Source organism: Bidens hawaiensis, unplaced genomic scaffold, assembly GCF_021521415.1.
Source record: "Bidens hawaiensis isolate Kalapana, Puna unplaced genomic scaffold, B.hawaiensis_p1.1 tig00003536_1, whole genome shotgun sequence".
In the NCBI taxonomy this organism is placed as follows: Eukaryota; Viridiplantae; Streptophyta; class Magnoliopsida; order Asterales; family Asteraceae; genus Bidens; species Bidens hawaiensis.
In genome coordinates this window covers 453,700-516,987 of record NW_027491199.1, presented here as the reverse complement: position 1 = coordinate 516,987, position 63,288 = coordinate 453,700, and the positions used below count along the sequence as shown (strand labels likewise).

The window sequence follows — 63,288 nt, the reverse complement described above, 5'->3', positions numbered from 1 at the left end:
TGCATTAGTTGAACCTTGAGAAAGTCATTATTCCAAGCCTCCATAACAAGCACCTAAAAGCCCTCTAGGTTAAGCCAATAACTAAAGAATCTAACGAGAGCACCCCAAAAATTTTTGAATAATGTTTAAAAAAAATTAATCCATGATAAACAATGTATTTCTTTCTAAAGCTAAAACTTTCAAATTCGGAAAGTTTACCACAATATTTATAGAATCTAGAAAACGATTCAATTTACTCATTTATGAAAAGTCCGAACTAATCTTTGTTAATTCGTAACCTTCCATTGGGAGATCCACAAAATTGGCTTCACGAAAGAAACCATTACAGGTATCTACGACATTTTGATTAAAAATGATCCAAAACTTCAAATAAAAAACCTCCCATAATAAGAACCCAAGTGACTAAGCATACATGAAAGAATGATGAATCCCCGTAACATTTTCTCCATCACATTATCTCATCGAATAAACATTAGCTATGAAGTGTCGAAGGTCAAAAGAGACCAAATATCTTAACGATAAAAACATTTTCAAAACAAAAAAGAAATGTCGATTTCTCAAATAACAAGTAGCAAGTAAACCCATATCCTCCACAAGCCCTCAAAGACCACCTCTAACTGTTCCGCTGTTGTCACCAACACTACGATCGTTAATCACCATCATCGTTCTTTCTCCCCTCCCATATTGGTCGTTGATCAAATTAATCCATATGTATTTCAATCCCCCGTTGGGTTTGTAAGCTTGCCACCCTTTCGACAATGATCCTAGCACTCGAGTGTTTCTACTAATGAAGCTCTTAAAGCCAATGCTGAATTAAAGGGGTGTTTGGGATTTCTTATTTTCATCAACTTATAACTTATAAAATTTTTAAAAAGTTAATAAGGTGTATAAGGTATTTGACAAACCATAATGACTTATGAATTTTAACTTATGGAGAAGGCAAAATAAATGGGTTTTGAAAAGTTAGGAATATCTAACTTATAAACTTAATAGGTTTGATTTACCTTAAAGATTAGTCGGTCAAAGACGAAGTATTTTTACTGTGACTTTGGTGGAGTAAACGATGATGAGAACGTTCAAATCACCATTGAAGGCCAAGAGATTCGGTAGTCAACAAATTTCAAATACTTAGGATCGTTTGTACAGAGTGATGGGGGGTATAGATAGTATTGTAGTCCATCGTGTCCAGGCATGATGGTGTAAATGGAGAGATGCCACGTGTGTATTGTGTGAATAGGTTCTTAACTAAATTAAAGGGAAAGTTTTATAGGGTTGTGGTTAGAACTGTGATGTTATACGAAACAAACTGTTGGGTCATCAAGAAGACACATGCGCGTAAGTCGGAGGTAGCAGAGATGAGGATGCTAAGGCGGATGTGTGGGCATACAAGGTTAGATCGAATAAGAAACGAGGTGTTTCGGGAAAGACTAAGGGTGACTTATATATCCAATAAGATAAGAGAGGGTAGATCGAGATGGTTTGGACATATACAAAGAAGACAACAAACGACTCTCGTTAGATTAGTGGAAACTCTCATTGTAGAGGGGACAATGGGTAGAGGTAGACCTAAATTGACTTGAGATGAAAGAATTAAGCGTGATTTACACCTCTCTGAAGACATGATTCAGGATAGGACTTCCTGGAGATGTAGAATTAAGGTTAAGGACCCGTAAGACGAGGGATTTATTTCTTGTTATAACTTTTTATTATATTATCTTCATTATTATTATTTTTAGTTTCTATTTATGGTTATAATTTATCATAATAGTTATTATTATTATTATTATTATTTATTTTCTTTATTTATTTCTATCCGGTTTCCTATCGGGTTTGGATAAAATACTCGTCAAGTATACCCGGCTCAAAACCCGTCGGGTTTTGACAAAATATAACTAATCGATTACAATGATGGTTACCATAAAGATAAAATATTTCAAATAATTAACATAAACAAGTTTCGACAAATAATATATTTGGAATATAGTATATATTTATTACATAATAAGCTATATCGGGTATATAATCAGGTAAATGGGTTTATGTTATCGGATAATCAGTTCGGGTAATCGGGTATATTAGAAAGCCCAAACCCGTGAAAAAATTTAAAACTAATCCCAAACTCGTCTCAAACTCTAATGGTCGAGTATTACCCTTCCCATTTATGTCGGGTTTCGGGTTTTCCCATCGAGTTCGGATTTCATAGCCATCCTATCCCCCAACACATAAGCTAATTCAAACATTTTTTTTAAAACTTATTTTAAAAAATTAATAAATTAATAAGTCCTTTTAACAAAAAAATTATCTTCACACTTAAATAAGCCATCCAAACACACCCTAAATACTTGAAGATTAAGTTATTACTTATGACAATTTTAGTGGTCCTCACAATTTCTCGAACTTTTTATGTTATACGTTATAACTTATATAAGTTGAAACTGATTGTACTTTAAATATCAAAACACACCCATTTTCCTCCACTACCCGCTTAGAAAATAAATAAATAAATAAATAAATAAATAAATAAATAAATTAAATATTAAATATTTATATTTATCTATTATTATTAGTTATTGGTAAAATTGAAAAGACATGAATAGTTTCCCTAATTTAAAACACAAGTGTTTGTATATATAAATATAATCCATCCGGTGTCTCAAATTTTGATGGGCAGAGGAGTCTAGGGTTTGTTCGTTTATCGATTATGGATTTACCGGTTTCTTCAGAGGAGGTTTGTTTGTACTCAACAATTTCCATACTATTTATTTTATTCATGTTTTGCCCTGAACCCTCTTTCCACAATCACCCCCAATTTCACTTCAATTTCTGTAATTTAGGTTTGATATCGATCATAAAAATCTTGCCTTTCTTTGGTGTTTGATTTCATTGCCAATTTTATCACACAGATGACATTATACAAGCTGTAATTGAAAATCAATCTTAGTTATGCTGTTTATTTTTTTTTATTAAAGAAAGAAATAGGTTTTAATTAGGGATGGGTATTTACTACTTCGGTGGTTCCAAGTTCGGTTTCGGTATCCTTATATTTTATTAAGCATATTTTGTAACACATGTATGGTATATCTATAATCAACAATATGATACAATGACTGTGTTATTATTCTATTTGCATAGGGTTTGGTATGTCCGACGTGTGGTGATCAAGGTTTCACCAATGCATTTATTTACTGTGTTAGCTGTCTGGGATCTGTGATTCACAGGTACACACACCTTTCTTTCCGTTTTCTCTCTCAGTATTATCATTAATAAATAAATATCATGTTATTTATTGACTCAAGGATTTAATTTGATCAAACTGTGTACCGCTATACTGTCTGCACTTTTATCAAAATCATTAGAAATCAAGTCAATTACTAAGCACTTCTAAATCAGCATAAACAAAATGTTTACTGCCTAAAGATTCTATGAGCCATGTGTTATTATATGTGAATATTACTGTGGTTCAATGAGCAATTCCGACTTTGGATTAATTTGGAACAAAGAATCGATGCCTAAAGGTTTTTCTGAAACAGTTGTAGTTTTGTGGTTTTAAGGGTGCTGGGGGTGGCAGCGGGTAACATGCCACGGGTACTCCGGGTATCATGGCAACACCGCTGCCTCCCTCTCAGTTCCCTTTCATGGGTAGCCTACAAGGCTGATACAACCTCAAACCAAAAAAGAATTATAGCAGTTGTAGAGGCTATTTCCTCATTTAATACTTGTTTTCAATTTTAGGGTGATTGAAAGGAGCGGTGCCACCACTTAAGAAATTGTAGCCTGCCTGCTTTTTTTCAAAATTAAATATACGTAGAGATAACTATATAAAGGTGAAAAGTGATGATGATTTGGCAACGTGGCTGTGATGTGATTATTAGAATTCTTAATGGTCAAATATTAGCTTCATACCTGATAAGGCAAAGCTAATTATTCTAGAGTAAGATTACTTATTTATTCCTCTTCTCTACCCATGTTTTTTTGTTAACCATACTATTATAAAAGTTTTATTGGATTTATACATGGTACATTTTCTAAATAACCTATTGGCAGTGCCGTCTCCGAGAATCCCTTAAAATTTTGGGGCTCGGGACGAGCAAAAAAGAGCCTTTAATATCATGTTTTAATTATGTGATAAATTATTTGGCAATTTTACGAATTGGATTGAATTTCCAAAGCCCAATACGGACCAAAGCAAAAAAAGATGATAGTAATAATAATAATAATAACAATATAATAATAATAATAATAAACTTATTAAAATGGCCTATATAAAACACAAAAGAAAGTTTATATCTATAAAAAATTACCACTCATGGCCTTGTGGGAATCGAATCCATGACCTTTGGTTCCACGCATAGCACTCTTTCTATTGCACAAAGAAGTCATTTTGTAGTCTTTTGTTTTGAAACAAAGTTATATATAATATATATTTACAATTATTAGCCTCTCGGAAGACTAGGCATGTGTCTGTTTCCCTCCGTTTGGGCTATGCCTGTTGGAAAGTTAAATAATTATTGGATTAATGCATGGTACATTATTTTTAAATAAACTGTTGGAAAGTCATGCCCTTTAATCAGTTTACACAAACACACATTATGAACGGACTTGTTCGACTACTTTGTTATAATGAACTCACAAATAAACTCCATACAGATTACAATAACCCTAAATCCTAACCATCTATTTATACCAAACACAATCTAGTGCTAAACCAACTCATATTCTATTTAAATACATAAATACATTTCTACCTATAACTCTACTAATTTATAACAATTATGAACTAATCATCAACTATTATCTTTGAACTCTTTTGAATTTCTTCTTTCATTTCTTCTTTCAATATCATCGTCTCACATGCACTTGTTAGCTAAGTATTCATGAAAAGATATGTTTTTGTATTTGATGTAGATACTTTTTTTCAATGTTTCTTTAACTTTTTGTGATTCAGATACTGCCTACAAGTAATGCCAGACACATTTGATGAGCTTGTAATTTGGCATTGTGAAGATTGCAAACCGTCACCTCCATATCACTTCACTTCGCCAACACACGGCCCTTCACCACCCCAAGACGAGGATCCACCAAGTTTAGCGCTTGGAAGGACAACACCATCACCTCCATATCACTTCACTTCACCAACACACGACCCTTCACCACCCCAAGACGAGGATCCAGCAAGTTTAGCACTTGTAAGGACAACACCGTCACCTCCATATCACTTAACTTCACCAACACACGACCCTTCACCACCCCAAGACGAGGATCCATCAAGTTTAGCACTTGCAAGGACAACATCGTCACCTCCATATCACGTAACTTCACCAACACACGACCCTTCACCGCCCCAAGACAAGGATCTATCAAGTTTAGCACTTGTAAGGATAACTCGTCCTAGGACCAAACGGCAAAACAAAATGAAACATGTTTCTTCAGGAGCATCAGAGAAAGACAACAAGTCCGTTTCACCATTCAAACAGCTCAACCGATGTATCGTTTTAGGGTTAACAAAACCGGTACCTAAATATTTACAGTTACAAGAAAAGGTTGTTGCAAGTTTAGAACCTGTAAAAACAACTAAAAGTCAGCAATCTATTGAACCATTATCAGATTCAGACTCACGAGCCAATCAAATCACTCCAAAGTCTGCTGAGCTGGACACCAGCTGTTTTCTAACGAAAGGAATTGTAAAAAGGAAACGAGACACAGCCCGTGTGGCTGCGAAACCAAAGAAGCAGAAAACTGAGAGGTCAATCGAGCATTCGTCTTGTGAGTCAAGTTGCACAGATGCGGCGTTAAAGAATGAAGAGGATATTACTCATACTGAAGATGGGCTGACATGTGGTCCCGATCATGACAAGTTGGTTTCTAAATCTATATCATCTGAAAATGAGTCTAATGGTTGTGCTTATGCTTCTCAATCAGATTATTTGGAAAATGATGATGATAAAGTTGCAAGACCTATACTGGAACCGACGTGGAGGTAATGTGTTTTTCTTGTTCACACTATATATGTGTGTTTGTGTGTGTGTGTGTGTGTTGAATTTTTAATTAAAGAAATGGTGGGGAGCATGAAGATCTAATTTTTAATTTATTGTTTCTATCTAAGGGTATTTTAGTTATTTTATAAAATTTAACAGAAAACGGTAACCTTCATCCATATGTATACGCACACACACACACACACACGTGAATTAAAATATTACAACAAAATCAATAGTTTAAATATATAAAATTCTATAAAAACGAGAGTTACATTATTGAATCAAATTACTATACATAGTTCAACTAGTGTTAGTATATTCTTGGAATATGATTTGTACACTAAATGTGTTCTTAACGTTAGAGACATTTTAATGGATCTTCAATACCTTATGCATTGTATATTTTTCAAAACTTGCAGGGGAAGTTTCTGTATTACTGAAACAGATTATGATGTATTTGAAGGATTTTGTTGTCATCGTTCAATAAAAACTGGTAAAAAGGTGCATGATGAAGCAACTACACTTCCACCATTGCTTTCTTTTGAAATGCATTCAAGGGCCCATTTATGGCCCAAAAGCTTCTTTGACTCCCCACCAGCCGACGATAAGATTGCCATATACTTTTTTCCAGGCAACACAAGGTAAATATATTATGTTTCATTTTCTTTTATTTTTAAATTTTATCCTAACATTTTAAAATTTTCCCCAGAAACAAACGGTTTGAGCAGTTGGTCAATGACATGATTGATGAAGATCTTGCAATGAAAACCGATTCAAGAAATGCAGAATTGTTGATATTTACTTCTAAAGTTCTGCCTCAAGAATTCTGGAGTGAGTTTTTTCAGATTCGGTCTTAGCGTTTGAATGATTATTTTTGTTACTTATATAAGTAAAGTTGTTTATGAAACATGTGATGATTGAATTATGTTTTCAGGGTTTCAAGGAAATTATTATCTGTGGGGAGTATTTAGACGCAAAAAGAATGATGTTCCGGTTGCAAACCACCGTGAAAACGGGAATGAAATGTTACGTGAAGAAGAAACACTCAAAAGGGCGAAAACTATTGAATGTCATAGTCCTCAAAGTCCTTTGTGCACTAACAGGTATTATATACATACATGCACACACATATTGTGATAATTTGGAACTGAGAATTCTGAGTTGCGTCTCAGGTGATAGTGGTGGAGCGAGAATCTGGATGAATCAGTTTTTTGGATGGAGACTATCTCCGTCACGACTTAATGTGCCATCATCAAGAATGATGGTGAATTAGTGGTAAGTTGATTTAAGTTAAGGTAAGTTTAGCTTTAAGCTTGTTGTTCCTTACATCATCTATTGTTATCAGATTGTGAATATTCCTTTTTTCATGAAGTATTGTTTATGGTTTAGTCTTAGTTACCGTTTGGATTTTAAATTGTTGTTGCCTTGAAGTTTTACATGTTAGTATGTTACAAATTACAATATTTCAAAACTTAACAAATTAGTAATCAACTATAAATTAACTTACAAATTAAGAAAGATATGAGCAAGAGAATTAGATGCTATGACCATATAATCCCCCTACATGGTTGTGTCGACTGTCGAGCATTCTAACAGCTTTCCCTTGCATTACCGGATTGTGCGATATACATCAACATAGTCGTGTTACAAATTTCATCCAACTGTTTTCGGATTGATAATGGACACGACTATGTGAAGTATGGACACATCAAAGTTATCTCATTTATATATTGAGAAAGTTTAAATGAGATATGTTGTATTCAAACCACACACAAGTCATTACAAAACTTAAATATAACAGTGCATTAGTTAGTCACGCATCACAATGCACAAACATCCTACAAGCTAATACATGTGAGAGTCCTTGATCTTAGCCATAAATTAGTTAGGACTAGGGTTGTCCAAACTGTGTGACGATCGCTCGGGAATTGCCCGAAAAATGTTCATTAGATTTTGGCTCGGTTTGGAAATAAGCTGATCAGCTAGGTTCGGTTTGAAGACAAGCCAAGCACGAGCAAAGCCTCGTTTGGTGTGGTTCGTTTTGCTCGAATTATTTTTTAGTTTATTATATATAATAAACTATTTTTTAAAGTGTTTTATATTTCCCTCTTTTGTGTTGACGTCAAACTTCAGTTTTAAACTCTAGCCGCTTGTTTTATATACGTGTTCTTGTTAATTTGAGTTGTAGACATTTTAGAGTTATTAATGATATTTTGGAAGTTTTATAAATTGAAAATTGAAAACTTAGTACGAAACCAAGCAAAACTAAGCGGAACCAAGATGTCCGGTTTCAACCAAACCAAGTATATCACTTGTTTCTTTAAATTCAATCCGTTCGGTTTGGCTTGCTTTCAAACCAAACAAAGTATGATGAAGCATGCGCTCGGTTTGACTCAGTTTGTGAACAACCCTGGTTAAGATCATAATCCTTAATAATAATTTTATACTGAATGAACTTTAAATATCACATGTGAAGATTGAAGATCATTAATTATACCAAAACATTAGCACAACACAAATCAACTTGAAATAGCATACCACTTACAACATTTTAGAGGGGACATGGTCACATAGGTGGTTTAATGAAAGAAGGCTGAGATCTTTGTGATCTCTAGTTTGAACCTGAGAGCATCTAGGTTTTACCATCAGTGGGCATTCAGGCAGGTGGGTTTCCCCCGGAATCGGAGATAATTTGGAGGCGCTTAAGGGTTCCGTATAGCTAGGTTGGGCCATCTGGCGGTGACCCTTTGCCATTATGTCACCTTGTACGGAGTACCTAGGCATTATATATTTGTTAGTCGTTCAAAAAAAGATATGCACATTAAGCTTAAACACAATATCAAACTATCCAAATGGTCACTTGCAAAATTTTGGGATACGAAACTCCCACGCTTTAGCACCTGGTGTAACAGCAAGCGGACAGCTTAACATATATCCTTAAATGAACAATTTTAGTGTATACTCCTTCCGTTAAAGCTTTATGTACTTGCCTTAGCCAATTATACTTGCACAAAGTAGTTGAACACCTAATGGTCAATCAAATTTATGTTAGTTTACTTGTTTTATCACTTTACTGGTTTGAGTGGTTTCACTAGTGAAATCAATTATATGGGTAGAAGCTCTTAACAACCGGCTAAGACCATAATTTAAAATTTAGCAACTATAAAATTATAAAGTATTCACAGATTATGAATAAAAAAAAATCATATAATTAATGATAAAAAGTCCCGGACTCCCGGCTGATAAGTCGTTTGGTCATGGTTTAACCGGTCTGACCAGCATATCCAGTCTAGTTTTCAAAACTAGCAATAGATTATTTTGGTTTACATTCTATCATTCACGAGCCATATAAATAGGGATGGATTTTTGTCTTGAATACCCCTACCCGTAACCATACATGTACTTGTATAGATTTAGCCTATTTATACGGGCATCAGTACTCGTTTTTATTGATTTTGGTGTATGTATAACCGGGTACATGTATGGATACGGTACGGATATGTTCAGTATTTTGTACCCGTTTGAATATGTAGAGTTTTTGTTGAGATTATCCATATTTAGTATAAAAAATAAATCCTCCAATTGTAACACCATTGAACGTATTACGAGTTATGAAGTATCGAACCTATCATTATATCACTTGTTACTGTTTCCTTTTGTATAAACCATTTTGTTTTGGCTTTACGCTTTTTTGGTTGTCGTATTAGCAATGTTTGTACTAGTACCAATTTACCAAATTTGGTATCTGTTACGTAGTTGTACCCACACCAATTTATTTTATTTGTTACTCATTATATTAATTGTTACTATTTTACGTACTCGTACCCACCGGGGATTAGAAAAACACAATTGTACAAAAGCGGATATCGTAACGAAATACTCGTACCCGTACCCGTACCGTATCAATAAATTTGGTACCCGAAAGATGAACTGTAACCAAATCAGTTTGAATCCGTTTTTACAAAAAAAAAAAAAAAAAAAAAAACGGGTTTGAAAAAATATCATATGTTCTTATACAAAAATAAAAGGAATATTGGATTTTAATAATCCCTATTAAATAGTGTTGGCCGATAATAATCCATATTCGTTTTATCGCCACTGGTGGTCCCAAATTCAAAAACATTGGCCCCCAATGGTCCCCCTTTAAAAATGACTTAACGGCGTTATAGTTTTTCGTGAATTTCAAACCAATGTTTTAGGACTTTTGATCGTTAGGAGGATACGAGTCGATTTGTGTAAAACTGAGCTTGAAACAATGATCCAAACGACTTAATTTTGTTTAATTGTAAGTTCAAACACCCGAATTGAAGCATTGTTTCGTCATTTTGAAGCACTATTTCAAACTAAGTTTTACACCAATCGACTTGTATCCTCCTAACGATCAAAAGTCCTAAAACATTGGTTTGAAATTCAAGAAAAACTATAACGCCGTTAAGTCATTTTTAATGTGAGACCATTGGGGCCAACGTTTTTGAATTTGGGACCACCAGTGACGATAAAATGAATAGGGATTATTATCGGCCAATATCATTTAATAGGGATTATTAAAATTCAATATTTCAAAATAAAATAATATATTTGTCCTTGTAAATCATTAATATAAAAAATACCCGATTTCAATGAAACCATTTACTAGAAGACCACTTTCATACACACCCATTTTTCACTTAATTAACAGATTTTTAAAATAAGTTAGTGACTAAATTTATCATTTCGAGTCTTGAAGATACACACTCCTCATATTTTGATGAAGAAAAAATGATGGTTTAAAGCCAAGATCAATGAACGTTCGCCCGAACAACAACAATAAAACCTTTGGAATCCAATATTAATGATCAGCACCTACCACCCTGCATGCCCGGATTGGCACATTTTTGACTGTGCAAAAAGCAAAATAAATATGTGGAGGTTTGTACTCATCAATTAATTAATTAATTCCATTGTTAATTTCCCTATAACATGTATGTTTGCCACTTCAATTTCTGTAATTTAGATTATTATGATTTACGCTTTAAACCTAAAGTTTGATATGCATCCTAAAAATCTTACCTTTGCTGTTTCATTTTAACACAAGTTGCCAATTTATAATATTTTGATTTAATATTCCGAATCATGCATGGATTAGGTAGTAAATCAGTTCGCATGACATGAAAACCATTCCCAAATTATCATTTGGATTCTATAATCAATAAATGCTATTTTCTTGTTATCATCAATCAACACCTCCTCAAAGTAACTACTACTGCCATCTTGTACCTATTGATTTTTTATTCATAACTGAATTATTATGATTCAATGACTGTCTTAATTATTATTCTGTTTGTATAGGGTCCGGTGTGTCCGACGTGCGGTGCTGATGTTTTCACCAATGCTTCTATTTACTGTCTTAACTGTTTGCTAATTGATGATAATCAAGTTGCAAAACCTTTCCTGGTTCCGCTGTGGAGGTACGTAATGTGTTTTTCTTAATTCACATTTTACCTAGTATCAACTTTAACACACACACAAGAAATGGTGGGAACATGAAGATATAGTTTTAATTTATATATATATATAGTTTGAACTACAACAAAATGAGAATTAAGAATCTTGCAACAAAATCAATACTTTGAATATTACATATACAAAATTCTATACCTTATGAATTGTGTGTTTACTTTTTAAAACTTGCAGGGGAAGTTTCAGTATTACTGGAACAGATTATGATGTATTTGAAGGATTTCGTTGTCATCGTTCAATAAAAACTGGTAAAAAAGTGCATGATGAAGCAACTACACTTCCACCATTGCTCTCTTTTGAAATGCATTCAAGGGCCCATTTATGGCCCAAAAGCTTCTTTGACTCCCCGCCATCCGACGAAAACATCGCCATCTACTTGTTTCCAGGCGATGCAAGGTAAATATATACTATTATGTTTCATTTTCTTTTATTTTTAAACTTTATCCTAACATTTTAAATTTCACCCCAGTAACAGACAGGATTTTGAGCAGTTGGTCAATGACATGATTGATGAAGATCTTGCAATGAAAACCAATTCAAGAAATGCAGAATTGTTGATATTCACTTCTAAAGCTCTGCCTCAAGAATTCTGGAGTGAGTTTCTTTAGATTTGGTTTTAGCGTATGAATGGTTATTTTTGTTACTTTATGTAAGTAAAGTTGTTTATTAAATATGTGATGATTGAATTATGTTTTCAGGGCTTCAAGGAAGTTATTATCTGTGGGGAGTTTTTAGACACAAAAAGAATGATGTTCCGGTTGAAAACCACACTGAAAACTATTGAATCTCACAGTCCTTTGTGCACTTACAGGTACTATATACATACATACACACACACACACATTGTGATAATTTGGAACTGAGAATTCTGAGTTGTGTCTCAGGTGATGGTGGTGGATCGAGAATCTGGATGAATCAGTTTTTTGGATGGAGACTATCTCCTTCACGACTTATTGTGTTATCATCAAGAATGATGGTGAATTAGTAGTAGTAAGTTGGTTTAAATTTAGGTTTGTTTGGCTATAAGCTTGTTGTTTCATGAAGTGTTGTTATCAGATTCTGAGTATTCCTTTTTTTTGTTCATGAAGTATTGCTTACGGTTTGGCCGTCTTGTTACCATTTGGATTTCAAATTGACCGTTGCTTTGAAGCTTTACATGTTACAATATTTCATAACTAACAAATAAAGAAAGGGATTAGCAAGAGATTTAGATTTTATGACCATATAACCCCATCCTGGCAGCTTTCCCTTGCATTACTAGATGATGCGATATACGTCCAGCATAGCCGTGTCACAAATTTCATCTAATCGGTTTTAGGGTCGATGAAGGACACGAATATGTGGTGTATTGTCCATTCCAAGTTATCTAATGTATTTCTTGTGGTAGTTTAAATTTGATGTCATTACAAAGCTTATATATAAATTGTGAACTAGTCACACATGACATAATTACCCAACAATTGTGAACATACCCACAATGTACACACTACAAGCCAATACATGTAAGAATCCTTCAACCTTAATAATGTTAATGATTTCATAGTGATTGATTCTAAAATATAACATGTGAAGATTATATACTTGAACAAAATCAAGTGTTCAATGGTGAGGATCACTAATTTTACCATTCAATTTAATGATTAAGTTCCTATTCCTGATTTGAAGATTATAACGTGGAGATCAAACATCCTAAAATTTAACTACACCAGAAGAAAGTCCCACAATAATGTGAATATCATGAGTTTTAATTTCATTTTGAGAGGACTGAATTCTCAAAGGTCTGAGGTATATTTAACCAAAACATTAGCACACTTTATCTAGCAAATATTAACTTACTTGAACCCGCATAACTAAGATATGCACATTAAGCTTAAACAATAAACCAAACTATCCAAATGGTCTCTTAACAAAATTTGGGAGAATTGGACAGTTCAACACATCTTATGAACAATTTTACCCGGATCACTACTTGCACAAAGATAGTTACAACGAAATGGTCAACCCTAATTTATGTTAGATTACATTTTTAAGCACAAATTGCAAGTATTTGTTTTAACTCTAATTATTATTGGCATCCATTTGGTTGCATTTGTCAAAAAATGAGTTTGAACACCTGTGAACCAATTAAACCGAACACTTTTAATGGTCGGTTGGTGTTCAACTGGTTTGACCAACATTTTCAGTCTGGCTTTCAAAACTAACACAACATACTAATTGGCTTACATTGAATTCATATAACAAGTCAAAAACAACATACAATTCATTAACAATGCATATAAATAACCACAATCTCATAAATGCATAATTCTGAATATATCTATACTATATATAATACACCAAACAAGGGCAAATTAAGACACTTACTTTTAAGTAATTTACAACAATTAAAGCATTAGGTACAGTAAGGGTAAACATGTCTTTTAAACACAATTCATTTAATTTACAAGTTTTGTCCCTCATCTTTTATCATATTATGTTTTTAATTAACTTGTAAACTAACTTCCCACCCATAATTTTTAAACGACTATAGCCTTTTCATACATTAATATTTTTATAAACAAATTTCACCATAAAACGAGCATTTTATTATCTTTAATTTGGATATGATATTGTTGTAATTTTTTTCATTTTAAATAAATTAATATGTTACGTATGGGTGTTCATTGTCGGTTTTGATGGGTTTTAAGTTAAACTTGTGAGTCAAATCGTTAATACTAATTTTTTGTCGTCCAAAACCAAACTCAACCATTGAAAGTTGAAACCGAATCGTTACTAACGGTCTGGTTCCAATTTAGTTTCACAGTTTAAACTTTAATAATAGATTTAGTTTAACCATCAATTTTAAAAACCAACATAATATCATACCTGAGAAGATCATAAATAAAAATGATAATTTTAGGCACATAAATGGTAAATATTAATGAAAGATCTAGGACGTGAAATAATAACAACAAAGATTACAAAAGGAATCATATTGCAGTTAGGTTAATTTACAGTTTTTTCTGGTTTCATATGACCGGTTGTCGATATAAACCGCAAAACAACCGTTCACTACGTTTTAAAAATTTTGAAACCGACTAACAAACCGAAAGTAAAAAAGAAAAAAAAAGAAGTCAAACCAATGACCGATTTAAACGATTTCAAGGTTTTAACCGAACCATAAACACTTATATTTGTACGTGATTAACAAATTCAAACACCCGCTGCATCGCGCGGACACCTACCTAGTTATGTTATAATATACTTCCTATAGTTTAAACAATTTTACTAAAGAACCATAATACACGTCTCAAAAACACATATATCTCTTAAAACCTCAAAATTCAAGTACAATGACATCGACGTGGAACCAACACATTCGGCGGTTTTCTCTTTTCTCGAACTATAGCCTCCTTAATCATGGGCAGCTTTTCATGAACCTTCCGCCATATATGGTTTACCGCACCATCAACTGGGACTGGCCCGATACCACCGGGGTACCCGTTATCAAACTCAAAATACGACTGAACCCGGCCCATGTTTTCTCTAAACCTACTTTTCTGCACATCTGTATAGCTTCTAAGATGGTTCACGAGCCAGTTCGGTTGCAGTGCGTCATACACGGCTACAAAAACCGAGAATTCGGTGTAGTCAACGGTCCCTTCAAATGGCAGCTCGATGTCGTCACTAATAATAACAGGAATGCACAAACTTTGGATCGCGTCAAAAAGCCGACACGAGGTTGGCGTGTCGCCGGCTGGATGCAAACAGAATTCAGAGTTTCTCATTCCTTTTATCGATTGTTCTTTCCCGGTTGCGTTTGGGAAGCCTTCTTCCATTATCACTCCAGGTTCGTTTACCAACAAATCCCATAGTTTTTCTCGGACCAAACCGCCCTGAAGATGTTCATGGTTAAGTGTTAAACAAAAGGGTATATAAGTAATTTTGATTTAAGTTGACCACGCATGAAAAAATAAAAATATCATATACGCTCTTACAAAATGGTTAAAAAATCAAGAATACCCAGCTTATTAAAAATTAAAAACAATTTAATAACTGACTTACCTTTGTTTTTCCAAAACTTCAAAGTTTCATATATACCATCTTTAACTTCAAAATTTTAATTTACCTGATTTAGCTTAATTTTTTTACTCACCTTTTAACCTTCTTTTTTACCCATATACACTAGTCTTCTCAAAAGATTGGATTACTTATCGTTCGATTATCACGCTTATCATACCTGGTTTCATTATCTGATTCCCAGTGTTTTTTACCCATATAATCATACCTGTTTTGATCATCTGATTCGAGTTCGATTGTTTGATTCGAACATACAAATTCGATTATTTGATCATTTGAGTCAAGAGAACAAAAGAGGAGACACGCCAGTTTGGTTTGCTTGCTTATCGTCAATGTCGATCAAAATCCAAATAAAAAAAAGTGTTTAAACGCATATAGTGGAAAGGGGTAAAATGGTCATTAAATAAAAATTTATTAAAGTTGGGTACATATGATATTATTAGCTTTGCTTGGGTATATATGAGTATTTTCAAGTTTGTAAGGGTATACATGAATTTAATCGTTAAAACTAACCCGATGGCGATGCTTAGCTCCTATGAAATAGAGAAGAGTTTCGCGTTTTTGGTTTTCTGATAAGGGCAATCTGGGAAGTAAGTGAGTGTAGGGTACTATGACATCTTTTAGCAGTGACACTTGTGTATGTTGTATCATATCAGATGTGTTGTTTCCGTGAGAAGCAGCTTTTGAGTCAACCTTGTACCATCCACCAAAGTCAACAACCAGTAGAATTGCAGGGGCTATTTCTTCTCTAACATGATACATTGCAACAGGATCTGCCAAACAAAGCTTCAAGTTTTAACATAACCTGAGAATCCAGACATGTTTATGGTTCATAAATTTAAACACAAGTTGAACGTATTACAAGTCAAATATGTCAGGTTGTAACACGTCATTTTCTGGTATGGGTTAAAACGGGCCGGATAGCGTTGTTAACATACTAAGACCTTTTTCCATCTTTAAAATCTTCTAATAGATAACTGATATGTTTAATATTATCACAAAATAATGTTCTTTATATAATAATCTGAATAGAAACAAGTTGGAGGTTGTATGCATTATAAACAGACTTTGGGAGACGTTTAACCTGTTTGACACGTTCCACTTTTAGTTAAAATTTCTATGTTGACCCATTTGAGATAAAACACAACCCACAAGCTAACTTATATAAGTAAATGGATTGAAAATGCCACCAGTAGTATGCAAAACTCAGTAGAGAAAAAAACAGAACAAGTAAATGAATTTTCAGTTTGGAACACTTATTCGAGGCAAACTATAAATATCAATCTAAACAAGAGAAGCAATGATAAATTCAAAATCTATAGCTTTAATTCAGTTTATGGATTGGTTGCTTCACCGTGCATTTGTTTAATACATTTTCTATGAAGATCTGTTTATAAAGAAAGAATCGTAAACTATGTCTGACCAGAATACAAGTTCATAATGTCTCAGAGAACCGCACAATGAATTCTTCGAGACAGAAACAAAGAAAACTACAGTTAATGGAAAGAAGTACACCCTACTAAACAAACAATTCATGATATGAAAAATAAAAAGAAAAACAAGTTACCTGTAAGAACAAAGACGTGATCTCTACCACCAGAACGTTTCCAAGCCTCACTCCCTTTCACAAAATCCAAAACCTCCCTTTGTCTTGCATAATCGTCATTCCCTTTGACTTTCTTCCTAAAAACCCCTTTAGCAGTACCAAGCTGCAACTCCGCACTCAACGTTGCAAAAAAAGGCACAAAGACAACATCCGCCAGTTCAGGACTAAAAACCCGTTTGGCGAAAGACCCGCTTCTTAACTCTGGTGGGGTCATCAGATCACCCAAAATCCAGTACTCACCACTGTATTGTTTGATCAACGGGCTCTCGGGATAAAGGGGAGCTTTTTTATTATTATTATTATTCCATGAATGAGTTGATCTGATTTGGTTGTCGATATCGCCGCCTAACCTGGAATCATGAGATAAAGACCAGTATTTGTCTAAGAGCCCATAGTTAAGCGATCTGGGTAGCTCTGAAACATATACGTTGATTGACAATTTGGTGGCAGTGGTAGACGACATGAGACATGATAAAGGTGAAGCGGATATGGAAGTGTGAGTAGATGACAGAAAATAGAATAAGGAGAGTAAGAGGGTAAAGATAATCAAAGAGATTGACAGAAACAAAGATGAAACTGAGCATGTAGAAGAAGCAGCTTTGGTGGTGTGTTTAGGGGCCATATTGGTTGGTTATACAATTATAGTATTCAATCCTGCAACATAAACATAAAAGTCAACAGATCCAAACACCCAATTCGTATTAAACCCTAATTATAATAATCAGAAATTGGCCTGACTTACGTCGTCTGGAACACGGGACTGGACTGTCAATTGATCGCTCATGGGGATTGAGACTTGTTTATATTTCTCAATTCGTTTTTTTATGAAGATTTCATCTTTCTTAGCCTCTGGTATGACTGACTATCTTTTGTAATAGGAACCAAAGTTATATTAAAAGTGGTACAAGTTTAGTACTGTTATGCTTTTTTTTTAATAAAATTTGGTTTTAAAAGTGAAGTTATTATATTATTCATAGCATGGTTAGTTTGGATAAGTAACGATAACAAGAAATTATCTCTACTACATTTAGAATTGGCTGTCATTCTTTATTCTAACTCTTTGATAACAGTGACGGATCCAAGATTTTTTTCTAGTGGGTTCACTGTTTGGGTCGGCTGACGGTTCAAGTCAGTTCGAAGGTTCGGGTCATTTCGACGGTTCGCACCGGTTAGGTTTATCACATAATAAATACACGCTACAATAACTAAAAACAAACATCATCATTAGAAACTGATATTAATAATAGTCAAACTTAACAAACATGTTCACGCAAATAAACTTGCAAAGTGATTAGAAGTTAACAAATGCGAAAGAAACAGTTAACAGTGTCAATTTTTATAAGCATACAAATATAATAACCAGATAATTAAAGCCTTAGAGAGGGAATCGAACATGGGTTTTCACATTTGAAAGGCTTATTAGTTACCACTTGACCACTATTCTAATTAATGTATAGGTTCACTCACATTTTATATATGGATTCACGCTAATCTTTTATATGGATGTTCTATATAAAATCCAAAACTCAGTGGGTTCCCGTGAACCCGCACCCATGCCCCTAGATCCGCCCCTGAGTATGGGATAGCGGGAACACTTGCTATTTCTGGTATTAAACAGGCAGTTCGGCACCGAAACGTTACAAGACAATACACACCGCAACGGATCCCGGCGGCGGAGACTTCTTTTAAATGCCTTTACTGGAGTGAATGTGAAATTAAGGCCATTTTGAACGACTATATGATAAAACAAAAAAGTTTGTTAGTGATCACTGAATGGATATGCTTTTGATTATGGCTATAGCCTATATGATAATCTTTTCCGTCGTCAATGTGTTTGGAATGCTTTATTTCTGCAAACTATAATTTGTGTATTATTATATTTAGTGAAATTCAATAGTAGTAATTTATTGATAATGATAATTTACATGATAATACTGATTTACATAATTGTATATATTTGTATTCCCTTATAATAATTAGTCACATAAGTTGCAGCAAATGGAACATAAATTTGAAACATTAAATGACATAATTAAATTAGTTGAACTATTTTTTTATTAAAATTCAAAGTTAACTTTTTTAACAATTAAATTTCTTGATAAACTATCGTATCCATTACATAAACATATGAACTTAAAACTAATTCCATTTCGTTTGTGCATAATTTTGTCGTTGGGTCTTGGTATAATTTGTTTGATCGCAAAAAATATATCAAAATTTAAGATTCTAAAAATGCATGTTATTTAAAGAATATATATTAAAACACCTCTGAAACATTTTTTGTAGTTAAAAAATAATCATACATCATATACTCTATTTCTTTTCAATTCATTTGTTTTTTTTTTCATTTACATATAACATCGTCGGAGTGCGCGGGTAACATTGCTAATCGAGAACAATTAACAATCTAGTATTTGTTTGATTCTTGCATGCTACCTATTAGTTATCTTGAATTCAATTGGTAATTAGGAAATAAAAATTTTGGTTGCCACTTACATAAAATAAATAATTTTCAAATAGAAAAGTGAAGAACGGGAGCAGTGGCGAAGCTTGGAAAAGTTTGTCGGTGGGGGGGGGGGGGCTCAAATTTTCGGCCAAAAACGGGTAATGTATTGTGAAAATCATAAACTCGGGGGGGGGGGGGGGGGCTCAAATTTTCGGCCAAAAACGGGTAAATTTACACTACGTATACAAATTTTCGGCCGAATATCGGAAAATATACACTACTAAGCGGAAAAAACGGGGGGGGGGGGGCACCCCTGGCCCTAGTGAAGCTGCGCCACTGAACGGGAGCCCACACGGGTTACCAACAAACAGTCTTTGTAATTTTTTATTTGCCTTTTCTCCCCTCTAATGATGAATCGCTTCCATTTTTATTTTCACTAAGGGCCTGTTTGTTTTGTGTCTGAATGAGACCATTCAGAGATTCATATATGTTTCGCTCAGATCAAGATCGTTTGGTTGAAAAGAAGGGCAACATCAAATAAGGCTTGAGCTATATATGCTTGTTCAAAACCATAAAATTCATTTGCTAAAGTGGAAACATTTGATCATAGATAACATGTTTGTTCCTTTGTTTTCATCGTACAAAATGATAACAATTCTGTCAACGATTCTTTTTCATCCAAGTTTTCTTGGCAATTTTCTTCCTAGCATCAGCTAGCAAACCTCATTCAATGTATGAATAAACTTGCCATCACCTTCTCCACTATGTAACCAATTCAGAAATTTTGTATCAAACCTGTGCCATAAAAAAAGCAATGAATACAATAATAATAAGAAGAAGCATGTAGCTGCAATTTTTTTGCTAATTGCTCATTTCTCATTCCAACTTTATTGACTAAAAATTAACAACAAATGTTAATACAAAAACTATAAACGCCAACTATTTGTAAAAGCTTGTGTACCACAGCCCTGCCCGCTTGGTGTCTGAGCCTCGAACCACCAGGTTATGTCTATTTAGTCCATTTTTACCATAACAGTCAACTCTTACCTCAAACCAACTTTGACCAAAAAAAAAACCAACACCATATTTGAGTTTTAGAATCGAGTTGTTTGCATTAATGAGACACTTTATGTTAAGCTAGAGCATTACCTAATTATAACCTACAAATTAAACATAGTAATTATAACTAATAACCATTCATAGCACTCTAGATACCAACCATCTGTACCACATGTTTTCAATAGAAGCAAGTAGAACATTACTCTCCAATTCAACTTTTTTTCCATTTATAAACTGAACTGAAAAGGCAATAAATAAAAATCTTAATATAAAAAAATTAACTAATTCAACAAAACCTCACCTAATCAGTAGCATCTATTGCCGGGGATGCAACAGGAAGCATATTGATATACGCAACTGATTTTTAAGGGAACAAGGAAACCTTTTTAGACAGTTTTTACCTTAACTTTAATATAGGGTTAATGATTATATAAAAGTTCTTCTCAAAGGTTAACATCAATTTCGTCACATTTTGGTTCAAGCATTTTATCAAACAACTTGTGTGCAAACTGCACAACAAGCTATCAGATTAATGTATATATAAAACTATCAGATTAATGTATGTTGAACTAAATTGAACCAAACTACAATAAAAGCATAAATATCTAATTAGTTCACAACTTCACATATTTATAGATGTTGATTTATTTGTGAAGTTGTGAACTAATTAGATATTTATGCTTTTATTGTAGTTTGGTTCAATTTAGTTCAACATACATTAATCTGATAGCTTTATATATACATTAATCTGATAGCTTGTTGTGCAGTTTGCACACAAGTTGTTTGATAAAATGCTTGAACCAAAATGTGACGAAATTGATGTTAACCTTTGATTCAAAATGCGAAGAACTTTTATATAATCATTAACCCTATATTAAAGTTAAGGTAAAAACTGTCTAAAAAGGTTTCCTTGTTCCCTTAAAAATCAGTTGCGTATATCAATATGCTTCCTGTTGCATCCTCGGCAATAGATGCAACTGATTAGGTGTCACACCCCCCATCTTAGGCCTAGAAGTGTGATCATTAGTTGGTACCATATGTGTAAATAAATCAGAGCTACGGTTTATAGCGGAAGACTTATAAAAACTTAAAGATCGATATTATAAATATTTACATTACAAAAAGATGAGACGAAAGTCTCGTTTAGTATTTATTTGTTTATATATTTTAAAAAACCATCATATTTTAATATTTAAACAAAATTATCCGAGCCATCGGATTCTTGAGCTTCTTCGTCTTTACAAGCTCTAATCTTGATTACCTGCAAAATGTTATAAAATACGTTAGCAACGAATGCTGGTGAATATGCTGACGCTCAAAATATTTTCTTTACTTAATCACCCCTCGAGACCACGTAAGTCTCGGCCCATCTTGGCTTAGGAATAATCAAGTTAAACAATCATCATAAACTAAAGTCTCTACACTAGGTCACCTCAGCAAAACACCGCAGCGTTTCGACATAACTTTGGTACCATAAATATACACATGGTCAGTCTCACTCGGACATAACTTAGGTCCAGCCCATCGTGGCTGGAGGTCGTGACCAAGCGTGGTGCGATGTGCCCACCGCGTTCCACATATGTAAGGATCCAGACAAACATATACCACAGCTTGAGGGCTAGGCTTATACTCTTATTTACAATGTTTTTAGAGACACATAGCCTCATGTAAAGTTTTACACATAACACGTTTGATTGTTTGAAAACAAGTTTGTAAAAGTGGGGCGTATTCACCTTTTGAATGGGATCGGCTTCCAACACCGTCCGTGAGTCTTTCCTTCGCTATCTCGCACCTATAGTACGAGTATAACTTTTGTTAGTCGGATACACGATCCGGCTTAAGACCTTTGGTCTTATTTATCTCGATAAACCTTTAGTTCATTATCTCTTGTTACTTTAAAACCTTTAGTTAAAAAGTAATATCTATGAACCTTTAGTTTATTTATAAAAACCCTACGTTTCTTCTTCTTCTTTAAGAAACATATTTCTTTTCTTTATTATTTAAGTACACTCATTATACTTAAACAATATATTTTATAACAAAGAATATTCATATTCATATATATACTCACTTATATATTTCATTTTTCTTTCTTTATTTTCTTTGTTATATATTTCTTTGTTTATCGAGAATAACTTCGACTTTGGGGTATTAAGCCCTTATAATATTTTATTATTATTTTATTCGGGCATTATGCCTACCTTTGTCGGCTCAATAAACCTTATTCACTCGGGCAACACTTCGACTCTATTTCTTTATTAACGCTCGATTGATCAACCCTTCACGCGAATCGAACACCAACACTTCTCAGCACGCTATTCGAGATGATCGTCGGGATGTCAAGACAGCATCTCCTTCTTGTTTATAATATCGTTGTGGAGTGGTACGGTTATCGAGGTAATAAGCACGGAATACGAGTAATCGGGCACTCAAAACGAGGTAGATCGAGGGCACGCTTTTCGAGGTTTAGAGAGAGACTAGAGAGAGAGTATATGTGTGATTTTTGGTGTGAGAACAACTGAACCCGTGGCCCTTTATTTATAGCCTAGTTTTGGAACCCATCGCGGTACGCGATGGGTCCCTTGGCAAGCCCATCGCGTACCGCGATGTAGGCTTGCTGAGTCAATGCGTAGACCTGCCACGTGGTGACACGTGGCAGGCGTCGCGCCACGTGGCGGACGTGTTGCCACGTGGTGACATGTGGCGGCTGACGTTGCCACCGTGTGCCACGTGGCACACGTGTCACTGCGTGTCAGATACCCCATCGCGGTACGCGATGGGGCTCTCTTCTGATCCATCGCGTAGCGCGATGGGTCAGGATTTCAGAATTTTCATTTTAGCCCTTTGAGTTTGGAAATTGATAGTTTTGGTCCCTCGACTTTGATTCTTGACATTTTTGGCCCGAAATTTACGTGATGTTACATTCTCCCCATCTTGAATAAATCTCGTACTCGAGATTGCTTACGAGAATAAGTGGGGGTATTTCTTTCTCATTTCGGACTCAAGTTCCCAAGTATACTCAGGCCCTCTTCGTGAGTCCCATCTTACTTTCACGATTTTCAAAGTTCGTCTTTTTAATTTCTTAGTTTTTGAATCTTCAATTTGAATTGGTCTTTCAATGAATTTTAAGTTCTCGTTAATTTCTACATCTTTTAATGGCATCGAAAGAGATTCGTCGGCTAGACACTTACGCAAATTCGAAACATGGAATACGTCGTGTATCCCTTGCATTTCCTCGGGCAGTCACAAACGATATGCAACAGTGCCGATTCGTTCAAGTACCTCGAATCGAGGACTTAGTTTTCCTTTCTTGCCGAAGCGAATGACGCCCTTCCATGGCGAGACCTTTAATAAGACTTTGTCACCAATATTGAATTCTAACGGCTTACGACGGACATCGGCGTAACTCTTTTGGCGATCACGTGCCGTCTTAATTCGTTCTCAGATTTGAAGAACTTTGTCGGTGGTCTCTTGGACTATTTCGGGTCCAGATAATTGATTGTCTCCGGTTTCAGACCAGCACACCGGCGTTCTACATTTTCGACCATATAACGCCTCGAATGGTGCGGCTTGAATACTTGTGTGATAACTATTGTTATATGAAAATTCCATTAGGGGTAAGTGGTCGTCCCAACTTCCACCTAAGTCTATCACACAAGCGCGGAGCATATCTTCCAACGTTTGAATTGTCCTTTCGCTTTGCCCATCGGTTTGTGGATGATAGGCGGTGCTAAGGTTTAACTTTTGCCTAACGCTTGTTGGAAGCTTTTCCAAAAGTGAGACGTGAATCGACTGTCTCGATCAGAAATTATAGATAGCGGTACTCCATGCAAAGCAACAATGTTGTTCACATATATACGCGCTAATCTATCCATTGAGTACGACTCATTGATTGGAATGAAGTGAGTGGATTTGGTTAATCTATCGATGATCACCCAAATAGCATTGTGTTGTCGAGTCGTCTTCGGGAGTTTGGTTATAAAATCCATGGTTATTAACTCCCACTTCCATACGGGAAGTTCGGGTTGCTGAAGCAATCCCGAAGGCTTTTGGTGTTCAGCCTTAACCTTTAAACAAGTTAGACATTTCGCAACATGCGAAGCGATGTCCTTTTTCATCCCATGCCACCAGTAGTTTGGCTTGAGGTTTTGATACATCTTATCACTACCGGGGTGTATCATGTACTTGGACTTATGTGCTTCATTCATAATCTTTTCACGCAAGTCTCCAACGATTGGTACCCAGATTCGGTTTCCCATTCTAAGGATACCATCGTCACCTTTGACTAGCGAGTCAATGGTGCCATTGCGTTTTTCATCGGAGATCTTGTTTTCATTGATCGCTTGAGTTTGAGCAGATTTGATTTGGTCAATAAGATCGATTTGAAGTTCTAACCGTAACGCACAGACTTTTTTTGGCTTTTCGTGCTCTTTACGACTCAAGGCGTCAGCCACAACGTTGGCTTTGCCTTCATGATAAACGATCTCGCAATCGTAATCGTTAAGAGTTTCCATCCAGCGTCGTTGGCGCATGTTAATCTCTTTTTGCTCAAAGATGTGTTTCAAGCTTTTATGATCAGTGTACACGATAAATCTTACTCCATAGAGATAGTGCCTCCATATCTTTAATGCAAAGATTATGGCTCCTAACTCTAGATCGTGAGTCGTATAGTTCTTTTCGTGCACCTTGTGTTGACGAGATGCGTGAGCGATTACCTTCTTTCGTTGCATTAGCACACATCCCAAGCCGGAATGAGATGCATCACTAAAGACAACGAAATCTTCAGTAGCTTCTGGCAAGGCCAGTATAGGAGATTGGGTAAGCTTTTGTTTGAGTATATCGAACGCCTCTTGTTGTTTCGTTCCCCATTCATACTTGAAATTCTTGCGAGTTAAAGAAGTTAGGGGAACAACGATTCGGGAGAAATTTTCGATAAACCTTCGATAATAGCCAGCCAATCCCAAGAAACTTCGAATCTCGGTTGGCGACTTTGGGATCTCCCACTTAGAGATAGCTTCAATCTTAGCGGGGTCCACTTGAATACCGTTGACGTTAATGATGTGACCAAGGAATTGTACTTCGTGCAACCAGAACTCACATTATGAGAACTTGGCGTACTACTTCTCGGTTCTTAGAATTTCAAGTAGGGTTCGAAGATGATTTTCATGATCATCTTTTGATTTAGAATAAATAAGTATGTCGTCGATGAAGACGATAACAAATTTATCTAAGTAAGATTTGCAGATACGATTCATCATATCCATGAACGCAGCTAGCGCATTAGTAAGTCCAAATGGCATAACGGTGAACTCGTAATGGCCATACCATGTTCGAAAGGCCGTTTTCGGAATATCTTCGGATTGTACTTAAAGTTGATGATAGCCGGAACGAAGATCGATTTTTGAAAAGAACCTAGCACCTTGAAGTTGATCGAATAGATCGTCGATTCGAGGGAGTGGATAATGATTCTTTATTATGACTTTGTTGAGAGCTCGATAGTCGATGCACATTCGCATGGATCCATCCTTCTTCTTGACGAATAGTATAGGCGCTCCCCATGGTGATGAACTCGGTCGTATAAAGCCTTTCTCAAGAAGCTCGTCAAGTTGTTTCTTTAGTTCTTTCATCTCGGTTGGCGCAAGGCGATACGGAGCTTTAGCGATCGGAGCAGTACCAGGAATAAGATCGATCCTAAACTCTACTTCACGATCGGGAGGAATGCCAGGAAGTTCGTCGGGAAAAACATCGGCATAATCGAAAACAATAGGAACGTCTTTGATTTCTTTAGGCTTTGATTCTTCGGTGACGTAGGCCATGAATGATAAGCATCCTTGATTTAAACATTTATTAGCCCTTATCATAGAGATTAGGCTAACTTGGCCAGCGTCTTTATCCCCTTCTATTCGAATAGTTCGTTTGTCAGGGGCTCGAAGTTCAACGGTCTTGCTATTGCAGAGGATACGAGCATGGTTGTCGGATAACCAATCCATACCCAATACAACATCAAAACCAGCAAGAGTCATGGGTAGCAATTGAATAGGCAAAACATAACCGGCTAATAAGATTTTTCCGTTTTCTAAAGCTTCGGAGATTTTAATAGTTTCGTCACTAGCGGTCTCGACGCTTAGAGTTTTATTAAGTTTGATTAAAGGTTCGTTTAATAGACTACAAAATTTATAATCTATAAAACTTAAGTTGGCACCTGAATCAAACAAGACTCTAGCATAAGCATTGTTAACAAGGAACGTACCGGTGATGGTTTCCGGTGTGTCGACCGCTTTCTTCGTATCAAGGACGAAGACTCTTGCATTGCCCTTCTTGGGCTCGTTCTTTTGACCGCTACCACCCGCACCACCAGTCGTGGGCTTGTTCTTGGGGCATTCAAAACTAAGATGTCCCATCTCCTTGCAGTTGTAGCAGGTCATCTTCTTTTTCCAGCAATCGGCCGTCGCGTGGCCGGGTCTATTGCATGACTCACATACTCGAGGAGCAAAGTTGCATCTACCCCTATGATACTTCTTGCAAATCTTGCATTAAGGGATGCAGAGGTTGGAGCCAGACCTTCGTTGGTCAACTCCTTTACCCTTGAAACGGGTATCTCCTCCTTTCCTCGTGTCATGAGTTGTCACAACCTTCTTATCCTCCTCCTTATTGCAGATCATTCCGCCCATCAAGTATCCAGCCAACTCCATCGCGGAGTCAGCGGTTTGTGGTAAGTGTGACCTTACCATGTCACGAATCTCTCATGGCAGTCCCCAAATGTAACGTGTCACTTTGCTGGACTCGGGGGTAACCAGCTAGGGAACCAAACGACAATATTAGTGGAATTTCGTATTGTACTCACGAAGGTTCGTTCCAACTACCTTGTGAGTCAAAAACTTGGTTTGAATTTGGTCCGTCTCGTGCATCGAACAAAATTTTGACATCATCAACTCCTTTAACTCGTTCCATGTCAAGTTGTACATCACCTCCCTTCCTTTACTCATCATTAATGTGTTCCACCACTCTAGTGCTTCGCCCTTGAACATCAGGGCAGAGTATTGAATCTTTTCTTCGTCCGAACACTTGCTTGTAATCACAATTGTATCCATCTCCTCGAGCCACCTCACGGTTGTGATGGCTCCCTTGTCACCATGAAATTCCTTTGGCCCCTAATACTTAAAGTCTTTAAACGAACACCCACCAATTTTGAGTTTCTTAAATTCTTGTCTAATGCCTCCATCAGCATTCGACTCATGAACACTCTCTTCTATATGAGATGGTTTCGGACGTGACTTAACAGATTTTTGAGAAGGGTGAACAGATTGGGAATGTTTTGTTTGTCTAGATTGTGATCTAAACTCAGATTCTTCCCTAACAGCCTTCTTAATCATTTATTGGATTTGATTCATGTATTTATAGGGGATTGGTTCCACTTGTTCTTTTTCGGGACCTTTCCCTTTTTCTTCACGTTTATCGGCTTCCTTTCGGGAAACTTCTCGATTATCGCTTTGTCTAGACATTCTTTTATCTTTTGTTCTTTTTATCTGAAATTTAACATATTTCTTTTCTTTAATATACATGTTTATTTATTTCACATACATATACATATCATAAATGATATGTATATTATTTTACAACATACTTATATATCGTGTTTAAGCGATATATAAATCCCTATCTTTATTACATCATATGTTACATATATCACACAAACTATCTTTAACATATAACTTCAACTCTTGCAAATATGCCATCACACCATCATCCTCTCAATCCTTCATGAATTTCTTCACCACCTTGGTTAGCTTGTTTCACTTTTGAAGAAGCTTGTCTCCTATCTTCTTCTTTTTCTTCTCATCCAAAGCAATTTTCTTCCTAAGGTCATCAGTTTCGTGCAAGGCTCGATCCAAATGCTCCTCTTGTGATTGTGGCATCTCGTTTGGGTATCCATACTTCGGAGGTGGGTCGCGGTAACCCATCATCACAATGTCATAATGGTTCTTCGGGTTTGGATACAGAGATGTTGTCACATCGGAGGGATAGTTAAAGAATGCATCGGCTGCTTCATTCTGCTCACGGATCTCATTGGCCTGTTCTTCAATGGATGGAATCTCGCCTTGGTATGGTGGAAAACTTGATGACGCCTTACCCTTGAGTTCATGGAGAAATTGCATATACGGGTCGACCGAACCATAGCTTGGAGTTGAGTGTTGTTCTTCGGTCGATGTGGTTACTTCATTTGGATTGTCCGGATATTCCTCTTCGGGGTCTGTTTCCTCTTCTGTTCCCTTTTCTGGTTCCTCAGTCATTTCCGGCATGTGAATCTTCTCGTATGGCATCGTCACTCTCATCTTGGGCTTGTGAGATGGCCCTTCTTTGTTGACGCGGGAATCAGCAGAATCCATAGTTGAAGTGCCGGTATGCCACCTTCGTTGATCGGAGTGGCATTGCATCCAGTTGGATGAAGAAGATTTTTGTTCCTCCTTGATCGGTATATTGGAGAGGAAAGCATACGAAGGATGAGTATTCGGTGGTAAGTGTGTTGATCCTCCAGATGGGTAATACGGTGGAATTTCGGTTGGTTGATAAGTTGGAATCTCGGTAGGATGATATGTCGAGACCTCGGATGGTTGATACATCGGTAAACTTGTTGGATGATAGCTGGAATGCCTTGGTGCTTGGTACACTTGATGTGGAGTGTTGTCTAGATGGTAGATTGGACTTGGATTGGGGTTTTGGTTATGTTCTTCGTTGGAGTTGAAGAATGATTCAAAATAATCCTTGTTCATGATGCCTCGTGGAAATTTGTAATACTTCCTTGCTCTTCTTGCTTCATTATCATAATATTCCATTAACTTCTCGTAAGACATATTTATTGGGTGGTTTAGATTAAGGAGAGGGAAAAAAAAGGTTACCAACCAATCTTATACCATTTCAAATAAACAAGTAAATATTTCCTATGCTTGAATTGAAGCTTGGGTATTGTTTTATGATACCCAATTCGCTAAGATCGACGGCTCTAATACCAACCTGTCACACCCCCATCTTAGGCCTAGGAGTGTGATCATTAGTTGGTACCATATTTGTAAATAAATCAGAGTTACGGTTTATAGCGGAAGACTTATAAAAACTTAAGGATCGATATTATAAATATTTACATTACAAAAAGACGAGACGAAATTCTCGTTCAGTATTTACTTGTTTATATATTTTACAAAACCATCATATTTTAATATTTAAACAAAATTATCCGAGCCATCGGATTCTTGAGCTTCTTCGTCTTTACAAGCTCTAATCTTGATTACCTGCAAAATGTTATAAAATACGTCAGCAACGAATGCTGGTAAATATGTTGACGCTAAAAATATTTTCTTTACTTAATCACCCTTCGAGACCACGAAAGTCTCGGCCCATCTTGGCTTAGGAATAATCAAGTTAAACAATCATCATAAACTTGAGTCTCTACACTAGGTCACCTCAGCAAAACACCGCAGGGTTTCGACATAACTTTGGTACCATAAATATACACATGGTCAGTCTCACTCGTACATAACTTAGGTCCGGCCCATCGTCGCTGGAGGTCGTGACCAAGCGTGGTGCGATATGCCCACCGCATTCCACATATGTAAGGATCCAGACAAACGTATACCACAGCCTGAGGGCTAAGCTTATACTCTTATTTACAATGTTTTTAGAGACACGTAGCCTCATGTAAAGTTTTACACATAACACGTTTGATTGTTTGAAAACAAGTTTGTAAAAGTGGGGCGTATTCACCTTTTGAATGGGATCGGCTTCCAACACCGTCCGTGAGTCTTTCCTTCGCTATCTCGCACTTATAGCATGAGTATAACTTTTGTTAGTCGGATACACGATCCGGATTAAGACCTTTAGTCTTATTTATCTCGATGAACCGTTAGTTCATTATCTCTTGTTACTTTAAAACCTTTAGTTAAAAACTAATATCTATAAACCTTTAGTTTATTTATAAAAACCCTACGTTTCTTCTTCTTTAAGAAACGTATTTCTTTTCTTTATTATTTAAGTACACTCATTATACTTAAACAATATATTTTATAACAAAGAATATTCATATTCATATATATACTCACTTATATATTTCATTTTTCTTTATTTATTTTCTTTGTTATATATTTCTTTGTTTATCGAGAATAACTTCGACTTTGGGGTATTAAGCCCTTATAATATTTTATTATTATTTTATTCGGGCATTATGCCTACCTTTGTCGGCTCAATAAACCTTATTCACTCGGGCAACACTTCGACTCTATTTCTTTATTAAAACTCGATTGATCAACCCTTCACGCGAATCGAACACCAACACTTCTCGGCACGCTATTCGAGATGATCGTCGGGATGTCAAGACAACATCTCCTTCTTGTTTATAATATCGTTGTGGAGTGGTACGGTTATTGAGGTAATAGGCATGGAAAACGAGTAATCGGGCAGGCAAAACGAGGTAGATCGAGGTACCTCGTTTAGAGAGAGAGAGTATATGTGTGATTTTTTGTGTGAGAACAACTGAACCCGTGACCCTCTATTTATAGCCAAGTTTTGGACCCCATCGCGGTACGCGATAGGTCCCTTGGCAAGCCCATCGCGTACCGCAATGTAGGCTTGCTGAGTCAATGCGTAGACCTGCCACGTGGTGACACGTGGAAGGTGCCGCGCCACGTGGCGAAACGTGGCGGACGTGTTGCCACGTGGTGACATGTGGTGGCAGACGTTGCCACCGTGTGCCACGTGGCACATGTGTCACTGCGTGTCAGATACCCCATCGCGGTACGCGATGGAGATCTCTTCTGATCCATCGTGTAGCGCGATGGGTTAGACCCTCATAAGTTGGTATCTACATATGTCCAATCCTAACCCATCGATAGTAGTTTTGGTCCGGCTCGATAGTAGTTTTGCATCAAGCCTTGGACATAAGGCACATAGCACTCAATCATCGGGACACCGGCTGATCGGTGCATGTACCCTTGTCTTTCGGCTATCAACGCCAGTAAGTGCTGAATGATCTAATAATTTATAAAGAAAAACCAAAATTCCATTAAACTAACCTTGGATATTATTGTTAGTTTGGAGTTGAAGCACGTTGGTTGAGGTCAGCAAATCTCATCCCGGCCCGCATCGAATGCTTCAAAAACTGCTCCTCACATCTCTTCCACATACTTCTTCTAGCTTATCCAATGTTTTGAGCCCCAATGTCCACACAATCCGTAAAGCTATCCACAAATGTGTTATACATCTTTAGACTGCAATGGTGATCATCACCAAATTAACATATCAGAAAATCATCATAACATCAATACATAATTATATATATTTAAACAACATACACACATATATATATACATATGCATACTACATACTCGTATATAAGCGAATTCATAGTTGGCCCGTTGGATATAATAAACATTAAATGTTAGAATTTGGGCAAACCTTGTGACGCTTTTACGGAGTTCATGTCGGGCTCTCAAACACCAATATACATAGTGGGGTAGCAGAGATATAGCAAGGGAAAAAATAACACTTTTGATGAAGAAAAAGGCTTCATATAACCCGTACACATGATCCTACCCGTGCAGCATTTCCAGCATCTTGCTGCCAAAGAAAAGTATCCTAAACAAACACACACCATATCATAGCAACACCAAAAAGTAATGAGCATGCTATTAGCACAAACAATAAACTAACAAACTAACCTTAATGTATATGTTTTGTACCAGATCCTAACTCAGTATTCCTCTACTTAATCCAACGGTTATTTTCGGTTCAGTTTCGGCTAGTGGTTCGGTTATTGCTCAACCCTAGCCCATATGATAAAACAGAAAATCAAACTCATTATGCATCCAAACCTCCTTAAATTCACATAAGAAACTATTTTAATCAAGAATTACATTTATAATAAACTAATCTTTAACCAACTTCTTCAAAACTATGACAGCCCCACTAAACCCAACCCTAAATAATCAAAATTGATTAAACTGAATAGATTGAATCAAACAATAAAAAAATGTATTAAACAGAAATATATATAGAAATCAGAAATCGATTAAAAATCTGAATCGATTATTGAATCAATTAAGGTGGGAAAGAATTAGTGAATCAGAAATAGAAATTGAACCTGGCTAGGATCGATGGTGAGAGGCTGGGGTGGTCGATACTGTGGAGATGAAGAGTTGTGATGAAGGATCGGTGGTGAAGAAGGGGAAGGAAGATAGGTGAAGAGGGTGTATGATACAATCGCTGAATGGTTCAGCAAGTTTTGGAGGCTGAACGATTCAGATATGTACTGGACGATTTAGATGGCATATTTTAACAAACCAAACACGCATACCACTGAGAGATTCAAATATTATGAATGGTTTCATTAAGAGAAACAAATATCCCCTTACTGTTTCAGCACTTAATGATTCAACATTTGCCAAACAGCCTCTAAGACAACTCCCATTGGCAAACCATCATTGGTTTGTCACATTATTTTGAATAAAAAAATATTAAAAAACATTGAAATTGATGGCAAACTAGTTTCTTCTAGCAAGCTAGTTTGCAACTCATATTGGTGCCACGTATATTTTTAATTTCTTTTTCTTTATTCTTTAACAATAATTTGTTTTATGTCTAATTTTGAGTTTTGCTAATAACTTTTAATAATTACGTTTTTATAAAAATTTAAACGCACAGTCTTGTTCAATTTTTTTTGTGAGCGTACATGTATAAATTTTATTATAAAATGAGTTAGTTAAAAAAATTAATATAAAGTTAACATTACTTATTTAAATTTGTGTGATGAATATAGCAATTTTAATATAAAACCATTATTTTTTATATTTCTAGCCATTTAAAAAATTAATTATAAATTATATTTATTGAAAAAACAATAATGAATGTTGGGTTGCTAATGATTGTGGAAAATTTGAGTTTGATTGAATTGAATAGGTGGAAGAGAGAGAAATTAGTTTATAATTAGTTTTATAATGCATGGTAGAGTACATTATGCTTTTAGTCACTTATTATCCTTTTTGACCAACAAACATAATTCGTCCCAGCTTCATTTTGGATCATATTTCAATGGCATCTACTTCATCTTCTAGTGCTAAAGTTTATACTTATGATGTCTTTCTAAGCTTTAGAGGCGACGGTACTCGAAATTCTTTCACTTATCATCTTTACCATGGACTAAAGCGAGCAGGAATATATACTTTTAGAGACAACGAAGAAATCAACAAAGGTCAACAACTACAACCGGAAATCGAGGCAGCAATCAAAGCGTCAAGGGCTTCAATAATTGTATTGTCACGGAATTATGCAACTTCCATTTGGTGCCTTCACGAGCTTCTGCTTATCCTCGAGCAAACGGAAGGCAACCATGTTGTTCTAGTTGTTTTTTATCACGTTATATCTTGCGGATGTTAGGAAACAAAAAGGAAGTTTTAGCATTATAGTCTTATGTTTTTTTTCTTTGGCAAACTTTAATGGTAATTTACTAACATTAAGTACTTCACATTTCGGCGTTTAGTTTATCTTTAGGATATTTATACAAAGTAGTAGTGAATCTCTAAATTTCATCCCATGAGCTTCTTTTTATTTTTCTTGCAGTCCTGAACCAAGCATATTGAAGGAGATTGTTGATACAATTTATGATAAGTTAGATTGCAAAGAAGTTCATCTTCCACTCCATACAATAGGGATGGCAACTTGCTATAATGAGATCAATTCATGGTTAGGTGAGTGCAATCTTGAATAATTAGCAATTTATGGTATGCAGGGTGGAAGTGGCAAGACAACATTGGCTAAACATATATTCAATTCATATTGGAGATCTTTTGAATATGTGAGTTTTATTGAGGACATTGGTACTAGATGTAAAGGACCCAATGATTTACTTCAACTACAAGAACAACTTCTTAAAGATATTTTAGAGGGAAGAAAGAGAAAAACACCTCCTCTTAATTAGAATCAAGTAACATTTTAGTCCTAAAACACTTATATTCTCAATACACAACACAAAAAAAGTCATCAACAAAAATCTAACACAAAAAATTTAACATAAAAAAAAATACAGTGTAAAAAATTACGCACAAAAATTTAAACATAAAAGGTTTAATTAAAAAAAGTTAGTACACGAATGTTGTATACACGTAAAAATAAAACCTACTATTTGTATTTTTATATTTGTTCGTATTTTTATTATATCAATAATGTACTCAAACTAAAAATAAATTATATTTGATTTTGTGGTTGAATTCTTTTAAAATAATAATCTCATTAGAAAAAGTTATGGACATTAAAAATTAAAAAAAAGGTAAGGATAGTCGGAAAAAAGTTATAAACAAATAAATAAAATAATTATTACCAAAATATATTTCCCCTTTTTTTTCTTTTTACATTTTGATCTAAATCATTAATTATAAAAATTAAATAACAAAATGTTTTTCTACCTGAATTGCATAGGTTCAAGTTTTTCCGATTATCAAGAACTCGTGAAGACAAATTAACTTTCCAAGTGACATTACGGTTATGTTCTTACCTTGAATTATATGAATTTTCCAAAGAGCATGAAGGTCGAAATAATTCACACTAAAAGTATAGTAAGTAAACCAAAACCTTATAAATTAATAAATATGTCCAAACCCAAATTACCTGAACCCGACATAACCGTAAAATATAACACACATAAATTCTCCATTCACAATATATACAATTTGGCTAATTCCACCCTTCCCGGTTCACTTTTTTTTTGTATGTCCGGTTTATATATACCAACTAGCATTAAGCCCCGCGTTGCGGCGGACGCGTAAAACCGTGACAGATGAAACCAATGTTGTTAAGACTGAACCGGCCGGTCGAACCGGTCCGACCGGGATTCGGTTCACTGGCCGATCCGGTTCTATGCAATTCACCTGGCTTCCAGAAAACCCTCAGTCTGAACCAGTTCGTCGGACCGGAAAACTGGATCGATTGAGCCGGTTTACTATAAAAAAATTATTTTTGAAAAAATCTTTTTACAGCCGTAACCGTCACTTTTTAGGCCAAAGTTGTTCGGCCAGCCCGACCGGTTAAACCTATGAACCTGTTGCATGTCCGGTTCGCTGTCTAATACGGTTATGAAAAAACTGGGTAGAACCCATGCAACATTGCCGTCAGCGACCACCAACACCAAAAAAACTCATATAAAAATGAAATAAAAGGAAGAAAATTAACGAAAGTATACGTAAAAACGTTAAACCATGCACACGAAACGTAGAACAAAGAAAACATTAATTAACTTGATCTAGGCACCGTGCTTTGCAACGGGGTTGTTAAACGGGAACAAAATAGTCATAAAAACACTAAACCATACACGCAAATTGCGACGTGTTAATCACAAAGTTTATACTAAAACGAAAATTTTGTAAATTATAGACAATATAGGGGACCAAAGTTTAAAGAGTTAAAATTGTTGGTGCTAAATGGTAAAAATATTGGGTCAAAGTAAAAAAAAAATGATAAAAAGAAAAGTATGTATAAAAGTAATATACATCCAACCAAACTTGATGTACAAATTAGAAAGCTTAATGTACAACTAATGATGCACACAAAAATTGCAAATTGTATAATTATATATTAACGTTATCCTCCGGTTCTATCTTGAAGTTGAACCAACCAGTGATCGGTTTACAAAACCAGATATGAATTTGTTTTCTTCTCCAGATATTTTTCTCAAATTCTTTACACCTCAACACACGGTTTACATTTATCTCTTTAATCCAAATTCTCATGTGAGTCTTCTAGTTTTATCAATTTTCTGCAAATAAACCATGCATTCCATAAATGTAAAGGATAGATATGTTTATTTATTTTTTGACTAACCAACTAAATATACTAATTGCTAGTTTAAAATCCATCTTGGTAATTATAGAACGCAATTCAATCCGAAACTCATATTAATTATTGATAGCATTTTGTTTATTTGGTTGGATTAAGGTGGTATATATATTAACAGGCTACAACTTGTAATCTCTTCAATGAAGATTTAAGATTCTAACCAATGTATATATAATAAATAAGCCGTTGTTTTTCTCTTACCATTGTCGATTTCTTTAATTACCATTCTGTTTGTAGGTTGACATTCAAAGTTGCAGTAAATGGCTTACTAATCTACCCAAGAAGCTGCAAGTGCAAGTATGAATTATTGGCTTCCATAAGTCCTGACGCGCACCCGAAAGAGAAATTCAAGCGCGACAGTCTTTACATAAACAAGGAAGGCAAATTAAGAAGCTTTAATCATAGAAAGGTTTCACGTAAACGTGGTACGCACCAATGGGTCCGTCTATCTACATTCACATTTGTGTTCATGATAATATGACTTTTAACGTGTTATGTTGTTTCGGTGCAGGTGGTTCTTTAAGGGGGCAGGGATGGAAATATGGATCAGGATTTGTGGATGGAATATTCCCAGTTTTGAGCCCTGATGCTCAACAAATTCTGAATTTTATGAAAAAAGAAATGGATTTAAACAAGGTATGGGATGCTCTTAGTAGTCTTCCTCCTACGCATACCACATGGGATGACGTCATCAGTGTTGCGGTTCTACTTCGTCTCAATAAAAATTGGGATCCAATCATATCGGTACCAACCAATATCTTTCTTCTGGTTTTACTCTCATAAAGTTAAAAAGACCGAGGATTAAAATGATTCCGGTTACAGATGTGTGAATGGATATTGTACAGGAGTACTTTCCAGCCTGATGTAATCTGCTACAATTTACTTATTGATGCTTTTGGACACATTTCACGCGCTGACAAGGCAGAATCCACTTATTTGAATCTTCTAGAAGCTCGGTGCATTCCCACTGAGGACACTTATGCACTTCTTCTAAGAGCCTATTGTGCGTGCGGATTGTTAGAGAAAGCCGAAGTTGTCTTTGTCGAAATGCAGAAATACGGTCTTTCACCAAGTACGTCTTGACCATTGACTTTGACTTTGACCATTTTATGTTTGAAGAATACTTGACATGATCTTTTGTCAATATAAATGCAGGTGCAGTGGTGTATAATGCGTATATTGATGGATTAATGAAGGGTAGAAACACACAGAAAGCTATAGAGATTTTTCAAAGGATGAAGAGAAATTGCTGCCAACCGTCAACAGAAACGTATACAATGTTGATAAACTTATATGGAAAGGTGCGGTTGAATACAGTTAACAACAATGCTGGTAAATTCAAAGTAAATGAAGTTACGATTCACTTTGCAGGCGAACCGTTCATACATGGCTTTGAAGGTGTTCCGAGAAATGACGATTCAAAAGTGCAAACCGAATATTTGTACTTACACCGCGTTAATAAACACATTTGCTAGAGATGGCCTTTGTGAGAAAGCAGAAGAAATATTTGAACAGTTACAGGAAGCTGGTATCGAGCCCGATGTTTATGCTTATAATGCACTCATGGAAGCCTACAGGTGATTTCTAAATTGAGTTTATTTTTTCATTTTCTTTTTGTTTTTTTATTGACATAAAAACTCATAAGAAATATGTTATGTTTTTTTATCAGCCGGGCAGGCTTTCCTTATGGTGCTGCAGAAATCTTTTCGCTTATGCAGCATATGGGGTGCGAACCAGATAGAGCCTCGTTTAATATTATGGTTGATGCGTATGGAAGATCTGGATTTCATGAAGGTAAGAAAAAAGATAGCAAATAGAGCCTCATTTAACATTATGTTTAGAGTTAAGTTCTTTGTTCGTCTCTATGGTATGGTCATTTTTATCAGTTCAGACCAAATTTGAAACCTTTAACTCTTGGCATTAGTGTGGTTTTATTTTTGAACCCTTTTTGTCCTTGGACTAACTATGTTAGAGTTTTTTTTGTTGTGTCGAAGGATAAATGTCTGAATTGCCCTTCTATTTAATAGAAAAATCCAACAGAGTTAAATCTTAGGGACAAAACTGTTAAACTGACCAAATCACATGGACAAAAAAAGAACTTAACTCTTATGTTTAATATATGATTCTAGAACAATATCATAGTAATTTAATTTTATTCACGAGTATGTTTTGGGTTTAGATGCTCGGTTGGTATTTGAGGAAATGAAGCGGCTAGGAATTGAACCAACTATGAAGTCACATATGGTCCTTCTATCAGCCTACTCGAAAGCCGGTAACGTGTCAAAATGTGAAGAAATAGTCAGCAAAATGCACAAATCAGGGCTCGAGCCGGATACGTTTGTGCTCAACACAATGCTAAACGTTTATGGGCGAATGGGCCATTTCAAAAAAATGGAAGAAGTTTTAGAAGTTATGGAAAACAGGTCATACACACCCAATATCAGCACTTACAACATCTTGATCAATATGTATGGACGTGCGGGCTATTTTGAACAAATGGAAGAGATTTTCAGGTTGTTGTCGGCTAAGAATTTGCAAAGGGACGTGGTGACGTGGACTTCTCGTCTTGGAGCATATTCTAGGAAGAAACAGTACACGCGATGCTTGCAAATCTTTGAAGAAATGCTTACTGATGGATGCTATCCTGATGGAGGTACTGCAAGAGTTCTACTTTCTTCTTGTTCTACCAAAGAACAAGTTGAACAAGTGTCTTTAGTTCTTAGGACAATGCATAAGGATATGAAAACCAACCTACAATTATGACAAAAGTGACTTGAACATACAATGTTGTAATTATTACAAGCCCAAATTCAAGTAAATCGATCCACACATACACATGCATACACAGGCACGCATGTGTGCTTGTGCGCACAAGTGACACGCGTGTAAGTTTTATTAATAAGTTGGAATTATCAATTATGTCTTTTTAATGTGGAAGCTGTTGAGCTTCAAGTGGACATATATCTTGAACATTCAAGTCTCTCTCGATCTTCTTATTCTCTATAGTTTCCCGCCATCTATATTCGTAACCCTACACTGTGTTCCTGAGTGTTAATAAAGGGGAGAAAGGAAAAGAAATGAATGGAAAGTAAAGAGTTGATGTGTTCCTTAGTTTTTTTAGGAGAGAAAGGAAAAGAAAGATAAAAATGATGTGTTCCTAAGTTTCATTAATGGAAAGAAAGGAAAAGATAGAGGGAGAAATAAAGAAGAAAAGTGGGTGGAAAACTTTCTTTCCAAAATGGAAAGAATTGAGAAGAAAGGAAAAGAAAAAGATAAAGGAGATGAAATGGAAAAGAAAAGGAAAACGTTAAGTAAACTCGGGAACACAGACAAATCCCATCAACCAACCAAGAATTCCTAACCCACTTCATACAAGTCTACAACAAATCCCATCAACCAACCAAGAATTCCTAACCAGTTCATACAAGTCTACCATCCAATACTAATAACCCACACCTATTTATGCAGCTCATCTCAATTCTTTAAAGCTTGGTCACATAAAACCAGTTGTGGATATATACTTTTTTTGTACGGGGGGCATAATACAGGTTTGCTAAAAGTGAGCCAGACTTGACCGAATCGTGACTGAATTAATGACCTAACCGAACACTTAACCGACAGTTCGATTAATCCTTAACCATTTAACCAAATGATTTCCCTCTGTTATGGTTATGGTATTTGGCATAACCGAATTAACCGAACCGAATGTCATAAATTTAAAATAACTTTATGTATGATCCAGTCTTCAATCAGTGAAATTAAACTCTAGAAAGCATATTTAAACATAGATATCATACAACACTGAATTGGAATAAATATGATACTTCAAAAACATCCAAAAATGGATGGTTAATGAGAGTGATATGGATACAATAGTGTCCCACGTCGGCGTCGCTTGTACACCAAAAGCTTTCAGAAAGTTTCTTCTATAAGAGCCAAAAAAAACTGAATAGCTCTCTGCCTTATAAATTGAAAGGCTCAAGGATTTATACAGGCTAGGCAAAGCACAATTATTTTATTTAAGCCAGCCGAGGCCGAGGGTTTATAACTGGACGGTGGGCTAGTTTGCTATTTTAAGCCTATTAGCTTCCAAGTTGTAAAGGATTTTTAAGCTATAGATGGAATGGATGTAAATCCGCCCCTGCGTGACAAAAAAATCTTAGGCTATCTAGTAAGGAAGTCAATGATAAAATGACAAAGGGAGAATGCTTTTGGTGCATTAAGAAATTCAGCCCTGGCAATAAGTGCAAGAATAATAAGAAAGACTTGTTCCACTTTGAAGTTGCAGAAGGGGAAGAAAATATAAACCCACAAGATATCCCTAATATTGTTCATAATGCTCATCGCAATGAAGAACAAATGTAAGATCCTCTTGTTTCACTACATGCTATATCACTAGTATCCCCTCGTACAATGAAAAGTGTATTGAGTAACTGGTAACAAACCTTGCGTATATAGACAATGGATCAACCCATTGACTAAACTACTCAGTTAAGACCATTAATAACATGCTAGTTACTATAGTATAGGGTAATAAGCTAGCTTGTGTGAAACTTTGCAAAGATTTTCAGTGGATTATGCAAGGAAGTTGGTATATAGCTGATATGTTAATAAATCCATTGAGAAACTACTATATCGTTTTTCAAAATCTAATGATATTATGTGGAATGTCAAACACACACCTTCGAATTACATAGGTGCAGAATCTGGTGGACTGAGCTAAGTTCTAGGTGGAGGTGTAGGTAGAGGTGTAAAAATATGTTTGGCAAAGAGTTTTTAGGAGTTTTTTAGGGGCTTTAAGCTACAAGCTTTTAGAAAAAGCTCCTATCTAATAGAAAGTATTGTTTGGTTAGAGGAGCTTAAACCTTTCAGGAGAGGAGAAAAAAACTCCAAATTAAAACGCTACTAATAGTGGCGTGTAAAATAATTACAAGTTTCTAGGGTTTATAATTACCTAAATGACCTTCCATATATATATATATATATATATATATATATATATATATTCTATCCCACCTTCCTTCACACCGTCTTATAAATTATAAATTATCTAATAAAAAGTATTGTTTGGTTAGAGGAGCTTAAACCTTTCAGGAGAGGAGAAAAAAACTCCAAATTAAAACGCTACTGATAGTAGCGTGTAAAATAATCTACAAGTTTCTAGGGTTTATAATTACCTAAATAACCTTCCAATATATATATATTCTATCCCACCTTCCTTCACCGTCTTATAAATTATAAATTATCAATCTAAATTAATAGCCTTCTAATTCTTTACGTTTCTGCAAGCAAGGTTTCGTGAATTCGTGATCTAAAAGTAGTGAAAGTAAATGTATGAAATATGATCTTTGATCATTACTTATTTCTGGTTTCATTGATTACGCATAATTAAGCTACTACGATTTGATTGATGATTATTATATCATACATAACCGTGTGCGATTGATGTATTAAAACCGGTATATGAAGTGTAAACAATTAATTTGGGAATGATTGTTAGATATTATTCAATTATTTAGTTGTAGTATGGTGCCCGTGAATGGCAATAAACTTGCTTGTATTATTTTTTGACAAATTAGTTTCATGAACTGAAGGAATGAATCGAAAGCCCTTTACTTCATATGTCTCTGTGTATTTTAGATTAATTGCCTAATTGGGACACAATTGCTAGGTACTTCATCAGTAAGGACTATCAATAGTTATGTATAGGCCAAAATATAATAAATTGCTAAAGAAAATAGGGAAAACTGATTATTGATTTAATAATAACTTGAAATTGATGCATATAATTAGATACTTGAGAATGATTGTTAGGACGCCATCCTGTTGCGAGGCATTATGTGATTATTTAGTTGCAATTTGGTTAGGGGTACAAATGAGCCGAGTTGAGCCTGAGCTCAACTAGGCTTGAGCTCGGATTGTTTAACTTACACGGATCTCGAGCTCGGCTCGTTTCGAGCTATGTTTTCAAAGCTCGAATTTGGCTTGTTTAATACTTATTAATTATTTTTTATATATTTTTCATTAGTTTTGTATATATATTTTTTCAATATTAGTTTTATGTATAAATGATATATATTATTTAGTTATATTTATTTCTTTTTTCATAATAATATATACTTATTAGTAATTATAAAATTTATATTTATAAAATTTATATAAATGACAGACTTGTTTAGGCTCGCAAGCCGACTCGAGCTCGATAAGTGAAGCTCGGGCTCGGGCTCATTTATTAAACGAGCTTACCAGGGCCGTCTCCGAGGATTGATATACCTCGGTCGAGATGAAAAAAAGGCCTGTATAGCTTAAACGGGTTTCGAGTATAATTGTTTTTAGGGTGAATATATTTAAAATGATTAACATCCATACCTACGGTGATGGAACTTGAACATTTAAATTTATGGGGGCTGACAAATATTAGACATACAAAACAAAAAAAAATACCAAATAATTATTTCTTAAAAAATCAAGTTCATTTTTGAATTTATGAGAGGTCTGACTGACCAACTAGATACACATAATATTACTAAAACTACATGGTCTAAAATCTGGGTCAGTGATGGAACTAGAACATTTTAATTAAATGGTCACAAACACACTAATGTTCTTTTTTGCATCCATATGTAAAACATCTAGGCCAACTTCCTTGCTTTCTTTCGTTTACTAGACAAATTAATAATCATTATCGGTTGACGTTCTTCAAAGGTTTTTCTAACTTCTTTGAGTATTGATTTCATTGGTATAGAGGATAGAACCCTACTCTTGTTTAAGGTTTCTTTTTAAAACATATTCTTCTAGAGAAATATTTTAAAAGATATAAACATGTATCAATAAATTAAAAATTAGAGTAAGGCGTATAAATTTATAGTAAGCAAAGTTAATAGCTTGATATAGAAAATATAATAATGATATAGAATTAGAAAAATAGTAAAAGTAAAAAAGTGTTAGTCATTTAAATCATTTACTCATTTAGTAATAAACAAAACTAAAAATAAATTTACACCTTAAATTAAAGAGAAAAAAAATAAAATTAGAGTATGCATATAAAGTATAAAGTGATTGATTGTTGACTGGTGGTGTCAGGAGGGAAAAGAGAATACAGAGACCAAATAAAAAATTATTTTTCTTTAACAATCATCTTCTTCTTCATTTTGTCTCTGCAACTCACTTCTTTCGAGAAAACTTTGATCTATCACTACATAAAAGAATATAAATGTATAAAAATAATATGGGCCCCCAAAATTTACGTGCCTCGGCCGGTTTTCCGGCTTGCCCTACCCTAGGGCCGGCCTGCAGCTTACTTTAAGACTCGAGCTCGGGCTCAGGCTCGATTGAGGTTTTTTACGAGCAAATCTCGAGTAGCTCGCGAGCGGCTCGGCACGTTTGCACTCCTAAGTCTGGTATGACTGATAATCAACTTGCTTGTATTATTTGTGACAACTTAGTTCCATGAGCTGAAGGAATGAAATCAGAAGCTCAACATTTGATAATCATGTATTTGTGAACAATCTATTTCATTATTAATTGCCTAATAGAAACAAAATCACCAAGTACTCAATTTGCAGATTTATCAACAGTGGTATTTAGGAATGATTGTTAGTATTCCTAATTGTGAAAACATAATTTCATATTAATGCATATTTATTAGATAACTAGGTATCATATTAATTGTGATAAAACATTCTAATTAGAATCATAACTAACCTAATCAAACTGTAAGGCCCCTCACCCGGTTGTTGGATTTAATCATAAACTCAGTTCAACACGCGGAAACTCATACAAATTGCAGTGGAAACAAAACTTTACATAATAGCTACTTTCCTTAATCTAATCTTCAATATGGATACGCTCGTACGCACTTCAAGCTCACCACATATATTTACAGTACCTGTATGCATACTAAAAGTCAGCTACGTGCTAACTGAGTTCTATCTTTGCCTTCTTTACATAAAAGTTTCTTTCTTCATATTAACTCATGACACACTCGTATACGAAGATACTAATGCCATTCTTTACTTACTTGCACATTCTTATTTTTTCATGTCTTATCTTGCCTCATTCTAACATATACGTATCACATAACATTCATACAAGAAGCACTAATTCATATCCATTGAACGGACACTATCAATGTCCATAAGAGGAAAGTATGTCCATATCCATACAAGGAACACTTATTCATGTCCATAAAAGGAACGCCTGGTCTTATCCATTGTAGAAATGCCTATTCATGTCCATTAAAAGAACGTCTGGCCTTATCCATTGAAGGAACACCTATACCTATGCATACAAGGAACATCTATTCTTATCCATAAAATGAATGTATGTTCATATCCATTTAAGGAACGTCTATCCATATCCATACACGTCTATCGTCGAATCATGTAACGTTAACTCGTATCTATAAAAATAACAATAAACACATAACCATTTAAGGAGCATTTAACACATAAACATAATCATTTAAGAAATAATACCACATAATCATTCAAGGGACATTAACACACAATCCATAGAAAGAGAATATGTCTATCGAATAAGCATTCACATACCTTTCACGAACATTCATGAGGTGGACAGATATAGGGTCCATCGGACCCCCCCCCCCCCCCCCCCCCCCGACGTCTATGTCATGATGTGCTCACATTATTCATACAACTTATCGTATAAAGAATTAAGTATATATTTGTTTATTAAACCGCTTGCCTTTCGGTTCTAAATATTTAATTGTTAATCTTTCTATAAAACGAGTCTTTCATCATTTAACTTTCTTTGTGAGTATGTATACAACCCAAAACATTTAAACGGGAAAAAGGTCTAAAACTCACCTGACTCCTTATCCTTGCTTAGCTTTAACTGTCTGACCGGTTCCTTCCTTGACAATTAACATTAATTGTTAGTTAATCGAGTCATTAGGATGTCCATCTCGCCACTCACCTACCTAGTTGATATGAGATGGTTCTTGACATAAGGTTATGTCCAGGTCCTTAGCTAAAATTAAGCCATATAACTCTCGTGTTCACGCATTAAATGGATATTGTGTTTCCGAATAACAGTTGCGGGCTACCTGGACTACTCAGGCCCATTGAGAGCTGGTCTAGGTACAACTACCTGGGCTATTAAACTGGCCCAACATATCAGTCCATAACCAAAGAAAATACTACTTCACGTTGAACCAATCAGCTTTGCATGCTCTAATACAACTTCAGCATTTTCCTACTGGAACTTAAAGCTCATATTATCAATGGTGAGAAATATATATATATATATATATATATATATATATATATTATATATAGATCTTTTATTTCATGGGAGTCTAGCTAGGACCCACCGCTAACCGATATTTTGAAGAATATCGCTTCTGAGTCCGATTGTATTTTGCAACTTCAAGTGGTTAGACTAAAATGTGATATCTTCGTTTAATCTATATTTAAAACAAAGTTTGTTACTTTATTAATTCTAAGGATCCAATCTATCATTCTACTAAATTTTAATCTGAACCAAGTTCGTTTAACCAACCTCTTTTACCAATTTACTAAGCCATAAATGCGAGATATCGTTCTAATCTTTGATCAAGGCCAAGATTCATACTTTATGAATCCTTGTGGTCCGACCTATCATTCTAAGGCTATTGCAAGCCAAGATCTAATAAAAACACAACCTTTAATCCAAGCTCACCTTTTCGCCGTTCTGGAGTAGATTCGGTTTGAATGAAGATGAATATGCTTGATCTTGCTTCTTGAATGATGTGTCTTGCGTAAAGAGGAATTGACCTTCTTGAAATATTGATTCTTGAAAGAGGGTGTTTATGTGTGTACTTTATGGTGTTGGATGATGAATGAATGATTAATGGTTCATATTGTGAGTAATTATATATAGGGATTTTGTTAAGCCCATAATAAGCCCCGTGACTCTTGAAAGCCCATAGTTAAATCATTGTCCATATTCTTATAAAAATAGTTGTTTATTTATTATTAATATTAATAATTTTGTTTTTTATTAACTCATAAAACGGGATGTTACACAAACACACATAACAATTCCGTGTGCCTCATCTCTTTCAAAATCGAGTTCCTTTCAAGAACCCTAATACCATCCTTAACTATACATCCTAAAGGGGAACTCGATCAAGATGACAAACATCACATCATACAGTGTTGTTATTGCTACTCTCTCTGTAACAGGTACATAGGTTTAATATTATATTCATTTTTTCAATTACTACTATCAAGATCTGATCAGCATGTGGTATTAGAGCGATGAAGGGGAACTCGATCAAAATCGAGTTCCTCTCAAGAACCCTAATATCATCCTTAACTATACATCCTAAAGGGGAACTCGATCAAGATGACAAACATCACATGATACAGTGTTGTTATTGCTACTCTCTCTGTAACAGGTACATAGGTTTAATATTATATTCATTTTTTCAATTACTACTATCAAGATCTGATCAGCATGTGGTATTAGAGCGATGTTTATTAATTAGTTTTTCATGTTTTCCCTAAATCTGGTAGTAAAATCGTAAAACATGAATTTGATTAAAACCCTATTTTTTAGGTTGTATAGTCTTCATGTTTTGTTAAGAAAAAGTTTATTAAAACTGGTTATAATTTCTAGATAAAATTGCAAAATTTTTCCTTTAAACATATGCGATTTACGGATCAGGTCTTTTAAAATGTTTTTTTTGTAGGCGGTGTCCTTTACATGGGATGTTTGTTTGATTTTCGTCCTTTTGACTAACACACATCCATTTTCCCCGTTAAGTGTTTGCACGTGAGAAACATGTGAGGGGTTGTTTTGTCTTTTCACCCATTTCTGCAACATGTCAGTCGCATCTCCCTCCTCTCTCTCTCTCTCTCTCTCTCTCTCTCTCTCTCACACACACACACGTCCCGATATAAAACCCAAATTAATCCCTTCCAGGGCCCTAAATCTTATCATCTTCTCACATTCCAATCCCAAATCTAAACCTACGCTCAAAATTGAACCAAGCGAGCACCCTCGGATGATACCATGGAGTCGCGATTCTACATTGGCGAAGCCCACGATCGAGAAGAATGTCAATATGTAATTTCAACTTTCTAGGGTTTACAATAGTAATTTCTATTTGTTTTTAGGTTAATTTTGGTACTTACCCAATGATTAATATTATCTTTTAGTTGGATTTCCTCATTTGTTTTCCACAATGTTGTATCATGGTGGTAAATTTTCAAAATTCTCTGGATGAGTTTATAATAAAAGTGTGGTACATCATATTCATGAACTTGACATTGACAAATTTTCTGTTCAAGAGTTTGATGGAATCTTGGAGCAAATAGGTTATTCTAATAAGATACGAGATACTACCATTATCTAGTTCCAAATGAAGATTTGGATTTTGGGCTTAGAGCTTTTGGAAGTGATGACGATATTAGGGGATTTGCTCAGTATGTGGGCGAACATAATTTAATGAGTGTATACCTAGAACATGAAACAACCACTCTCCACACATATTTCTGCTCACCATCAAAGGTTGTCACTAAAGAAATCACTGATGAAGAGTATATGGCAATGGAGATAGCAACTGATATGTCTAATTCATCCAATAGAAAAATATTCTTGTTGGGTTGGCATGCTAGTACAAATGAAGTTGGCCAAAGTAGTGGCCAACACGGGAAAATTGATCTTGTATTAGATGATCCTAAATTCGACCCTTCATTTGGAGAGAATACCTTTGGTGATCATGAAGACGATGATAATCACCAACCTACAAATGAAGGTGAGATCCACCAACATACAAATGGATGTGAGACTCACCAACCTACAAATGCAGGTGAGAGTAACCAACATACAAACAAAAGTAATGTCCTGGGAGATTATGGCAGTGGAGATGATGGTGGTGGAGATGATGATAGTGGAGATGATACTGGTGTAAATGATAGCAGTGGAGATGATAATGGTAGAGATAATAGCAGTGGAGATAATGACAGTAGAAATGAAAACTATGACGGGAGAGATGAGTCAGGAGGAGATGGTACTGATGAGGAAGATAGGGATTACATGTTGGAAGATAGTGACAAAACAAATGGCATGGATATAGATATGAGGGATTTTAGATTGCATATTGATGTTGATGTTGATCACTAGGCTACCATTGATAGTTTAGATGGTTTAGAAATGAAAGATGTAATGTTGGATAATGATAAACTTTATAAAGAAGAAATGGATGAGAGACATAGATTCCCTTTTTTATAAGGGTCAAATGTTTGGTACAAGGGAAGAGGTGAAGAAAATGATTAGATCACATGCTGTTGAAACAAGAAGACAAATTAGGATTCAAAAAGATGATTGTATATGAGTAAGGGCAGTGCGTGAAGGTGATTTGGAAGATGGGTCCCATAGGGAAAAACATTTGGGGATTGGATATGGCAGTGTGGTAAAGATAAAGGGTCAAAAGATAAACATGTTGGGGGTACGGGGAAAAGGAAAAACCCACATATCAATAAACGCCCTTGGGTTTTGTTGCTTTCTTACCAGTTTAAATAAGATGTTAGGAAATAACCAAGTTGGTGACTAACCATAAATACCTTCAAACAAGGAAAATTTATGCTTGCAAACAACCTTCCTATCTCATAACTTAGTTGAGGAACTACAAGATAACCCCAAGATTTTAATTAAATGTAGACAGAATTACAAATTTTGTCCTTTAAAAAAAGCCAAATTACGGTTCGTGTCATTTTCTTAGTTTCCTTGCAGGCGGTATCATTTAAACTTTTTTTTCCTACACGTTATGTCCTTTACGCTAACTGGGTTAGAAAAACTCTGTTAAATCCCATCACGTGAGAAGCATGTGAGGGCATATTGGTCTTTTTGCCTACCCTGCAACTTCTTCTTCCTCTTCTTCTTCTTCATTTTGCAGATCTTAATTAGATTCATCAATTAACAATCTAGGGTTTCACCAATGGATCCCACCATCCCAATTTCATCACCATACCTCCCACTCTTCTTCTCCATCTTCTTAACCATCTACTCCTCCGCCCACTTCCTCCTCTTCCGCCACTGGACCACCACCTTCCGCCCAATCGCCGCCAGCTGCCTCATCTCACTTCTCTTTCTATGTTCTACCACACCATCACCATAACCACTCCTCAAACACCATCACCACCGCCACCATAGCTCCGCCACCAGCCACCGCTCCATCTCCGATTCCCTCTGTCTTCGAGCTGGAAACCCGTTCACGCGTATATTCTCCCTATATAATCTCAAACCCACCTTATTCTTCCCTCATGTACGCTCCAAATAGCTTGTCAATGGGTTGTCAATGGCGGCGCAGACCTAGAATGGTGGATAGGGTTTGTGACATAAACCCTAGATTGTCCCTAACGTTGAGTGAGGTGGGGGGTTTGGGACCTATTTGGTAATTACATTGAATGCCATTGTTGTTGGATTGAGGCCTGATGCCTGGTCTTGTCTGATGTCTATCTTTGTATTTCACCCTTCAAGGTATGGGCGATTGTTGTAAACTGTGGTGTATTGTTGTTGATGCTTATTGCTATGTTGAATTTGTCAACATGTGATTTTGGACATGTGGTTTTATGATGTTGCTGATGGCAGTGCTGCCTGCAACTTTGTTGTTGTACTTTAGGTTGGTTGACAGGGGTTGTTTACGCTTCGGTTCAGATGGTACAACTAACAAAGCGAAAGGTGGGGTTGAGATTATATAGGGAGAATATACGCGTGAACGGGTTTCCAGCTTGAAGACAGAGGGAATCGGAGAAGAAATTGGGATGGTGGGATCCATTGGTGAAACCCTAGATTGTTAATTGATGAATCTAATTAAGATCTGCAAAATGAAGAAGAAGAAGAAGAAGTTGCAGGGTAGGCAAAAAGACCAATATGCCCTCACATGCTTCTCACGTGATGGGATTTAACAGAGTTTTTCTAACCCAGTTAGTGTAAAGGACATAACGTGTAGGAAAAAAAAGTTTAAAGGATACCGCCTGCAAGGAAACTAAGAAAAGGACACGAACCGTAATTTGGCTTTTTTTAAAGGACAAAATTTGTAATTCTGTCTTAAATGTATCAAAGAAAAGTTCCAAAGGAAGTTTGAGGTTGGTGTTCTTGACATGAAAGAATATAGGGCAAAGACTTTGGCCAAGGAACAGATAAATGGAAATTTCATATCTCAATACGTACGTGTTGCTGATGGATTACATTAAAGAGTTGAAGAATACTAATCCAGGTACAATAATTCACCTTGAAGTGCACATACCCCACATCTGATACAAGAACTTTTAAGAGAATCTATGTATGTTTGGGGCCTTTGAAACAAGATTTCAACGCTATTGGAAGAGATCGCTTGGGACTGAATGGGGCTTTCCTCAAAAGTGAATGGCCTGGTCAATTGCTCATTGTAGTTGGTCTAGATCCAACAATGGATATTACCCCTAGCATATGCAGTTGTAGAAGATGAAACAATGTTATCTTGGTAGTGGTTTTTGCAATGTCTTTGTGATGATTTGGGCCTGAATAGCATATCTAAGTTTACCTACATGAGTGACAGACAAAAGGTTAGTATACACTCTTTTTCATTCCATATTTTTTATTTTTTATCTAAGTTTATCATGTCAATAACAAATGGTCCTTGTATGTACATGGCCTCATCCAAGTAGTGGAAAGGGTGTTTTCTTATGCATAGCATAGATTTTGTGTTAGTCACATTACAGAAAATATTAAGCAAATATTTAAAGTCAAGATTTACAGGGATGCTATCTGGAAACTGGCCACATATACAACAACTGCTAATTATGAGATGGAAATGCATATTTTAAAAAAGTTGAACAAAAAGGCACATCTTTGGGTGTCTAAAATCCCAACAGAGCATTGACCAAGATCACATTTTACCGGTAAAAATTTCTTTTGCCTTTTTGAGTTGTTAGGAAGAGCACTATCAAATGTGTTGACCAATAACATGTGTGAAATTTTCAATTCTAAGCGGGTAGATAGAAGGGACAAACCAATAATCAAATTGTTGGAATACATAAGGGAGTATCGTATAGGAAGACTGTGAATGTTCTTAAAGTAATTGATAAGTTATCAGGCTTGCTAACACCATATGCTACTAAGGTCATGAACTCAGTGACAAAGGAAGCTAATATGTCAGTTCTAATCCTTTCACGTGTCTTTTAAACATAAATGAAATATACATTCTTCTCATACATTAAAATAATAGGTACAATGTGCAATGGAATGGTGAGAAACATTATCAAGTCACTAGACTAAATGGTGATTAGTGTGTGGTGAAAATGAGAACAAACACTTGTGCATGTAGGAGGTGGAAAGTTACTGGCATACTATGCATACATGTTGTGACAAGTATTTGCGTGAAGGCTGCTCATGACCAAGATTTTAGCAAACTAGGAATATATGCCAATTAAGTATATACACAATGGAGAGGTGGAGGTTTGTATACAATTACAAAATCTATTCTATTAATGATCAGACTATGTGGCCTAAGTCATAGGTGCCAACACAAAACATAGCACTAAGTATCATAATCTTATTGGAAGGCCAAAAAAACTCCATGAATAAGTTAGTTGTGGAAGTTGAAGAAGGGTAAGAAGGCAACCGGCAGAATTGTGGAAGTTGAAGAACAAGGTCCATCCAAGAAAGAAAAACCGTTAAGAAGCCAAGGCCACCAGGTAGCAACGCTTACGGGGGATGTCATCAATAAGGGTACAACATAAGATCATGCACTGTTGCAGTGGAAAACTAATACTTTGGGTTGTAATGCTCGTTGGGGTTTGACTGTTTATTCCATGAAACAATATTTTGGCTTGTGTTAGGGTTGTCTTTGGGATGCAATATGTGTTGACTGCTATTAGGGATGTAGTGTGGATTGTCCATGGAACAATGATAACTTGTTTAGTATTAATCTTCAGGTACTACTTTGTATGGTTGTTGTTTGTACTACTTTTATGGTGTTTGAAATTGTTGGTTGTTGAATGCATATCGTAATGTTGATGTCTGTATGTTTGAATGCATATGGTAAATGTATGACCATTTATGTGACATCCGTCAAATTTCGGATCTCTATTTGTATCCATGTTGTAAACTTTTATTATACAAACCCGACTCAACATTTTTGTTTTCTTATTTAATTATTATATAATATTATTATATGCCTCGCTCATCAATAATCGATGTTTTGTCATATTATAATGTGGTTAAGAAAAACATAAGGGGTTTAAAATGATTTTCGTAAACTCGTTATAAGCTTTGGAAACTTTTAAACTCGCATTAAACCATTATTGAAACTTTGAGGGCCTTTTGTGAAAATATACATTACATATATAAACATCTCAAACAAACCCAACCCTAAACCTAAACATAAACCACCACCCCCATCTCTTTCTCCCAATTCCGGCCGCCGCCACCCAAGCCGTTTTCCGGCGGACCGATTTTCCGGCGAGCCCCCCCTTCTCCGGTAACCCACCTCCGACGCACCACAACCTCCAGCGACCCCATCACCTCAGGCCGTCCCTTTTACCTCCCTCGCTTTTCTTTTCCGGCGAGCGCGGCTCCGTCAACCCTCTCTCTCTCTACACGTTTTCCCGGTGACCGGAAAACCGGCCACCGGTGTACGCCGTGCACCATCTTTCTTTCTCTCTTTCTCTTTCTCATTCTCTCCGTCCCTCATCCTCTCCGCCTCTCTCTCCCCGTATCTCTCTCACCCTTTTCGTATCTCCCTCTCTCTCTCTCTCTCCCTCCGGTTTTCTGTTTTCTTTTCCGTCTCCGGCGGGTTCGGCTCTGTTCATTCCTGGTATTGTGACATTCGTGACAAAAAAGGGTATACTTTATTCACTACGTAGCGAGTAAACGATAAATCAGTTAATTCGTAGCGATTAAACGAGTAACCGACTGATACTGACTAAGACCCATATATATATATATATATATATATATATATATATATATATACTGAGGGGTCATATATGAGTCATATATATGTTATAGAGGCTAACATATTGATATTTAGGCCCCAGTACGTTTAAAACCATTTAAACGAAAAATGTTTCGTTTATTGATACATTATAAGTTTAAACGCAATCGCTAACATCAAAACGAGCATTGTAGCATCCGTTAAGCTGAAAAAGATTTATAAAACACTTATATGACATGTTCTAAGCAATCCGTGAAAATATTTTGGATTTTTAAAATGAGTCAGAACGTTTTTCTTATTTTACAAAAATAAGGTGAAAAACACTCGTTTTCGGGCTATTTCTCACACCCGAACTATTTTTCTTGCAAAAAACCGAACCCGAACTAAATTTTGGATCAAAACCGAATCTTGGCACACAAAACAAGGCACTAATGGGCCAAAGAGAGGCCCAATGGGCCCCTCCCTTTTTTCCGTACACAAATAATAAGGATACACCCCTTGATATTTTGACTTAAATATCATGTTTCTCCATGATGTGTCCACATTTTAAACCAAATAACAAACCAACCAGCTGAGGTTCTTCAAGTTCCAGCCAAGAAACACTCTAGTAAGCTTCAAATTCTTGAGTTTTAAACTTGTTTTTAACTAGTTTAATTCATAGAATTATGTTTTAATTATAGATAATCATGTTTAACCATCCAAAAACCATAAAAATCACCTAAAATCATGTTTTGATGTTAAACATGTTTACAAAGCAGAATCATATAGATTTTGTTTTACCAAAAACACGGATTAGAACATGACTACAATGTTTTTATAGTTCAAAAGTTCGGTTTGAAACCAAAACCGAAACCCTAATTAACAAGGCTGTTATATGGATGATTTATGTTTGGTTTGATGTTATATGATATGTAGATACACTTAATTTGCGACCCAAGACCCGGAGAGCTGTTTAAACCATCGAAATCCACTGAAAACCGACAAGGTATTACCGTATTACTCGTTTAGGGGTTGTTTGTGCTTCGATTGTGACGTGCTTGTTGTTAGCTTGTGAAACTTTGCAGGAACATTAGGGATCATGTTTCGGTTTCACTTGTGGCTTAGTATAATACATCATACACATACATATATACATACGTACTATGAACTTTACGAACTCATATACCGACTTTGTTCGTACTCGTGAAACTTGAAACTCACCAACTAGACGTAGTTGACCCGTTTTAACATGCTTTTCAGGTAAGCCGAAGTTGGATTGAATTGTTTACGTGCTTGGTGTTAGAAGCAAAGTTGAATAGCTGTGAATAGATGCAAATACGTACTAATGAATAAGAAACCGAGAACTGGTTATGTGATTTTCATCTAGTTTATAAACTTAGTACCTACCAATGTAATATGATGTAAATTAGTTTGTTGAATTTCTTTATAAACAATGTGGTTGATACCAGTGTTATCTGTTACATTCCCGTATTACGCTTCCGCAACTACCTAGTCGGGGTGTGACAGAAGTTGGTATCAGAGCCATTGGTTATAAAGAATTAGGATGTCCCTTAGGATACCCTAATATAACCGTAGGCTCGATTAGCTCTGGGAATAATATAATATTTAATGATATATACTGACGATTCTCGTGATGAATGCGAATGGACAAGTGGGTTATTATGGTCCGGAACGTAATAACGGACTTGTTTGTACAAGGGAATTCGAGAAGAAAGCGATAAACAATCCGATAGGTAAAAACATCAACATATGTGTGTGAAATATATTATTATATAAATATATATAAAGGATTATCTATGCTAATATGAACGAATACATGTATGTATTAAATCATAATTAATATTATACATTATTATTATAATTAATATTGTCAAGAATTATTATTATACTAATCTTTGTACAGAGGGATGTCGAGAACTAGAGATGATTCAATTGATCAAGTACCAATACTATCTTGAGAAGGAAGAACCAGAAACAAACCTGGGGGAGAATGAATATGTAGAAATATATGAAAATGAGATAAATGACGTGATTCCATATGAGGCGCCAATTGATAAGCCTGACTTATCAGACTATAGATGTGATAGTTATTTCCTTAGGACATCACTTATATATGAAGTAGAAGCCACCAATACTTACCACTAGAACTCCTAGATCTCCCACACCATTATCACATCATACCCCGGTGACTGCATCCACTCATAGAGCTAGTCAGACTGACTGTACGAGAGTACCACCACCTGATAGTATGCCTTCCCCACCTAGATTAACTTATCATAGGGGAAGAACCTTCCGTATCCTGGTTAACGTTCCTACACGGAGTATACCTATACCTAATCAAGAACCTCCCTATTTAGCCGACCCAGCCTGGTTAGCTGTATTGACTAATCAGATACTAGAGCACTTAATAGCTATAATTACCAACTTATAGAGAAGACGGGAGCTATATGATTACATGCTGGATATACAACAAGTAGTAATTAACTTACATTGATCTGATACTCATTCTTAACGGCTCTTGGACAGAGTGGCAACCTAGTTATGGGGTTGTCAAGCAGTTATTGTAGCCTAAATGGTTGGTTGTATGTGGTTATTGTATTATATACATATGAATAAACAGAAATAAAAATAGGCTGGTTGGTTGTACGTAGTCTTTGATACCTCATGCAGCACTGGCAGTAGTATATTACGCTGACATGGAGGATGTTAATAATCAACTATTATTACAAGCACTGACACCCTTACCGGGTTAAGTCTCTATATAGTGATAAATTTTAGTATATCTATTTAAAGCGTCGGCCTATACCAGGTTAAGCCTATGCGTTGATTTTGGAATAAATACGTACAGTAACAGTTATGGGTAATACAAATGTGTTCTTTGGCATAGCTGTGTGTTTATGATTATTGTTATAGAATGGCCCTGAAGAAAACTAATACTATATTTGAGGCGGAGGTGGGCGAAATGATTGCTCGCCTCCTACAAGCAGTGATACTGAATATTGTAGCGCAAGTCACTGCAGGCATACGTGCAAATACAACAGTTAACCAACCGTCGAGCACTCATACAAGCGCTAATACTACACCTTCGCCGAATACTAATGCAGCTACGAATTCTACTTCACCGTTGAATACTAATAATGTCACGAATATAACTCCCCCACTGTATACTAATATTTCTGGTAACACGAATTCCCCACGTCGAGAATGTTCGTATGAAAAGTTTATGTCGTGCAGACCTATAAATTTCAGTGGTACTGATGACCTAGCGGATTGGTGAAATGGATTGAGAAAACCGAGTCTGTAATCAACGTTAGTGAATTTCCACCGGACCGTATGGTCAAATTCGCCACTACTATGTTTCTGAATCATGCCTTGATGTGGTGGAACACAGTGATACAGTTAAGGGCAAGATGCTATAAACCATATGTCCTGGACCGAACTTAGAGTATTAGAACATTTTTGCCCAAGAAATGAGATCCTGAAATTAGAAAACGAACTTTGGAATTTGGAAATGAGAGGCCCTGATCATTTAAGTTACACAAACGTTTCAACAAATTGACTTGTTTAGTACAATGGTCAATTATTCCGGAACCCAAGCGCATTAAGCACTACATTTGGGGACTGACCCCAAACGTGAGAAGTATAGTTAATTCCATAGCCCACCCAACTTTAGAAAGTGACATGTCACAAGTCGGCGTCATTAATTTTGACCTTACAAGAAACGGTGTATTAAGAGTACCAGGGGAATCGTCTAGTCTGAAACAAACTGATTGTACCTCTAGAGCACAAATGAAATCTCAGAATCAAAGAATCTGCCCTGCAACTCAGAATTATACTATGACCAGTTCCAACACGAAACAAGATACATACAAAGGGTCGTTGCCGAAATGTGAAAATGTAATTTACATCATACTGGTGAGTGTCGAACATTTATGTGTTAAATATGTGGAAAATTGGGCATTGTGCCCCATATTGTAGAAAGAAACGAATACTCCGAATCGACAATCTTAAACAACCCAACCGCGTCGTTCTCAACACCCACCTTGACCTCAACCAACCCGACCACAACTCAATCAACAAACCCCACCTACCATGAACTTTTGTACCTGCTACAAATGTGGTAGTATAGAACACCTTCGAAGATACTGTTCCAAGTTGAATCAGAATGTAGTAAGAAGACAGAACCAAGCACAGGCATCAACTTCCAATGCAGCTAGGAGATGCACTTTTGTAATGGAATCGAGTGAAGAGCTTCGTGATCCGAACGTAGTAACGGGTACATTCTTAGTTTCCGGTCAATATGCTTCAGTTTTGTTTGATACGGGCGCTGATAGAAGTTTGGTATCTGTTAACTTTTTACCCTTAGAAAATACGCCGGTTAGTGAACTAACAGATACCTATACTATAGAGCTTGCTAACGGTAAGTCTGTAATTGTGAAACAAATCATTCGAAACTGTTCCCTGATCGTAAAAAACCACCCGTTTCTTATTGATTTACATCCAGTGGAATTAGGAAGTTTCGATGTTATAGTCGCTATGGACTGGCTGTCTAAGTTTAAAGCGGAAATTGTTTGTAAGGATAAGACTGTTAAGATACCCCTTTCGAATGATGAGGCGATGATTGTTCAAGGTGAAAAATCGGGTACTGTACTACCTCTCGTATCCCAACTTAAGGCACTAAAGTATTTACGCCAAGGTTGTACGTTATACCTGGCGAACGTAACATTCAAGGACCCAGATGAAAAACGAATAGAAGACATCCCAGTGGTGTACGAGTATTCAGATGTATTTCCCGATGATTTGCCTGGTTTACCACCAACCCGACAAGTCGAATTCCGTATTGAATTAATACCAGGAGTAGCTCGCATTGCTAAAGCACCTTACCGGCTTGCACCTTCTGAAATGCAAGAATTGTACAACCAATTGCAAGAGTTACTAGACTGGGGATTTATCCGACCTAGTTATTCACCATGGGGAGCACCAGTGTGATTTGTGAAAAAGAGAGATGGAAGTTTTCGGATGTGTATTGATTACCGGGAATTGAATAAAGTGACTATAAAGAATAGATACCCCTTACCTCGAATTGATGATTTCTTTGATCAGCTTCAGGGTGCGAAATATTTTTTAAAAATTGATCTCAGATCTGGTTATCATCAAGTAAGAATTCAGGAAGAAGATATTCCAAAAATAGCCTTCCGAACTCGGTATGGTCACTATGAATTTCTGGTTATGCCGTTTGGATTGACCAATGCGCCTACAGTGTTTATGGACCTCATGAACCGAGTTTGCAAAACTTACCTTGACAAATTCGTGATAGTGTTTATCGATGACATTTTGATATATTCGAGAAGTAAGGAGAAACATGAACAACATTTGCGGGTAATCTTAGAATTATTGAGACAAGAAAAGCTATACGCCAAACTGCCCAAATGTGAATTCTGGCTACGAGAAGTCCAATTTTTAGGACACGTTGTGAATCATCAAGGAATCCAAGTAGACCCCAGTAAAATTGAGGCCATTAAGAATTGGCAAGTACCTAAATCACCAAAAAAAATTCGCCAATTTTTGGGACTGGCCGGGTATTACCAACGATTTATTGAAAAATTTTCAAGTATTGCCCAACCTTTAACCCTCCTAACCCAAAAAGATCGAACGTATGACTGGGGAGAAGAACAAGAAATGGCCTTCCAAACGTTAAAACAAAAGTTATGTGAAGCTCCAATATTAAGTTTTCCAAATGGAACTGATGAATTGGTGGTCTATTGTGACGCATCTCGTAAAGGTTTAGGATGCGTACTGATGCAACGAAAGAAAGTAATAGCGTATGCCTCCCGACAATTAAAAGTACATGAGAATAATTATACAACCCACGACTTGGAATTGGGATCAGTTATCTTTGCATTGAAAATTTTGAGACACTACTTGCATGGCACCAAATGTACCATCTATACTGATCACAAAATCTTACAACACATATTTGATCAGAAGGAGCTGAACATGAGAAAGAGAAGATGGGTAGCACTGTTAAATGACTATGATTGTGAGATTAAATACCATCTGGGGAAGGCCAATATAGTAGCTGGACAGAGTTGAACTGTTGAGGGTACAAGCACTCGGAATGATTGTCCAAAGTAGCATAATCGAACAAGTTTGTGTTGCACAAGACGAAGCCTTAAAAGCATATCAGTTAGAAAAGGAAGAACTACACGGGAATGAAAAGAATTTTGAAAAGAAAATTGACGAAATATTCTATTACAAAAACCGGGTCTGGATACCAACACTTCATAAACTTCGCGAACTGATTCTTGATGAAGCACACAAATCCAAATATTCTATTCATCCAGGTACTGATAAGATGTACAAAGATGTTAAAGAATTCTACTGGTAGCCTGGCATGAAAAAGGATATAGCGTTGTATGTAAGTAAATGTGCAACTTGTGCAAGGGTTAAGACTGAATACCAAAAACCTTCGGGAATGTTGCAACAACCCGAAATACCTCAATGGAAATAGGAACAAATTACCATGGGTTTCGTGACACGCCTTCCCAAAACCTCCCGAGGACATAATCCAACTTGGGTAATTGTAGACCGATTAACCAAATCTGCACACTTCATTCCAATCCGTAACAAATACACTACCGAGAAACTCGCCCAAATTTACTTTAATGAAATTATATCTCTACACGGAGTACCTCTTTCGATTATTTCATATCGAGACAGTCACTTTACTTCACATTTTTGGTAAGAAGTTCAAGAAGCTCTGGGGGATCTACTACGTGCTTGTGTACTAGATGTCAAAGGGAACTGGGATCAACACCTCCCACTCATTGAGTTTTCTTACAATAATAGTTACCACAATAGTATACAAGCAGCACCTTATGAAGCATTATATGGGCGAAAATGTAGATCGCCACTTTGTTGGACAGAAGTGGGTGATACTCAAATTACAATGTCTGATTTAATTCAAGAAACCACTGATAAATCCATAATATTAAATGAAAATTGAAAGCCGCCCGCGACCGACATAAGAATTATGCCGATGTTCATAGAAAACTGTTATCGTTTGAAGTAGGCGACAAAGTGTTTTTGAAAGTATCGCCATGGAAAGGAATTATAAGGTTTGGTGGAACTGGTAAGTTAGCCACGAGATACATTGGACCTTTCTAGGTCATTTCTAAAGTTGGTCCGGTAGCCTACCGACTGAAACTACTTTTAGAGATTTACTCACGCTATCGAACCTGAAAAAGTGTATCACTGATGAAACGGCGATAGTACCACTGGAAGATGTACATGTAAACGATAAGCTGAAATTCGTAGAGGAACCTGTAGCAAGGGTAGACGGGAAAACCAAATAGTTAAGACACACAACATAAAATCTCATTAATAAAAGTTCGGTGGAACTCACAACGAGTACCAAATTTACTTGAGAACAAAATGATGAATTCCGAAAGAAATACCCACACCTATTTCCTAAAAAGAAAACTGACGACACATCAAATTTCGAGGACGAAATTTCTTAACGGGGGGAGAATGTGACATTCGTGACAAAACAGGGTATACTTTATTCACTACGTAGCGAGTAAACGATAAATCAGTTAATTCGTGGCGATTAAACGAGTAACCGACTGATACTGACTAAGACCCATATATATATATACTGAGAGGTCATATATGAGTCATATATATGTTATAGAGGCTAACATATTGATATTTAGGCCCCAGTACATTTAAAACAATTTAAACGAAAAAGGTTTCGTTTATTGATACATTATAAGTTTAAACGCAATCGCTAACATCAAAACGAGCATTGTAGCATCCGTTAAGCCGAAAAAGATTTATAAAACACTTATATGACATGTTATGAGCAATCCGTGAAAATATTTTGGATTTTTACAACGAGTCGGTACGTTTTTCTTATTTTACAAAAATATGGTGAAAAACACTCGTTTTCGCGCTATTTATCACACCCGAACTATTTTTCTTGCGAAAAACCGAACCCGAACTAAATTTTGGATCAAAACCGAATCTTGGCACACAAAACAAGTCACTAATGTGCCAAAGAGAGGCCCAATGGGCCCCTCCCTTTTTTCCGTACACAAATAATAAGGATACACCCCTTGATATTTTGACTTAAATATCATGTTTCTCCATGATGTGTCCACATTTTAAACAAAATAACAAACCAACCAGTTGAGGTTCTTCAAGTTCCAGCCAAGAAACACTCTAGTAAGCTTCAAATTCTTGAGTTTTAAACTTGTTTATAACTAGTTTAATTCATAGAATTATGTTTTAATTATAGATAATCATGTTTAACCATCCAAAAACCATAAAAATCACCTAAAATCATGTTTTGATGTTAAACATGTTTACAAAGCAGAATCATATAGATTCTTTTTTACCAAAAACACGGATTAGAACATGAATACAACGTTTTTACAGTTCAATAGTTCGGTTTGAAACCAAAACCGAAACCCTAATTAACAAGGCTGTTATATGGATGATTTATGATTGGTTTGATGTTACATGTTATGTAGATACACTTACTTTGCGACCCAAGACCCAGAGAGCTGTTTAAACCATCGAAATCCACCGAAAACCGACAAGGTATTACCGTATTACTCGTTTAGGGGCTGTTTGTGCTTCGATTGTGACGTGCTTGTTGTTAGCTTGTGAAACTTTTTAGGGACATTAGGGATCATGTAAATGAGTCCCTGTTCAAATTTGGTAATTTTTCGATAAACGGAGAATATTTGGTGAATTTATTACTGTTTATTGGGGTTTGTTTGGGATAAATAGTTAAAACTCTTTAAAAATTACAAAATTTGGTTTGGAACCCATAAATGTTATGGTAAGATCACTGTAAAATTTTGGAATTATTTGGAGATGCATAAGTATTTTTTGTGCAATTATGTTTCAATCGAGTTTTAACAGCCGAAAAACACGCAAAAAGGCATTTTGGCCAAAGAGTTACATTCTGGAGATTTTTCAAGAGCTATGTTATGATATTGTGACTACTTGGAAAAATTATCAGATTTTTCATATGTCGTTTGGTATAAACGGGCTATTTATTACTTAATTATAACACATTAAATAAATTTTTATAAATAGATAATTAATCATAAAATTTCTGAAAATATTTTTATAAAATTATCAATATTTTAATTTATTTTTACAAAAATTTCCATAATTTATATATAAGTACATAACTAGTTATGATTAATCAAAGATTTAAACTATATATTGTTTTACCGAAACCGGCAGTTTTATGTTTAACGAATAGACTGGTATGTCAAAATATCAAAAATGGTCAAATTTCATAGTTTCGAATGAATTTCATAAAAAAGAACTTTCTACGAGAATTTCGGACAATTCGGGTGGATTGTACGCGTTTTGTATAATCAAAACCGTGTGAAAACAGAAACAAACCCTGCGATCAATCCAGATGCCGAAACTTCAAAATTCTTTGATAAATCAAATCATTTATTCAATCAATATATTTACTTAAGTTTGTGTGAACTTACCTAAATCCGAAACTCATAAACGATCAACTTGGCTAGGCTCGGAAAACGATGAAACTGAGCCAAATCTGGTTTTGAACATTTCATAGTGTACAACGTCACAATCTAAGACTATGGTCATGTTCTGGGCTTAACAGCTATGCCCAGACTAGTTATACAGCCCGATTTAGCTTAAACACTGTACTTGTATTAACAGTACGATACCGGTTATAGGAGTCAAGCTATAATCGAGGAACATTACTTGCTGATACATATTACCAGCTTGAACTACGATAATGTAACATCCCGAAAATTCCAAAATAATATTAATTATATTACTTAAT

General features: G+C 35.7%; 3 protein-coding genes across 5 annotated transcripts; 2 read left to right on the top strand and 1 right to left on the bottom strand.

Annotated features, from left to right (window-relative positions):
• The first annotated feature begins 2,621 nt into the window (after window positions 1-2,621).
• LOC143623739 (uncharacterized) lies at window positions 2,622-12,444 on the top strand. 2 transcript variants are annotated; one of them, XM_077094577.1, is made up of 7 exons: window positions 2,622-2,728; window positions 3,133-3,218; window positions 4,946-5,977; window positions 6,398-6,619; window positions 6,688-6,809; window positions 6,913-7,081; window positions 12,362-12,444. In XM_077094577.1, the coding sequence occupies exons 1-7, from the start codon at window positions 2,702-2,704 to the stop codon at window positions 12,363-12,365; spliced, it is 1,662 nt and encodes a 553-aa protein (XP_076950692.1). In that variant the 5' UTR covers window positions 2,622-2,701; the 3' UTR covers window positions 12,366-12,444. The 2 variants fall into 2 exon arrangements, with proteins under 2 accessions (XP_076950692.1, XP_076950691.1); XM_077094576.1 differs by lacking the exon at window positions 12,362-12,444 and adding an exon at window positions 7,151-7,366.
• A 2,333-nt stretch (window positions 12,445-14,777) lies between these two features.
• On the bottom strand, window positions 14,778-17,764 carry LOC143623738 (putative arabinosyltransferase ARAD1). The gene is made up of 3 exons (XM_077094575.1): window positions 17,104-17,764; window positions 16,050-16,309; window positions 14,778-15,352 (listed from the first exon to the last, which is right to left on the bottom strand). The coding sequence occupies exons 1-3, from the start codon at window positions 17,762-17,764 to the stop codon at window positions 14,801-14,803; spliced, it is 1,473 nt and encodes a 490-aa protein (XP_076950690.1). The 3' UTR covers window positions 14,778-14,800.
• Window positions 17,765-36,295: 18,531 nt separating this feature from the next.
• LOC143623702 (uncharacterized) lies at window positions 36,296-39,411 on the top strand. Of its 2 annotated transcripts, none has more exons than XM_077094545.1 (8): window positions 36,296-36,414; window positions 36,758-36,945; window positions 37,032-37,264; window positions 37,343-37,592; window positions 37,676-37,821; window positions 37,892-38,097; window positions 38,190-38,314; window positions 38,700-39,411. In XM_077094545.1, coding segments are annotated over exons 1-8 (1,734 nt in total). In that variant the 5' UTR covers window positions 36,296-36,412; the 3' UTR covers window positions 39,284-39,411. The 2 variants fall into 2 exon arrangements, with proteins under 2 accessions (XP_076950660.1, XP_076950661.1); XM_077094546.1 differs by lacking the exon at window positions 36,296-36,414 and adding an exon at window positions 36,598-36,685.
• The last annotated feature ends 23,877 nt before the right edge of the window (window positions 39,412-63,288 follow it).

Excerpts from the sequence above, each read along its gene's own strand:
- LOC143623702 (XM_077094545.1), top strand. Across the intron at positions 37,822-37,891 it reads TGATAAACTTATATGGAAAG|GCGAACCGTTCATACATGGC; the intron begins GTGCGGTTGAAT and ends TTCACTTTGCAG. Across the intron at positions 38,315-38,699 it reads AAGATCTGGATTTCATGAAG|ATGCTCGGTTGGTATTTGAG; the intron begins GTAAGAAAAAAG and ends TTTTGGGTTTAG.
- LOC143623738 (XM_077094575.1), bottom strand. The coding sequence starts at position 17,764 with ATGGCCCCTAAACACACCACCAAAGCTGCTTCTTCTACATGCTCAGTT. Across the intron at positions 16,310-17,103 it reads TCACGTCTTTGTTCTTACAG|ATCCTGTTGCAATGTATCAT; the intron begins GTAACTTGTTTT and ends TTTGTTTGGCAG. Across the intron at positions 15,353-16,049 it reads GAGCTAAGCATCGCCATCGG|GGCGGTTTGGTCCGAGAAAA; the intron begins GTTAGTTTTAAC and ends GAACATCTTCAG.
- LOC143623739 (XM_077094577.1), top strand. The coding sequence starts at position 2,702 with ATGGATTTACCGGTTTCTTCAGAGGAG. Across the intron at positions 3,219-4,945 it reads CTGGGATCTGTGATTCACAG|ATACTGCCTACAAGTAATGC; the intron begins GTACACACACCT and ends TTTGTGATTCAG. Across the intron at positions 6,810-6,912 it reads TCTGCCTCAAGAATTCTGGA|GGTTTCAAGGAAATTATTAT; the intron begins GTGAGTTTTTTC and ends TTATGTTTTCAG.